This window comes from Thermobia domestica, chromosome 14 (assembly GCF_964235325.1).
Source record: "Thermobia domestica chromosome 14, izTheDome1.hap1.1, whole genome shotgun sequence".
Classification (NCBI taxonomy): Eukaryota; Metazoa; Arthropoda; class Insecta; order Zygentoma; family Lepismatidae; genus Thermobia; species Thermobia domestica.
This window is the reverse complement of record NC_137467.1, coordinates 86,552,283-86,624,371: the sequence shown is the minus strand read 5'-3', so window position 1 is coordinate 86,624,371 and position 72,089 is coordinate 86,552,283.

The window sequence follows — 72,089 nt, the reverse complement described above, 5'->3', positions numbered from 1 at the left end:
CAAGATATAATATTAACATTGCCAATCTAGGTAAAATGTAATCATAGATACAAGAATACGACAGAATAAGGAAGTGGAAATTGCGCAGAAATTTAACTACTTTTTATAGTAAAATGTTATAGTAAAATAAAGGAATAGAGGAAGATGTAAACAACAGAATTACCATCCCCTGGACAAAAGGGAGAGAACCAGCAAGATTGCTTTGCTACCGTAGGTTACCAATATCCCTTAAACCGTTCACGAATAGTGCTATTCTTCTGAAGAATAAGAACACATTCTAGTCTACCTATTGTACAATTAGTACAAATGAAAGTTTCCCAGCTCACCTGTTTGTATGCTACTGTATTAACTCATCGTACTTTCCCAATGCTTGTGTTCTGAAAGCCACGGTCGCCGGTGGTATGTACCACATAAAATTTTTCTTCCAGCATCAAACTTTCCCAATACTAAAATATCCTAGTACCAAATTGTACCCACACCGAAATGTCCGCAATAAATTTTCTCCATCGAATTGTCAAGCTCCAATTCGTTCTGTTTGTATAGTAGCTTATGGCCTTATACTGTTGTAATTTATACTATTATCAATAACGATTTAACAAGTGCTCCACGATGTTGTGGGCCTAAAGTAGAGTATGTCGTCAGCCAAAAAGTTTGGAAACCACTGCCCTGAAACATAAGTTCTTTTTGGACAATAATATTAATAATGACTCAGGCGATTTTGTTTTCAATGTTACCCTCAATTCAATGTAAGTCTACCACTGTACAGTATGAGGTACGTTTTCCCTCACTCAAGTATCCACAAAATGCAATTTACTGTTGATGATGACTTTTTACAGACAAATTTATCGAATACGTAGAAGATGATTTTATAGATATTTCATAGATAGTCATTCCTCTTAATAATTGCATATATATAGATTATTCTTGTGGTGAAAATTATGGAGGATGATTTTCTCAAAATCTTATTAGTCAATTTTGTTCCTGATTCATAAATCCACTGGTCAAAACGATTATCGTAGGCCGAAAGACGTCGAAATTTCTTATGTATTTGGTTATGGTGATTGCTTCCTGCATTATAGCAGAACATCTGTCTGGGCACTAGTTAAGAATGAGTACGGATATGATGTATCGCTGTAAGAGATGCAATTCGCAATATGGCACGAAGTAATCGGGCTACTCGGGAATGCTAGTAGTGTCGCTTTGAAAGCAGTAACTGAAGATTGGCTACACTGATATATTTTTCATTAGGAATGGTAGCAGGACTATACGATTAAACGCAATCTGTGGCATGGAAGAATAGGCATCATGAAAGCCAGACAGACACAATGTGTGGTAGTTGAGAACCTCGGATTGTGGATGAACCTCGCAGTGTCATCCCCAAAAACTTTCAACAAACCGGAACAATATATTTTAGGTGAGGACAGGTTGCACGCGGATAAAGTCAGCTATTGAAAACTATTATTTGGTTTTATTTGCTCCTACAAACTGGTATTAAATTCCTCCTGGCTTCTAACGTTGGTTCGTACTTGCAACAGGATATATAATATGAACTCAAATTGTGCGAAATCGCCTGCGAGAAGAACTTTATTTACGAAGACCGATGGTATGTGTCCGTTTGACCACTCAACAAAACAGACCTTAACATGTGAGTGGAGGCGTGTTGAGTGAAACAATGCTCTGTTCTCGGACGAATCACATTTTGATATCGTATAATGGAGATGGTGGAAAAATGGAGTGAGCAGGAATCAGTATCGGACGACACACAATTCGAAAGATCATCCGGAATGGTATTCTAAAACATCAGAGATACAGATATCAGGTCCTCAGGGCCCATGTTGTTCCTATTGCTATAGTAATTGGAAATTGTTTAATTTTTATAGATAGTAATGCCAAGTCTCACGGATATCGTCTGGTAGATGTAATGCTACAGGCAGAGGGTTTTGAACGATTGGATTGGGCAGCGTCCTCTCCAGATATAAATTCCATTGAACTCTATACGATATATTCGAAACGCACTGGTAGTAGGTCAGTACCATATGCAATTCTTCAACACTTGAAAATTGTTCTAATGTAAGATTGAGGTACGTTTCACAGACTGGTATTGACAACTTGAAAGAGTTCATGCCAAACAGATGTGCAGAAATTTAAGCGATACGAGAAGAACACAGAACAGTATGTTCTGTTGTACAAATGCCCACTTCTGTCATATTAGTGCATGTTCGTGCGATGCATTCATGTGTGTTTTTCTCAATCAAGGGCATAAATCACCCTTAGGTCTCAATGTCTTGACAACGCAGCACAGGTGCATTGTAGTAGTCTCAGCAATAACTGTATAGCCAAACACATAAGCATTTTCTATTTTCGTAGATCACTTTTGCGTTTACTGCCTTGCTCCTCTACTTGTTTCGACCAGAGTGCACACTTTGTTAACAATACTTCAATGTAGGTAAGCTGCTTACCTTGAGAAGTCCACAATAGCAGTTTAATATTGGAGGTACGTTGATTTTTCTGTTTCACTCAAACAAAACTACGAAAATTTTGTTCTTATTTCATACACAATGTTATAAGTGGTTCATGTCGCTTCTTATAAATATCTGCAAAGGGTAGTTTATTTCTTTAGGTATATTTGTCGGAAGATTTCTTTAAAAAATACTAAGGTGTTTTTTTTATATATAAGTTGCCCATGTTTATACACAATTACAATATGTGATATGCCATTTTAAGTGAAAAATCAGCCAGGAATATTTAGTCATGGGTATAGGTTTTCTTTAACAAAGATTTTAAAACGCTTTTTATAATTTTATTCATATTTCATAACTACATGTCTTAGTAGTAACCGCAGTATAACTTGATTTAATTTAATAAGTAGGAGTTAGAAATTTCGTATCTTTTATTTGAGTTCTTTTTGAACATACATTTTAATACTTTCTCGAAATTCAGAATCTAAAGAGGTTTAAATAGTAAAGAGTGTTTTGCTTAGGAGAAACCGGAGCTATTTGAATCAAGAGGCTATTTTAATCAAAATAATAAAAACAACTTTCACTACGCATTTGATGTGTACAGCAGCGCCATAAACATTCTTGAGCTTTGGGTTCGAAATTCATGTAAAAGGTTGCTTTTTGTTACCCTCAATTTATTCAACAGTTGCAATGAATGGGAATATTTTGTTTGCAAGGTGATTGGCGATACCTCTTTTCTTGGCTTGATATAATATTTGTACACACCAAATAAAATGTCACAACTTTATTAGTATATATATTGACGGAAGCATGTGCATGTCGATAAGATACAATGTTTGAATGTGAATATACTTCGAACGCTATTTCTTTGCCTTTGTGCGATACGTCTGAGTGTGAGAGTTCCTTATTCACAAAAGCAAATTGCAGCGCAATATGATGCAGTCGAATTCTGAGAGAAGTATGAGATTGAAAGTTTATGTTTAAAATTACACAACGCTCACGAATTACAACCATTGGTCAGAATATTTTAAATCAATCTTCGTGGTCGCTGACATGAGCAACGACACTTCTGATGCCATGTAAATCCAAGGTCAGCCCATAATAGTATTATTTTAATTTTTTACTGTCATTTTTATCAAACACATCACATAAAGAATTGTGCATTTAATTTTTTTAGAACAACTGAGCGGAACAGGTAATCAACGGTACTATTTAGTAAGATATAGTCGTTATCAACCTTCCGCATTCAGTATTTCTTACGAGATCCACCACGCAACAACTTTGCACAAATCTTGGGCAAATGTCCGCAGCAGGAATCATACTGCGTGTACGTATTCTCTTTTGCTCAGTGGCAACATTGCACTAACACGCTGACAGACAGGTCTAGTTTCCCCTGAGTTTATCGAATTCGATGGGCGTGGATCAAGAGTCAAGGTATTTTTCTTCCTAAAGAACGGAAGTTATATGACTAATGATAAAACAGTTATTTAGGGAGTATATGGAAATAAATTGGAGAATGGCTTGTCATTACTTATAAAAATTTCATTTACTCTGTTGATCAAGTGGAGTACCATTTAGTGGTAAAATAAAATGCAGAAATACAGAAAAATGCCACTTTTTAATTTTTGCGGGCATGTTTGCTACAAAAAAGGGTGATAATGGAAGGTGTGTTTGTAAACCAAAAAGATAACAACTATGAATTTAAAATTAAACGACAAAGGATATTATTCACTAACAATTTTCACAAACTTTGCAGACCACCTAGGAACTAAACACTATGTACTAAAATAGTGCTAATAAAAATATCTTACGGTTCACATTTAATAATTTATTATTGTATTTATTTTTTTATTTATATTTATTTTATTTGATTATTGTTTTATTTTTTCGAATTTGTCCACCAAACACCAATTCAAGTACTTCGTTATACAGGGAATCAATAGGAAAAGTATTGACACATATTAGCGTGACGCACAGTCTGAGATGTTTGTCTTTTATTATTAGCATTTGATCAAATAATTTGAACATTTCTTACCTTCGTGAATCTGATTCACTAATAAAGTGATGTTCAAACTCACAAGTTGGAAGACAAATGCATTTCTCCGAAGATTCCATATTTAACTTAGAATCTGTAAAGAAGACATGTAAACATTTAATTGGGTTGATTTAAAGTTTAACACCCCTTTCAGCAGCAAAGCTATATAAGACGGGACCTACAGATTAACGGCGAATCCGAACCATACGACCTCCCGCCGGAAATCAAATTTGGGTCTCCCACGCCAAAGGCAGGTATGCTAACTGCTTAGCGACGAAGGAGCTCTGTAAATATGTAAGTATAGGGTAACTAAAAAGTTTGGAAACTAACACAGAAGCAAATGAACTATAATACAAAAAAATAAATGTTTCATAATAGTAACATATATCAATTTTATTGTTTTAACCATCCAGTGATACTTAGAGGTCTTCATGGTCCCAACCGAAATATTTTGCACTATTGACACTAGACGGTTTTATTCTGCGAACTGGCTATTAGCAATGATAGTCTCCTGACATGTATTGAGGAATCCAAAGAAGTAACAGTCTTGTTGTAGAGTCAGTATTATTCGTGCGGTTGAGTACCTGGGATCCTGCTGACCCAAAACTACTGTTTACGTAAGTTTGTATTTAACCAGTGACATTATTTTATTTCGAAAATGATTGCTTCCCGTGGACTTATTGATACTAAAATAAACCAAGAACTAGCTAATTTAAATGACATTAGTATCAGTGATGGAGAAGATGAATATGTGTCAAGTGATCACGAAAGTGAAAGTAAAAATTCCAAAGGCACTTATTTTGACAGTCACATTCGCAATGACAACTAAAAAGGTGTTTTTTATGGCAAAAATAGGTGTAAGGGTCAAATGTTCATACTGTTCATTTCTGTATTGTTGCACATAACATCATCAGCCACTTACGTGATCGTTGGGCTAGCCAGACACAAAAACTCAAATGACCCATTTGTTCTTTGGAACTACTTAATCGCAGAAAACACGATTGAAGAAATCGTTAACTACACAAACGTCAAGATTAAAAAGTGCCATAAAAATTATAAGTCAAAGTCATCATTTGTTAGTATTACCACCAGAACTGAAATTAAGGCAGCCTTAGGTTTATTGTATATGGCAGATATTTTCAATTCCAATCATGCAAAACTCCAACGTCTTTATGCTGAAGATGGTACTGGAATAGACATATAAACAGAAACGATGCCAATGGGACGTCTGTTATTTCTATTCAGCTGCCTTCGTTTAGACAATATAGATTCTCGTGAAGTCTGAAAGCAAACTGACAAACTTCCTGCTATTTCTAACTTTTTCAACACTTTCATTGACAACTCCAAAAATAACTTTTCTCTTGGTGAATATGTAACCATTGATGAGATGCTAATCGGATTTCCCGGAACTTCAAAATATACATTCCATCCAAACCAAGAAACTATTGCCTTAAATTGTTCATTTTGGCCGCTGACTAAAATAATTACTGTTTGAATGCTGGTGTGTACACTGGAAAGTGCTTGTTGCCACAAGCAAACGAAAACTTTGTGCCTTCTTTCCTAGAGACAAGGATCGGACAGTGAACAATACTTGTGTCATTTGTAAAATGCCATTATGTACAAGTTGTGCTATGTATGTTCAAAGTCTATCTCAGATGAAAAGGACTAAGTTTCGTGTTCTTTTTTTAAACTTAAATTTTATTAACCGTTGCATTAAGTTTGGTGTTAATTTATTCTTTGTAAGCGTTTTTTTTAAAAAAAGGTTTCATTGAAAACCAAGAGCATTTGCTTTAAAGGTGCATTTTATTATTGGGGTTTTCAGGACACCAAGGTACCATATGTGTTGTTCTTTTCAGATGTACCACTGCTGGGTTTAAAGAGTCTCTTTTGTCTTTGTTCTTGAAGTGAGTCAAATGTGAGAAGCTAGGAAAATGAAAAAATGGTAGGTGAGTAGATAAAAGGGTTCTCAGCTCTCGACTCAAGGGTCCTTTTGTCATATTGTAGTGGTCTATAGGCTTCAAGAATCCCATTAAATTTAGAGAAGAATGTAAAAACGTATTAAAGATGTTTTTCGTATTTTTCATTTGGTTAAGATTAGTAGGCTTATTTATTCAAGTTGTGCATCAATTCCGATTGTTAGGTAAGTTTGTGTTCTTTTTGAGTCAATGAGCAGCTCGAACGAAGATAATGGAAAGTGCCACTTCAAGTGAAGTTCAGTTATTAAATGGTGTAGTTTGAGATTGGCCCGTAGAACAGAATGTAAGTAGTTTAATCTTGCAAATGTACCTGCAGATGGCAGGGAAAGCCGGTTTACTATTAGTCATTCCACTGAATTACATAGTAATGCGCATCTTCTTTCTCAGATAACTCAGAAGTTAGGAAATACAAAATAACATGATCTTTCCCTAAGCTGCTCATATGCAGTAGAATAAACTAAAAGACATTTTAAAAAGATGTGCTTCAATTTCTCTTGTATATCACTGGGGAATATGCAACACTTAAAAAAAATGTTGGGAATCACCGCCAATTTCTACGTATTAACTTTCATGTCACGAGAATTTGATACCATGTACTTTCTGATAAGCCATGTAACTAAAAGATACTTTATGTCTCCATTTTTCAAAAGTTGAATCTGTTTTAAATTACTTGTTTTCTTAGGTGTGAGTATAGATTTATTGTTCAAACATTCTGTTGGTACTGTATTTATCTATAAAGATACCCAAGGCACTTCTGTCTCTTTTTGTGGAGGTCTTTGTTCAATTCACCCTTACATCGTGAGATGAATGCAAATGGAGATAAGGTAAGGTCAGTTGTTGGTGCGGGTACATCCAACGTACTACCTGCTTGTGCAGTTCAGTTACGCCATTAACTTGCGTAAGAACAGAGTGTACACGAGACCTCTATAGAGCGTCATAAGGGCGTGTATACTGTACGAGTTCAAGCTAGGGTCAAACGCCGCTGTAGCAGGGCGGAAGATATTGCAGGCCTTTGGTGAGAGTGTCGTGACTACGCGGACAATGCAGAGATGGTTTAAGAAATTTAAGAACGGCGAGGAAACACTCGAAGACGCACCACGTGCCCGAAGACCAACACATATACAAAATGAAGATCTTCAGGCAGTAATTGAGACGAACAGTGGCCAGACATGTACGGAACTGGGACTACAATTCAGTATGAGTAGAGAAACCATCTGGCATCACCTCTATCATAGGTCGATGAGTTCCATATGATTTGACTCCCGGCCAGAAGACAACGCGAGCAGACACATGTATTTTTTGTCTGTCTCGTCCAAGGAAGGAGTCATTTTAGGATAAGGTCTTGACATGTAATGAGAAGTGGGTCCTGTTCAAAGCGCTACTGAGCTACGAGTTATCATCCAATGAAGCAGAAGAAAGTACTGCTTTGTTTTTTCTGGACTGCTCGTGACATCGCACATCGCGAACTGCTGCCAGCTGGTCAGAACATCAATGCCATTGTGTACTGTCAGCAGTTGAGCCGTGTTAAAGAAAAACTGAAAACTCTGGAGCCATAACATCTGAATCGCGAAAGGGTCCTCCTGTGGCTACGATGACGTGGGACACCATTCTACGCCTTGCGTGGGAAACACTATTGCACCCGTCATAATTTCGGACATTGCACCGTCCGATTATCACCTGTTCCATTTGTTGCACAATCACCTTAGAGGACGCCAGTTCGAATCCCTAGTAGTGGTGTAAAATGCACTTGATAATTTATTTGCTTCATGTCCCACCAAGTTCTACCGCGGCGGAATTCATGGCCTTTGAGACCGTTGGAAGAAAGTCGTCGATGCTGATGGGGACCATTTTTGATCTTCCAGCTACATATTAGGTGACATATCGATCTTCGAATGTGATGGCTGAAAAACCGATAGAACGTTCTTGGTTACCTTTATATTTACAGTTTTCATGACGCAACTGAGAAACAAGCAATATCTTCAGCCCGATTCTTGGTGCGTGAAAATATTGTTTACATTCAAAGTTCAATTCTCAATTTATATCTTATAGTTTCTGCGTAGTGGTGAGACATTAAACTGCTAACAAGGAAATGAATAATTGCATGCAGTAAAATAATTGAACAAAATCTATCTAAGATAATAAGAGCCTTAGAAAAGATTGTGGTTTAAGATAATATAGCATACGGAAACTCTATTGAATTAGTAATCTATAACGCTACATGACCCTCATTTCTATACTGGTAATTTCTTCTAACAAACTATAGCATTGAGATGTTAGTTCCAAGCGTGACAGTGTGGCATCAGTCATGGAAAAATAGAAAATTAATATATTATATAATACGCTGTAATACAAATCTTTCTTTTAGCTATATAATTTTTCGTACAATTATTAAAAAGTATTTACTTAATTAATTGTTACTTAGTAAAAATACAGCACTTACTTAATATTCTTGCATAGCATGCTAGTCCTTGTAAGTTGCATTCTTTGTACTTTCCTGCAAAAGCAATACTCGGTTTAAAACATCTGAAGTATTATGGGTTTTGTGCTTTACTAAATAACTAATGCTTATTATAATAGTATATGATGCAGTTTTAAACTGTTACCCACGCATATGAGATCAGAATAAGCTGTATGCCTGATGATCTCAAAATAATCAAATTATGAGAGTTTTTAGAATCTCATAACGATCATTTTTAAGATACAAAATGTAGATACAGAAAATTAATATTTTACTATCAGAAGTTTATTTCGTTACTATTTTCATCTGCATAGACAAAGTGCATAAATTAGTTGCAAATATGTAATCTTATGCATGTTCTATACCCCAACCAAGAAAGGTAGCAGCCAAGAAAGGTATGATCCGTATTAAAACAAGAACACTAAATTGCAATTTTCTTCGGTTTTCTATTGTGTAACCGGTTTATTTCTAACATTTAATATTCCTCTCAAGACTTTTCATCTTTCTGTATGTAATACATAGTATACAGCAGAACTGGGTATCAAGCTACTTAAGAATTTTAAGAGGAAGAAAGGAACAACACGACATACAGAAGAGCCAAGATCATACAACTTCAAAAAAATGCGTGTCCAGCAAATATTCTAGGACACACATATAGTCAGGAGACACTGCGTCGTTGAACATAATCATATAAAAGTGCATCCTAGAGAGCACACAATTACAATTGATTTTGCCTTACGTATTCAGAATGTCAAATTCTAGACGGTTGCAAAAAATATTAGCAGTGTATTTGAGGTAGAAATGGCTAATTAATGCACCATTTACCATTGATTTGCCAAATGACATTGTATTGCAAAATTAACCTCGAACAACATCGTGTTTGGATCAGCTCCTTTGGAATAACGTAAAAGCAGACACTCGAGAAAATGTACCACTGTCATTTGGCGGGTCCATATAATTAAAAATGGATGTAAATTTGAGTTTTGTATAAATTTCAACGGTATGACTGTATTGACATACACCTACATCTTGTCGTAGAATTCAAACTACATAAAATATTCCGGGAATCGAGACCGTGGTGCAATCAGTATGATGACAAAATACGACTAATAAGTGCCATTTGACTGTGGCCAATACGAACCGGGCAGTATTCTGAGTGTAAGGAATAATCTTGAAAGCTTCTTGCACCAGATTGTCACTTTAGATAAAAACAAGAACTATTATTACAATACCAAATAGTCTGGATAATGTTTGGATAGCAACCAATGTTCAGGGTATCTGTTTAAATCACCCATCTACCCATAGAAAGACTTCTTGAAGATATGATGGTTTATAGTGGTAATATTCCTTCCTATCTGTTTCAGAAAAGGAAGAACATCAATATAGAATTGTTACAGTCTTGAATTCCACGATATCCACACACACTTGTCCACTAGCATCTAGCAGTAGTCGATGGACTTTTTTTGATCTTGTACGATAGTTTTGTCATGTGAAGGGTGACGTAGAGCATTCATAAGTTTAAATATGTAATCCTTTTTCATTCGCCGTATTTCCCGGTATTTTTCCTATGATTGCCATTTGTTCCAGTATATCAATCACTTTTGGGGAGGACAGACCTTCCCTGGTAACTGGCCAGTGCAATGTATGATTGACGAATTTTGGCGTGTCGTGGACTTCGGATTTCTTTCGACATGAAATCTCATAGTTGACAAAGGACTGGGAGAAGTATGCGGCTACACGTGGCGACTGTTTTAATTAACCAGTTAGTGTGATTTTATCTATTTCCTTTGGAAATGACACATGTAGAGCGAACATTTCATTCATACCAATCTGATATATATATAGATAGATAGATAGATAGATAGATAGATAGATAGATAGATAGATATAGATATAGATATTTACTTATTAGAAAGGGTTGTACGGTTTTGTCTTACTGAAAGACCTTCAGGAAAATTTCTCACAACAAATAGAAATGAAGTTATCCAATTTGATTCTGTTATGCAGATTTTAATAAATTTTCTTTCAACGTCATTTGTTTTTCTACTAATACTCCTAATAGTTCAAGATAGTTTAAGTAGATGATGTATCAAATCACAATATATTTCCAGATTTCTTACATAGAAAACTTTAACTCTATTTAGCATTTCTTTAATACATTTTCCAACTTTTACAACTCCAACAGCTTTGAAAAGCCTTTGTTATATATTCAGTATTCGGTGGCATTAACTCTAAGACTATAATGAGATGGCCATCCCCCAACAGCTCGATGAGTGAAAAATCATAATGAAGGTGGCTGTTATTCCATTTTTGTAATTATGTGAGCCAGCTCTTTGCTTCACTAATAATTACTGTTAAACTTTGGTGAATGTTCGGAATTGTTACTGTGTTGCAGTATAAAGTTAGGTCCCAAAACAAAAGATCCTACCAAAATTCCATTGGTATTCTATATCTCACTTAAATATTGTAATATATGACTTGATCAATTGACGCACTCAGAATCAGAAGTTGCTAAGTCATTATTGCTAGATTTTACAGGAGTGCGCTTTGAAGTTTCTAGAACTCTGTTGAAATACCAAGATATGAATATAATGAACTGAAATAATGTATACTGGTTCGTTTCGTTAGGTGTAACGTTGTGTTACAACACCAGATGCATATAGGGTAAGCAGAACATTTTTTGAACAAAATTTAAACCTTGACTTAACAACTTTTCTTATAAAACGAATGAAGAGTTGGTAAGTCAGTGTACTTAACAACTTCTAACCTTCACTGTTAACTGAGATGCCACAATAAATAATAGATAAGAAATACGAAACACAGCTACGAACTTTATTTCTAACAACCACTTATACATTCACACTATATGATTGTCTACATCACTACCAGACATTATTGTGTTGTAAAATATAGTCCCTTATGGCAGAGATACATTTCCAGCAGCAAATGTACATAATCACATTTCTGTTTCTTAACAAGCCGCAACTGCTCTGAGGTTTGTGGACCACCGTCATATGTATTTTGCAAAGCTTATAATCACACGCCGCGTTTCAGAAACGACTGTGGGCAAACAGAGTTGAATACATTGTGTGACGAACTTCTTACACACACCCTCTTTCAAACATACACCACGAATTCCGGTAAAGTCCAAATACTTTGGATAAGAATGCCAGTAAACGCTGCTTTGAAATCAAAGACGTCAACAACTGGAATGCCATCATGTGCCCCATTATCAGTGAGTTACTTTGACATATACAACCTCAATAGGATTTTTGCGTAGAGTTTGTCTGATCAGTTTAACCCATGTGGAAGGGATGAGGACTTGATCTTTTGATCGCTTCTTCTTTTCAATATGCCCAAAATTTCTATCAATGGGGATGAAAGAATGTTCTGCAATGGGAAAGTAGAAATAAATACACTGAAAACGAACCAGCGCAACCATATATCAGCCAGCAAGATGGAGTCCAGAAGGCCCTGGTGTCTGAATAAACATGGAATAAGTTTTTTCCGACGGATCTACACCTGTAACTGATGCGGAAGGGGCACCCTCACCATCACTGTCGCTGCTACTTGCTGCTCCAAACTCCCTCACATATATTAAGTCACAAGAAGGGGTATATTCAGAGCCATTATCTTCAGATAAACGTTGGGTTGTGACATGGACATTCGAACCTTTCTCGGCGTCAGCCATCTTTTCATTATGCAGCAAGCCCTCTTGCTGCAAACTAGCAGCGCCCCTCAGAGCAGACGCGGAATGAATTTGACTCAACATCTGCCCCAAATATAGACTTAACAACTTCTTTTCCGAAATTCACACCCCCTTCCCAAGGGTAGGTATGTCATTTGAACAACTTTTAAAGTTGTCTGATTCGTTTAATATTTAATACTGGTGTAGACCTGAATTGCAGGATATTTATAGTGCACGTAACGTTTTTTTTTCCAAAACTTGATTTAACAATTTCTGATTCTCAGTGCGTCAATTATTCTTTTGATTAGATTCTAATCTGGTCACCTTTAAAAATATTCACAGTATTACTGTAGATATCACACACCGAGATTTTGGTACCTTTCGAATGGACGACTCACAAGAATGTCTCGTTGGGAAAGGAAAACTCGAAATTCTGGTTCTTTGTTGCAGAGTACACTTTAACATGGCCAGAGAATACGTTTCTGCAAAGTTTCCTGTTCAAATGAATGATTTTGTTACTGTAATCGCAACCCCAGGACTTAAATCTGAAGGTTTCGCACAAACCCATTTGATAGTGATTGGGAACAGATCTCTAGCAGTTATGTTGCTACATTTGATAAGTTAAACATCTGTTTGATTTGATTGTAGATTTAATGAATTTATCTTTACAAAAGGTTTTAATTAATGGATGACTTAATATTTTCAGCAGTTTATGACTGTGTTTCAAGACTCACATGGACTGTGCCGACTGATATCTACAACCCCAGTGCGATTTTCGGCAAACAATCTCTATTCTCTCAGCAAAACAATTTTAGTACGTGATTGAGAACTTAGTTCACAGTTCTCTTGCTCTCGTTATAAAGCTTGCACGTTCTACAAACTAAATTACTGTTTCACGATTGCAGCTCCATCTCATGATATTCATTCACATCCAAGTTAACCCATATACAATAGATTTATTAACACGCACTCAACTGCTTCTGAAAATAAACAGGCTAAAGCAGTAGTGTACTCTTACGTTTGACAATGTTGTACCCTGTCAATGTACCTTATCATAAAACTTAAAAATAAATTCATCTTAAACTTTTTTGCTTACAAGTTATACAAATCATATTAATTCGTCTTTGAATTTTCCTATAAAGTTCTGTCTTAACGTTTGATTTATTGAAGCTTTTGTCGAATTCACTGTTTTGTAATTATATAATAGAGCTTTCGTATAATTTATGATAGGCAGAACGTTTTGTCCAATGTCCTTTCTTTCTCTTGAAAATATAAATTATACATCAGTTTATATGTTATTATCAAAATTTCTTATTAACTCAAACACCGGTGAAGTTTATAACACTTCTTGTGTTTTCTAATGCTTAAGATTGTTTGTACATGCTATTACAAGCTATCTTAACTCATTGTCATTTTTAACAGACAGTATAAACCTTTTTCTCAATAAACAGGATAACAGGATAACTTTTATGTTTTGTATGCATGTTTCTTCATGCATTTTTCTTTCTGATAATATTTTACATTCTGATAATTCTGATAATATATAATAATGGTGTTAATTAGGTTAATCAGTTCTGCTTTTCTTAATCGATAATACATTCAATTTTCATCTCTTTACCTAAGTTTTTTAAAAGAAATTGAACTATTGAATATCTGTTCATATTATTCTTTTGACTTGAGAGGTTCTTTCAGATTTAATATTTTCATATTTACTTTTCCTCAATACTTAATAACATAACTCAAATCCTGTTTTTACCTTGAGCGATTATTAACGGATTCATTTTTTCACATTTTCATATTTTAGTTTCAACACTACTCGAAGTATTTATTAATCGAAAATTTATATTTCTAATATATTTTATGTATATCTACATAAATGATAAACAGATTAAATTTCAACAACAAATTAATTTGATCTGTCTTACTATTATGTAAATCGTCAAACCCTAATCATTTAACACATACTTTACCAAATTAATTTCTTAATATTTTTTCTAGAATATAATCATCTTTGTGTTAAGTTTATAATAATACTGATTAATGCAAGTTTCTTCTTATATACATTTCAAGCTTATTTTTCAACTATTTTTGGTAATTTATACAAGTTTCATACCAATTGTTTTGTGAACTTTATTATTATACACATTAAAAGCTTCTTGTAATTTTTCTAACCATTTTACATTTCTCGAGTTAACTAATAAGAAAGATTATGTTTAGAACGTTAATCATTAGCTAGAATAAATAAAATCTTGTAAAAAATCCAAATATAATTATCTGTTGTTTACTACTAAGATTACTAAAGGATTACACACTAGCTTCAATCACATAAACACACTATATTTCGCAATAATTAACAATTGCTTTGCAGGAATGCGATTCGCGTCTATTAATACAACGTCCTGTTGAGTACTCTCTTGATAATTACTTATAAATATGTATATATTAACGAAACTGTTACCTCATTAACCGGATCGCTTTCATAACAATGAGTAAACAAACATTTCTACTTAGCGACAAATAAATAAAACATTCACAAATCAAAATTATTCATGACATTAATTATATCATTTTCTCGTCTTCTACTAATAAGTAGCTAGTGTCAGTTAAAGTAGTACGTTTACCCTGAACAGTAAATAAGATAAACGATGTAAATGCATGCTTTCGTTGTATATGGCTCCCGAACTAGGGAACATCCTAAATTGTTTACAATTTTAGAAGAATTTTGGGACTGTCATACAATTTACATAACACATATACAGTGAGGTTATTTTTTAAAATTATCTCATATATTTCAAATTACAATACACTAATGCATACAGTATGACCTCTTTTGTTATTGCAAGATAGTATTTTTATATTTCTTTTCTTAATAATTATTTATATTTTAAATAATCGACGAAGACAAGGCTCATTCAAAGCTTAAGAGTTTAGTTATTTTATTAGGCCAATATCTGAATACTCTTCTTAATAACAAATTATTGTTACTATTGTTAGAGTCAATACAAGTAAAAATACAACATAACCGTGTCCTTCCGTTCGGGCGCAGCTTTCGTAAAATTCCAAAGTGTAATTCGTATGTCATAGAACGAATAAGAATCAGAAGAAATTATAACAATAGTTAAGAGAAAATGAAATAAGTAATACTAAATATTACATTTAAAGTATACAATAAGAAACTTATTCTACTAAGTTCACCCAAAAACTCAATATTATCTATGTCGTTTTTGGATAATAACTCTTGGTGGTCTAATCTTTTAACAACTAGTAAACATTTACTATTCGTACGACAAATTTGCATGATATATGTATATTCAAAATCCTATGTACAATTACCGCGTAAGCTGCTAATCAACATGAGAGTGTAAAACTTTGTCTCTGTTTCTACACTTATAATTTCACCACCCTTGAGTTTCAGTTGCTGCATTTTTTAACCCGTCCACTCCAGCAAGTGTTAGCTTAAAATATTTCTTCACATCGCATCAATCAAATAATATTGAACCACATATTCTTCTGTAGAACTATTACTAAAATTGGGTTCACTTGTTTTTTGCCTCCTATTGCAAAAATTTCCTCCAGCTATTCGATTCGTAATTATACAAAATTGACTAGCCTTATTTAGATTAGACTAATCGTATCTATTGTTTGTGTAAAGTGTTTTAACTTTGAAATTAGCTTATGTTACGTTACCGGTAAACCTTGAATTCTCTTTTCCAATATAACTATCCCATCTTACACTTAGGTTGTGCACAGGCAAATGACTATATTATTTACTTGTTGAAATTATTACACACTTTCTTATTTGCATTATAATGCGTAGCCACGCGATTTTCAAAACTCTGTACTATTAACAACAAATGGTAGAAAATATTATATCTTTTTGTATTTTATGCGATAACAAAATTCTAAATAAAGAAATGATTCTTGAACTCGGTTGGAAGGGATTTAGTAACTTGCAATCATTGTATGTGGTAATAATAAAATCCATAATTTTATCTACCCTAAAATCGTATTTTATTGCTAACCTTTGCGTCCCTGTTGGCGACTATAAAATCATTTTCATAGTTAGCAAGCAGAATACGCTTAAAGTTTTCGTAAATACGCCGGCCACTTTTAATTGCTTTGAACCATACTGAACATGGTGCCAATAAAAATTGAGTTAAAAGTTTAAGAAAATTAGACCCATTAATTCACACGTCTCTTCAAATATCTATATGAAAATACTTGCTGGAATGTAACTACATGACCACAAAATTTAGATTAAGATTTGATATCATTAAACTTTACCGGTGTATTTAAAATTTTAGTATATTAGGTATTTCGTATCTTAGCTTTCTAGCTTTTACGTAAATAGAAATTTGCTATGGCCTTTCCTTTTCTTTACACTCTCGCAATCAGAGCTGGTGTCTTCCCGTGCCGGAATTCCAGGTGAAGTCATCTCTTCATATCCACATCTAGGAACTCTTGATGAGATTCAGGAATGACAACTACTCGCTGTGACTCCGGGATAACTTGCCTGATTGTGAGGTTCAGTTCGCCTCACTGATGGATGGTCTTTAGCTTACTCTTCATGTCCAAACCTTCCTCTTGTAGTTCGGAGATTTGGGTAGAATTAGCATCTATTCAGGTTTGCATACCATTGAACTTAGTTTTCAGACACTGCGACAGTTGTTCCAGCTTGGCGCTATGTGCTTGCTCAAATTCCTAAAATTTAGAATTTTTTGTTCTCCGTTATTTAACTCTTCGTTTGTTCTACTTTACTTCTCATTTCTTTCAATTTACAATATAAAAGTTCTTCCATCTGTTGCATAAAGTTCTGAAAATTCATATTGGTACAGAATTATGTTCAGGAGGCTTTTCTTCTACCCGAATATCTGGCACAGACTCTGAATGTCTCATCCGATATATATTTATATTCTACGCTGATTCTTTAGCAGTGTGTAATCTATTTTGGTAGTCTTTCCTGTGCGTCAGAGCTATCGCAAAGTTCCCTCGGCGGAACCAGTAAGGGGTGTTAACCTCCAGTTTGAATTATTAAAATCTTGTAGTGAACTCCGCACATAATTAGCTATTGTTTACTACTAAGATTGTTAAAGATTAAGCATTAGTTTCAATCACAGAGACACACTAAACTTGGCAAAATTATCGACTCCTGTACAGCAATGCTATACACGCCCATAATATTCAACGTTTTTTTGAGTTGCCTCTTGCTAATTTCTTATAAAAATTTACATGGTAAGGAAACTCTAACCCTAGTAACAGGACCAGTGTTATAACAATGAGTAAACAAACGTTTCTGCTTAGCGACAGATAAATAAAAAAATCACAAATCAAAATCATTCACGACATTAATTATAACATTTTTCGTCTCCTTCTAATATGTAGCTCGTGTCAGTTAAAATAGCACTTTCGACCTGAATGCTAAATATGGTAAACAAAGTAAGTATACGTTACCGTTGTATGTTTTCACCAATTCTGTAAGTTTTGTTTTTCTTTCTTGGTCTGATTTTAAATTGTTTAGATGTTTATGCTTTAATGCACATTCAAAACCTTTTGCAACATCACCACCATTTATATCGTAACGGGAATATCAGGAACTAATGCTTGAAAACGTATCAATAATTGTCAATAATTGTTTTATATTTTCGAAAAGTGTTTTAATGCTCCACTAACCATTTCAACAAAATCTGCTTTATAATTCATTAATTTATGTTTAAACATTGTTTAATCTTAAAAACGTCTCTCTTGGTGGTTTATATTTTTCGATAAGTTCTTCTCTAGTACACCTACTTTCTTTAGACAATTTTGTTTTACAAATTTAGTTTAAATAATACCACATATGTGACACGTACAACTTTTTATATGTATCTTCCATTTTCATTTGTTCTATTCTAATATCATATTTTTGTATGTATTTTAAACTTACCATGATATACCACTATTCTTCTTTACTTAATGAGAACAATGGAAAGTTCTCTTTCTAAGGGTCATTTACTTTCTTCCATTGCCTAATTTTTATCTCATCGTTAAAAAAATGCTAAACATATGTATGTAGATTAATTATATACGCATTATCTTTCTATTATAGATACACTTGTAACCCGTTAGATAAATTAAATATTCTGAGTATTGAATCTAATATTTTGCTTCTCAATCAAAAAACAATTTCATATTTTCTTTTTGCATAATAAGCTTTAAAATGTCTATCTTCATCATTTCAAAACATATTGTTTGAAGCACCTCAATATATATGTCCTAATATGCATGTCTTGTAGTCACTTTAAATACACCTTCAATTTGTTTATCATTTATCACTCTCTAATTATTTGTTAATATGATTTTCATTGTTTCCAGTTTTTCTAATATCAAAACAATTAGTTGAACTTTTCCATTGGCTATATTAACAACTCTTATAAAATAAAATCATGATTTATTGTTTCTTTAGTACATTTTATTCACTTTAGATTTAAAAGCATAATGACTTATAAAAACTGCATGTGTACAACACTTGATAATTCTGTATTTGTCACATTCTTCTTCAAAACCACTTAAATATTTTAATAGATTTAATTGGATTTCATAAATGTTAAAATTTGGAAAATCACTTTCCCTATCTTTAACATTCCCAAAAATATCATATTTATTATATCATAGTTATCAAACGATTTTCTCGAATAACGTTTCCGTTAGAGTATTATTATTCTTTGACTTTTTACAAAAAATATTACTATGTTTCTATGTTTTCTTAATAAGCAATACAAACAGAGAATTTATATATTTATTTTTCATCTGTATTTTTTAAAAATGATTTAAGTTTTTATAATAAATTATGATTAGAAACTTTACATTCTCCTGTTATTCTTATTCATGAAGTTACTTGTTCAAATACTCACTTTTGGAAAGTTTCGATATTTAAGGTATTTAGAGTGTGTTAGGAAAGTTCGTTAAAAAAAGTTATGTTGAAGAATAAGCGTTTGTAAGAGATTCCTTAACACATGATGCTTTTCTAAGTAATTGTAATATATTTAATATTTGTATCTGGCGTTTTCTGTATAGCGTTTGTAGTATTTTCATTCCCTAACCTGTATGCAAAACCTTTTTCTTTAAATCAAATATTTCCATTATCGTCAATAATTGCAAATTGCTCTTGACCTGGATATTTAAATAAATTCATATCTATATTTTTAATTTCTTCATTTTGAAATTCAGTTTATATTTTTTATATATAGATTTCATATTTACTTATTTAGCACATATTTATTTATGTATAATAACAATATAAGCTATTAAACATATAAGTATTTTAAACTTTTAATTTTTAGTTGATAAGGTACATCACTAAGTTACAACTTTACTTTGAAAATATTAAAACTTTAACACCAAGATGTCCCCATTTGACCAAATTAAAATTTTTATGCGATTATTGTTATAAGGCAGGCTTTTGAAACTGAGAAATTGTATTAATAGTTTAGATGACAGACCTCCATATAAATCACACTCACTTTTAATATTTTTATATTTCCAATAACATATGCAACGCGTTCCAATGTCTTCAACTTTATGCAAATTTCCATTGCCATACTTTCGAATTTTATATTTTTTGAGCTCGTTCAGAAACACTTCTCTAAAATGTTCTACCTTAAGACTTTTTTATCAACTTCTTTAAGTCGATGTTGGTTAAAGTTTTCAGTTGTTTGAATTTCTACTTGCATCTCTTTTCTGCCAGCACTAAGTTTTGTCTTTCTTGTTCTTTTGTTTCCTGTTTATTTTTTCGCATCAATTACTGTTTTAGTGACAGCTCCTTCTCCTATTACTAACAGAACCAATAGCCCCTAACGCTTCGAGAATACTGGGTATCGTAAAAGAAAAACTTAATATGTTTTAGTAAACCTTCATTCTCTTTTCATTTGCGTTGTATTAAAAGTTATTTTTTACCTTCTTTCATTTCCCTAGCTTTATTGTTAACTTAATTTCACTCAATATCTTATCTATTTGTAAAGTAATTAACCCGTTATGAATAATAGAAAACATAGCTGCTTTAATAGACACATCTCTATTTATGATACTGGAAACGTTTACAAGCTCCATTCTAATTTTCATCCTAATTCAAAAGTTACTTTTTCTTTCATTGCAAAGGCAGTTCCTAAAGTGGCTAATTTTCAGTAATTAATAACGCGTGTTTAGCAAAAAAACTTTTCGCCATGTTTAAATTTTAAACCTTTGTGTGTAATATGTATTGAGCTCCTATCTTTATCTCTGTAATATATATCGTGTTCTTTACCAGCTTCGACTAATGAATTAACCTTTCTTTAATAATTTTTTAATGAACCAACACTTTTCTTTCCTCATTCTGATCGTTCTTGTAGTTTAGTAGCGGGACTAGATACGAACATCATGAATCATGTAATTCAAATGGAAGTTATTAGTCAAATCGCTAATTAATCCTTTATCATTTTTCTCTTCGTTTCAAACTTTTAGTGGAAATATGTTCAATAGTCTTATCTCAAACGTCTTATCTCAAATAACATTTCTCAAACGAATCGTTGCAATAAACGTAGAGTTTAGAATTTATCATGTCCGCTATACTAACTTTTTCTTGGTAAAAAATAATATTACCGGCTTTTACTCACTACTAATTACAATATATTAATTAAATTTGGATGGTCATCAAGCATCCATATATATTCTTTTGTAAATGTATTTATTGTTTTGTGCCTTTACCCGTCTCTTCTTGGTGATAGAGTTTCCTTGTGTCTCTTATATTTCATTGCAAGTAGGTTTCATAATGTACGTATCATATTAGTCCATAATCAATCGAAGTTTCCCACGCGCACGGGGACTAACTTCTCTCACCAGTCTCAACCTTCAAGAACTAGCCACTCTCCACTCTGTTTCCAGGTTTTGTTACTCTCCTAGCCAGAGGCAGGCCCCGATAAGCTTAGGGTAGTGAGAGGATCGAGCCGCCTGCTCGTGAGTACTATTTTCATTATAGATATATTCAAATTTATAGTCGGACAATTGAAAATTTAAATTAGCTACAGGTAACAGGTACCAAATACGACATATATGATTAAGAAAGCAGTAAATCACTCCTTGATTATTACAATTGTGCTATAATGAAAAAGTTCCACAGCGTAACTCCCGTCACCATGTGATTTTTACCACAAAGCATAGAATTTCTAATATAAATTCTAAGCTATCCCACCTAGAGAGGTCTTCGAGTTAGGGAACCCTTCTGTATGGGTTTGGTACTTTTGTGCTAGAAATCTAGCAACGCAAACTTTCTTCACTTACTCTTCCATCTCCTTTTAGTTTACGAGCTTGAATAAAACCCTATCTGGCTTCAAGCAAGAATGTCGTTATTAGATCACTGAGTTACGAATCGAAGTAATACGTACTTTTTGTGAGGGGGGTTCAAATTAGGTTTTAGAAGCATACAGCGTCAGAAAGTGCGCCATACTTAGAATCGATAGTTGTATAACGCTCCAGTTTCCAACCCCTTCAATTTAGACCTCCAAGTTTGGAGCGTAAGCTTACTGAAAGTGACGAACAACAATTCACTAACAAAGTGAATTTATTATAAAGCAAAGAAAAGAAAAGTGAAGTTTATACAATTTTACAAATGTTAAAGAGTAAGGTCTAGGATACAAATTAAACCACAAACTGGGTAATATAAAATAAACGTATAATCTATGCCAGAAACTTCAAAATAAAAAAGGAACTCATAATGCGTATAATATGAAAACAATTAACAGTACCAATGCATTAGCTTAAACCTTAGTTTCTAGTCTTCACTTTCTAAATAGTATGAGTTTAAGCTTATTTCGGCAATAAAAAGGGTATACAAAACTCGAAACAAAACTTAGCAGAAAGTAATAATTCCCAATAGGTTACATATGCAAGACCATTGTTTAAGGGTCTAAGTCCTAGCCGACCTTGGAATGATGTGTATACTTGTAAGTTCTATGTTGGGTCGCCTAACCTTCGCCAAAGTTTAAGTATCATGTTGCCTAACTTATTATACCTGGCTTATTTGCTATTAACCGTGGGTTGGTAAATCTAACTACAAGCCCTCCGTGTAGACCAGCTGCTACCAAGACAAAAAAAAAACTTCAAGGCCAAACAGTCTCTTTTTGTAGATGCCTGCTTCCTCTCTGCCTTGCTGGTAGGAGGGAGGAGGAAAAATGTATTATTACTCTTCTTCTTCTTTTTCTTTCTACTTCTTTCTATTTTCTACCATCTCAACCTGACGTCATTAGCATCGGTTTCAGTAGAACTTTGTCTTTTCCTTTACTTAGCTTGGTCTCGAAGTTAACGATCAAAATAGTTTGTTTTAAATATAAACTGTTTTCCTGTTTTTGTTTCTTGTTTTTGGTACTTTACTTGTCGTGTAAGTAATACACTTCGTATAACTCTTACAAACATATTTTTCTCCAAGTTTCCATTGCTGTCTTGAATATCGATGAACTAAAGATTGACAACGACCCGAGACCTACTTCGGTAGACGTGAAGCGTATTAATAAAATCTTAATCCGATAGAACTATATGCGGTCTTTCTCCAAATGTTTTTCTTCATCCCGCTAACCTAAGACACAGAACCTTTATTTTAAGAAAAAAAAGGCTATCTAACAATTTGTGGAAGACAATATAGCAACCCATTATGAGGAAATGCAAACAAAGGGGCAAATAGAAAAGCTAAAAATTCCATTATAAAAATAGGGCATTGTATAATATTGATCCATTGAAGAAAAATTTGTTTCTCCTGGAACCGTGGCAAGTTATCAGCGAGAACGAAGTTAGTGTGGCATCTCTAAACTAAACATAGAAATCTCAAAACTGACTCCATATTGGCGTCACTGTGGACATGAAAGAACATAATATAAAGAGTGCATGACATAAGAAAATAATTTACAATGTAAAATTGGAAAGCCTATAATTGGAAAGAAAGAGAAGTAACAGGTGATGCCCATAAAAGATACCCTACGAGTACCTGTCTGGTGCATAAGAATTGCAAGAGTCGTTGTCAGGGGCAGCTGAGAATGACGTGTCAATAGCGTTGATCGATGGAAATGGTATTGTTGATTAAGTTAATATTCATGCCAAGATATTGAAGCACTTTGGTAGGCATTAACACTCATTTAGAAACGATAATAGGTCACATTGTGCCTTACAAAATATTCACTTCTTGAAGCAGAGAATCTTAAAAGCCGATGAGCAGGATGTCATTGAAGTAAGCCATATATTTAACAATATTAGCCAGATGATGATGTAATTCTAACAGTACAAAACGCAGCCCAATAAGAGGGCTTAATAACCTACCCATTGATAGTCTTACAATACGAAACGTGAATTCACCACGATGCTTAACATAAGGTTGGCGGGTCACAGGACTTAACAAGACTTGATAGAACTTTGAGAAGAGATCGATTTTTACTAGTAAGGTATCAGAGGTGCCAAAATGGGTAGATCTGTTACCCTTGGAAGTGTAATATATGACGTCCACGGGGAACGACACTGTTACCTTTAAAATTACAGAAAAGTGGAAAGTAATTCTACTCACCTGGCACTTCTACAATAATTTCAAGAGTCTTGAGGTTCTTTCAACACAGGCAAGTAGGGACCTTGAGAGAAACACTCATACTTGGCGCAGATGACGATGGATGAGTGACCTCTGGTGCACAGCAGATCAATGGAATATCAAAGATGGCCGTAAGAACTACTCGTTTTGGGCAGGAAGAAGCAAGTTGGAGTCAAGTTTTCTTTTCTCGTCAATATTCCTCCTTTCCTCCTCCTCTGGCTGAGCTGTCAATACTCGAGGCGTAATCGGCATTAGGTTGATCTCCATGAGCGTCTTCTGGGTGATCTTCTTGATGATCTTGGGGCTGGAGGAGAGAAATTTGCTGGATGAGTTTCCTCCATAGTTTTCAATTGTCCTGCATAAGATACCATGGTTCCTGGATCCTTAGGTTCTATAAAAGGCCTATGTTGTGCTTCTGGGCTAGGTAGAGAAAACATATGGAAGTGTCTGATGTAGGTCGCTGTCATTGAAGAACGAGGTCAATGGTGATATTTTCAAGGGGTCATATATATGCCCGGTCTGCGGAGAAAGTTGACTGGTGCGCCTTCACCTGAAGTGATATCCAAAAATCGTACTTATAGAAGATCACTATCTTTTGGCATTGGCTACAGACGATGAACCTTGAATCTTCTTTTTCTTTGCCGTCAACGGCGCTGTCAGAAAGGGCTCAGTCGTAAATTGATTGTTGAAACCTGTGATGGTTGTAAATGATACACTGAGTTCTGCTGTTGTCCAATCGTATTGTAGGGATATGGTAAATAACTTTATTTGTTCAATAAGGAGCAAACAACCTGCTTTATAAATTTGAGCCATGAAAGGGAAAGAGATAAGTACATTTCGCTACTCTGCAATGTCATGACCACCGAAGGAGGAGTCTGCTTGCAGGTTTAGAGATAATCCAGTACTGCCTGGAAGTCAAGTGTAGCGCCATATGAATGCGTGCCTTTGTTAGCATTGGTTGTTTCTTCAGAGAGACGTTGCAATTGTTATGTAATTGTTTGAAGACACTGCAGAATGACGACGCTTGGATCTGGGATAGTTGACTGGGAGCTAGAAGCTTCTCTATATTGCATTGTTTGGTTGAGAAATTATGGAAGTGACGATAGTGAAGAAGACACTCTAGCTTTGACTCAATACGACACTAACACTAACACTCGTAGTACTGGTACTATCAATATTTGTCACATCTTCTTGTGGCACATAAGTTCATAACTAGAGTTAACTCTTTTACTTAATGGATCATTATTTTGATACATAGCGTTTGTGAGTAATATTATTGTCGTATAATTTTGCTCATCTTTTCGTGTAAAAGTTTTGAATACATCTTTGGTCCCATGAGTCATTTTGGTTGTTAAAATCAATATTAAACCATCTGCCGCTGTAAATGCATCATCATTAACAAATATACTATTACCTTCCATTCGTACTTTTCCACCCCAATTGAATAATAATAGAGTTTTCCTTTAATCTCATTCAAAACCAAATTTATAACGTTTTTGTTTTGGTTCATATGTGCTCTTTTCTTTTTAAAAACACTGCAAGTAATGATTGTAAATTGTTTATTTCTTGAGAATTAGGAGACACACCTTCTACTTGGGAAAAAGTTATTTTCTTTTGCTGTGGACTTTCTCGTCTTTAAATTCCCGCTCGCTCAATTCCCATAATTCTCACTCAAATGTTTGTGATGTTTTCCTATAATAATATAATTTTCCTTTTACATCAGGAACAAGTATTGTTAATAGACTCATCTTCTTCTGTTAATATTCTAATATCATTTTCTATAGTATGAATAGCATATTACGTGATGTTCTTACTTTTGTATTTCTTTTTACACATTCATTGTTTTTTTTTCTTGTTCACATTTTTCAATCATTAATAAGGAACTTTTCAACCTAATGTTTCTCTCAATTTCTTCATCATCAATTTTTTATATTGAAAATCTTGAAAAGTTAAATATGTTGAGGTTGCATATTGAGAATGAACGTTTGAATGTTACACTTTGAACGTTTGGCATTTGAACAATGGACGTTTTAAGTTGAACGTTAAAGGTTGAGTTATAACCTAGCCCGGTAAATAATTGGGTCTCAAACCTTCACGTCTTTTTGTTTTTGGACCTTTCGACACCATAAGTTGTATGTTTAGACGTTTGAACGTTGATCAAATATTTTATAGAAATTACCATGAAAATTCAAATCATTGGGTTCGGGCGTAAAACTCGATAACCCACAAAAGTGAGATTTCGAGATAATCGCATTTTATTTTTTGTGAAAATCTGTATTGAAAAGTAAACATAAAAATAAAATAATACAAACATGAAATAGCATTGAGTATATCTCCTTTCAAGTTATGACATTTAAACTTAATATTATTTGTAATGAAAAAAATTTAAACCCCTTCTTGCCTCTAATGTGAGTGTAAAACGTGGCTTATCAGGTTTTACAGAAATGAACAAAAGTGTACCACACAAGTATACTACTTGAATAATATAACTACTTACAGTTGAGGTAGTCCGTTAAAGTACAAAATCACTTCGAGGCATCAATAAAACAAGTATTAATTATTTGTGATAATTTTAGCTGTTTGTAGAAATCACTGTACACTGGAGGTAATCCTTTATGGCATGTAACTTTGTGTTACCGATAGGTCTCCGTGTGGAGTATTTTTGTTGCGGAGAAGTTCCTGTAAATCCACCAGTTTCTTTCCTTCTTCCGTAGATTTAGTCTTTCCCCAACATCGAGATTGTACGAGTAACTAACGAAGAGTACGTACGGTTCCGAATGACAAAAAGTGAACCTTTGGAGACTTTTTCCTCTGTCCGTGTGGCTCTTCTTTTATATGATTTGTTTTAGGTGAGGTGTTTGAAAGAAGTATTCCGTTGTCATTTCAGTGACAATAAATGAGTTTCTTGATCACTTCAATCCAATGTTTGGGAAGAGACCTGGCTTCGTGAGATCATGTGGTTCGGATTTCATGTTAATCAATAGGTCCTCTCTCATATAGCCTCGCTGCTGAAAGGGACGTTAAACTCAAAATCAACTCAACTAAACCATTGCTTAGGCTAGACACATTTTGATAGTAACGTTTGACACAGTTTTCTATACATGCAAAATCTCTATCGCTAGCCATATTTTGTGGCCGACGACTTGGAATATTTGCGACACCGACTGAAATCTATCACTGTATGTACAAGACTACAAAGTGCATTATAAGTCATTACATATTCATTGCATGTAAAACATGGTAAAGCACAATCCCACTACAAGAGAAATACAGCTCGATAAAAAAATAACGATGTATGTTCGTTTCACTAGAAACATTCTATATACTTAGAATACTGTATATCAACACGGAAATCAGGCTCCTGATAACAAGGGTAATTTAATTATTTAACAGAAACAAAGCACATTTTGACGTAAAACTTGATATTCTATCAATGTGTAATTGTTTGCACATAGAGTAACGTTTCCGTACCTTATGATGATGATATTCCTTGTTCTTCCTGCCACAACTTATAGAATGTTCGGTAATAAAGTCAGGATCTTCATCGCTATCGTCAACAACACTAGACATCACCAAATCGACTTCCATATTCTGTGCATGCCAGTATATTGTCCTCTATTTTCATCATATTAATTGTGGCTTACCATGTTTTACTTCAAACACGTTGTGGTTTCCCATGCTTTATGTAGTCACCTACAACATCTACCGACGAAATTTTCAACCATTTGAATTGACAGTCTTACGCATTCACCCAAGACAAGGTAATTACAGTTGAGAACTCAATTTCGCTCGGTCAATGGGTTACCATGTTTTACGCCCGAGCCCCTTGGATGACTGAAGTCATAATTTCAGGTTTCATTATGTTCTAAATGTTTATAAATTTCTAAATCTTGTTCCTGTAATTTTCATTGTTCATTTCCAGTATCAAATCAGTTCCTAAAAACCATAATCATCTTTCTAGTAAGTAGAACATATCTCATTATCTCATGTAAAATGTTCATGAGACGTATGTTCCCAAAATCTCATTATACAGAATGTTTTAGATTTATATAATCTTCATGAAATAAACACGAAATTAACTTGTCTTTTACTACTTATTTTGGTATTTTTGAATTTTTAATACAAGATACAAACAAGCTAAATATTTATGTCACCTTGCAAAATAGTATGGTGTGTTTTTGACCTTCTATTATAGAACCATTAAAATTATAACTGGGTAATTTTTACATTCCTCAATAGGGACAATTAAATTCTCACTACATGAAAATGTTGCTATTTGATTTGTAAATTGTAATTTTGCTTCTTCAAGTCCTTTCTGGTGTAGGAGATATTTAGATATTTTTCGAAGATATTTAGATATGTGTTTTGAAGATTTGTTATTCTTTATAAAAAGAATCCTTGTTTCATGAGCACTATGCTAGTGTTTTTGTTTTCCATATTCCGTTATAAATAATGAATATATTTACCGTATTTATAAGTCGCATATCTTTGAAGTTTGGTTTCGTATCTGAGAAGGTAGGATAAAATCCAAGCCTTGGACTTCAAATTTAAATCCAACTGTATTTTACATGGTTTGGAAAATGAACTTAGCTATATAGTCGTTTGTAGCAACAAGTGGCTAGAGTGCTTATACCTTTGATCTCACATATAATAGTAATGCCTAATAGTTGGAGCGACAAATAAGTGGGACCTGGCGCCAAGGAATAAATTAGGAAGAATAAGGTTGTGAACTGTGTTAGTGAATGAATGCTCTAGCTCGTATTCATACAGAGAAACTGAGGCTGGACGGGATGCTCCAACTCACTTACAGAGCTCAATGATTGGAAGTAGATCGTAGAAAACAAGTTGAAAATTGAATGTTAATACTCTGAGATTTGTCTATGGGTGAAACAAGAACAAATACCAGCGCTCTCATTCTCACTTCTGATTCTCAAAACAATTAGCTACGACATAGAAAAACAGACAAGCCAGTGACTGATCATAATCAAAGAACAATATTTTTTCCAAAAACCTCCACTATATCCCTAGAAGGGTTTGATGCTGGTGCGGAATCTTACTGTCCTGAAACTATTAACGCACCACACATTGTTCATAATTATCCAGCAATAGTTACTAATGGTAGTCCTTTTGAAGATTTTTCGTAAATGTCCTTCTTTTTTAAGTTAACCCTTGTGCCCACTACTAATGGTAATAATTCCGACACTTTTTACCTTGATCCAACATTTTGTTTTCGAGCTATGGTCCTTTTAAGCATTCTTCAGTCAAATGTTTGAGGGACTACATCTATTACTGCACCCATGATTGTCCATCTTTTTTTTATTTTTTCATGCAAGAAATCACTTACCGAAGTTTTTTGATGGTATCGGCGACCATCCTCTCCTTTATGCATCGACGTCTTTTAAGTGTGAAAACCAATTTTGCATCCAGATTTTGTTAAACATATTTCCTTTCATAGATTATGGTACTCTTTCTGCATTTGTAAATACTTTCTGCCTTTAGGTTTCGTAAAACACTGAGTTTATTCATTTCTGTGGGGCTACACTTGCGCCACCCATACAAAACATCTAATTGTGCATTAATGAAATCTAGGACTAAAAATAAAAAAAAAATATATTTATTTTGATCCAACTTAGATCCGACATTCCATTCTCAGATGTTTTTGAATTTTTCCAACAAATTTTCGACTGCCATTGAAACGAAATTACGCATTTCTGCATTCAAGTTGGTCTGTCTTATTTAGGTGTCAGAAATCATCCTCCAAAAGTATTAAAGTTATTTCCAAACACCTTGTATATGTCTACTTTTAAAATGTGATTCAGAAGGAAACGTACAAAAGCACATACGAAATCAGAACCATATACTTTCGCATTCAAATATCGATTACGGGATGAACACTTCCAAACAAATGTTTTGTTTAAATTACTTATGTTACAATTATGTTTCAAGTCAGAGCGGAAAAACGTATATTCACCTTTGAAACCATGAATACTCGAAAAATTCCTCAATTTTGTGGTACAATAACTACAAACTTAAAATAATTACTTGAATATATTACGTTGATATTTCTAGCCGTTTGAACCAATCCTATTCAAGCCATTATTAGAAATGTAACAATTACCTCTTAGTACCCATGTATTTAATTTAATACCCATGTATTTAAATTTATACAGTAAAATAAACGCAAATATTACACCTTTGGCACTGCCTGTTCCAGATTGCCACTGAAATGTATTAAAATATTACTTTCTATTCTTAAATCATGCAAATGGTAACTATAATTACTGCTGACATCTCAAATACTCTACCTGAGTTGTAAAATCCTGGCAGGAAACAGTTACAAATCCTCATTGCTTCTCCATATTTACATTGCCTCTTGCAAGATTCGTATGAATACAAATTGCTGACGTCAAGCTCAACTTCATCTCTGAATATACAGTTTCTCTGTTTGATATTCAATTCTTTTAACGAGGGAGCGCTTATGGTCTTAGTAGTTTCCATGAAATAACCGGAAGAGAATGCCTTACTGTTAGAGTCGCATTGAATATATCTGTCGCTTTCACTAGGATATTCGTACATTGACACTAAATAAACCTAGAAAAATAGAATTTATATAAGTATTTAATAAAACTGAGAAATTGTTCACATGCTAAAGGCTTTATTGGATTATACTAACCCACACGAGTCTAGCCATTCTACTGTATAAACTTTGTACTACTGTATATATACAAGTGCTGTTATAACTTTTGCAGGATTGATTTTTGGTGAAGAAAATGAGATTTGAATTAAGTAGGCCTATTATAAATAATCTTACTTCTTACGTACACTCAGTGTTGGAAAGGAAAAATAAATTTTACGCACGAAAGCCAATATACACATTTGGTATAATTTCAATTATAATGGAAAATTTCAGTGCATATGAAAAATATTCGGAAAAACACGAAATAACTTCGTGAAATTAATCCTCACACAAAAGCATGAAAAATATGTATACTACGGTGGGTTCACAAATGCATAGATTTGATGTTATAGCCCTGAGAAATTTGGTCGTAAGAATATAAAAGTAGCCAAACTTTGATTTAGTTGGTTGAGTTGTAATTAAGTGTTCCTTTGAGCACCGAGGCTATACAAAATGAATACCTACAATTTAAGATAGATTCCGAACAACCATAATGTGTTTAAATTTTAAGCGTTTCTCACGGAGAATGAACCCGAGATCCAATGCACCAAAAGTTGCGTGCTTACCACTACACTATAAATCGAGGACAGTCATAACTGGTAAACGAAGTGTCAGATAAATATCAGGTAAAAGAACAGAGTGATATTTTTCAGATTAGATTCCATTAATGTACGAGTGGATATAGGAAGTGTGTCATTTGTAGACCTCTACAATGTTCTTCTATACTTCAAGACTGACTGTTTCTGCTCCTGCTCTACATCCTTTTGTACATTAATAATATAAAGGGGAAAAAATAATCACTGCGTGATGTTGTATAATAACTATTCTTTAACCCTTTCCGGAGGTATACGGACAAAATCTCGCGGCCGAAACATCGCCGCCCAAAATCTCGCCGGCCAAAACCTCGCGGGACAAAATCTCGCCGGGCCAAAACCTCGCGTGTCCAAAACCTCGCCGGCCAAAACCTCGCGGGACAAAATCTCGCCGGGCCAAAACCTCGCGTGGCCAAAACCTCGCCGCCCAAAACCTCGCGGGACAAAATCTCGCCGGGCCAAAACCTCGCGTGGCCAAAACCTCGCCGCCCAAAACCTCGCGTGGCCAAAACCTCGCGGGACAAAATCTCGCCGGGCCAAAACCTCGCCGCGAATGAAACTTTTCTTTAAAATTTACCCAATGTGTTTCCTAATATGCAATTCCACATTACAATTACTAATAATAATAATAATAATAATAATAATAATAATAATAATAATAATAATAATAATAAGAAGAAGAAGAAGAAGAAGAAGAAGAAGAAGAAGATACAAAACATCGTGTGCGTGGGCTTTCTCGGGTTATTCCCGTTTCCTCCCACTTTCTTTATTCGATCATTCCCTTCATCCTGGTCATCTACGTCTCCTTTAACCTATAGGACATAATCAAGGGACGTCGTAAAAACTCATATATTGTTTCATATTTTCATAAATATTATTAGATTTTTGTTAAAATTTTAAGTTTTTGGATGTTCCAAAGTTCACGAAACTAACCTCGTTAGTTGTCATTACTTTCCTTATGCAGACTTTCTTTCCCTATAACCAGTTTAAAAACATCCTGTCGCCCTACCTTCACATTGAAATCCTCTAATACAGAAATATAATTTTCATATGGTATCGCGGGACTTGGTCAAATACCCGTGATACTTCTTCTGAAACAGCGTCTTTTATACCGTCATCCTTATCATCTGTTGGAACATTTACATTTTGGTCAGGCGAGATTTCGGGTATGGCGATATTTTGGGGCACGAGGTTTTGGCCCGCGAGGTTTTGGGTGGCGAGGTTTTGGCCACGCGAGGTTTTGGCCCCGCGAGATTTTGGCCCGCGACGTTTTGGGCGGCGAGGTTTTGGCCAGGCGGGGTTTTGGCCCGGCGAGATTTTGTCCCGCGAGGTTTTGGGCGGCGAGGTCTTGGCCAGGCGAGGTTTCGGCCTGGCGAGATTTTGGGCCGCGAGGTTTTGGGAGGCGTGGTTTTGGCCAGGCGAGGTTTTGGTCCGCGAGGTTGTCGCCGCGAGGTTGTCGCCGCGAGGTTTTGTACCCAAACCCTTTCCGGATCCTGGCATTTTGGGCTATTTTTTAGACTTTCAGTCAAGCAGCTACTGTATCGTCACTATATATCCTAGGATCATGGTTCATACCTCATTCTCTTCAGAATAGTGCAGGCTTTCAAATGGCATCACTTCTATGCCCATACCACATACCAGGAGAGGGAAAATTGGTGTCAAAGGGAAAATTTTGATGGGAAAATTTTTTTTGTCCAACTTTGGGCCCCCCTGCCCCCCTCCCTGTGTGAACGTAGAGACGTCCAAAAAATCTGATGAATAGTACTTGGTAAACTAAATGTGTGTACCAAATTTCAAGTTTCTATATTGAATAGTAAGGACGGGAGAAATTTTATCACGAATTCCCACCATGCCCAAAACGACCGCAAAACACCATGATCTCAGGGAAAAAAATCCTGAGACATCCCTAATTACCCTAGGGTCATGTTTCGCCCATCATTCTCTTCAGACGGTATGACTCACGTGTCTCTATCATGTATGTAAAGGGGGAAAATTCCCCCCAAAAAAGGGATCTTTTAGGTCTAAAAATCCCTTTTTTCAACTTTTGCCCCTCTGGACCCCCCTGTTTTTACGCAGAAATTGAAAAAAAACTTCTGGTAAATACTACTCGGTGGACTGAATGTTTGTGCAAAATTTCAATCTTCTACGTGAAAAAATAGGCCCGCCAGAAAAAATTTCCCTACTTTGCCCCACTTGTACCCTATACAGAAGTATATTTGGATAAAAATTCACTGAGACGGCCCTAATTACCCTAGAATAACAATTCGACCGTCGTTCTCTTCAGAATGGAACGGCCTTTCAGAGGGTATGACTCACGTGGTCCTATCATGTACGTGAGGCGGGAAAATGACGAAAAACGGGATTTTTGGGGTAAAAATATCCCTTTTTAACCCTTTGCCCCTCTGGTTCCCCCCTGTTTTAACACTGTCATCGGAACAAAAAATCTGGTAAATACTACTCGGTGAACTGAATGTTTGTGCAAAATTTCAATCTTCTACATTCAAAAATAAGCCCGCCAAAAAATATATATACCGACAATGCCCCATTTTTCCCTATATAGAAATATATTTTTTAAAAATTCCCTGAGACATCTCTAATTACCCTAGGATAACAATTCGACCGTCGTTCTCTTTAGAATGGAACGGCCTTTCAGACGGTATGACTCACGTGGTCCTATCATGTATGTAAGGCGGAAAACTGACGAAAATCGGGATTTTTGGGGTAAAAATCCCTTTTTTTACCCCTTTGCCCCTCTGGTTCCCCACCTGTTTTAGCACTCGTATTTATGTAAGTGCTATTCTTTGCTCGAGCACAGGGCGACAGAATTTAATGAGCTGCAAAATTTTGGATTTTTTTACGATTCACAATAAAGTAATATTTAAAACTAGCAATCCACAGAGTCCCGTGCAAGCGCGAGAAAATATCTTAATGTTTTTAATTCGCTCTAATTACAGTAGATACAAATTAGCTAACTTATTTGATTAATTCTAAAATATGCGGTCCTTTCAAAGAATATTATTATGTTCAGTAGCGTAAGCAAGGGGAGAGATTTCGGGGTTTGAAATCCTATGTGAGCAAGATGTTTTCTAAAAGAAGTAAAATATCTACGTATATATAAATACTTGAAATTATATGAACTTGGGAGTCTGAATCCCCCTTGACGAACTTCTGCGTAAGCTACTGGTTGTTTTCCTCTTCTCATTTTTCTTTTTTACTGCTTTCTGCTTTGAATGAAATTTGGAAGTACAGGGCAAGCGTGAAGACGATCACCAGCTTTATTATCAAAATATCTTTAATGGTTTTCGATTTTTCTTCCCAAAATCAATAACGAAAGAAACTAAATGACCCAGTTTGATCTGAAATTTTAAACGATCTGAACTTTTAAACACTAGTGTGAAGTTGGCTCACCCAATATTATTTTATAAACAACTCTTATTATTTTTCGAAACAAATTATTTTCTCTTCAGACCAATCAGTAAGAAACGAAAAACAAATGATCGGCGGGACTCGAATTCAAATTTAAAAGTATAATTAGTAGTATGAATTTGACCATCAAATGTATCCTGAAAAATCTGTTTTCGTTTTTCGATTTTTACCCTCAAACAATCACGAACAAACGAAAAATAAGTCACGTTCATTAACGTAAATATATCCTTATGTTTATCGAAACAAACTATTTTTCTTAGAATGATCAACAACAAACCGATATAAAGAAAATTGATTTTGGTTTTGAATAAAATTTTCTAAGTGAAGAAACTAAGGTAAATTTGGCCACATTCCAGTTTTATTTAAATATAACTTTATGATGTTTGGAAACATGCATCTCTTTCTTCTAAAGTCCATCAATAACTTCAGGTTTGGATCTAAATTGAAAAGTAGGGGAGGGCAGTGAAAGTGTAAATATGTCTTTATAGTTTTTGAAAGAAACTATTTCTTTCAATAGAATCAGTAACAACTGAAAAACAAACGATTGGCTTCGATTTCGAATCAAAATTTGAAAGTGAGGGGTCAGTATGAAGTTAGTCCCAGCTTTGTTTCTAAATATATCTTAAAGTTTTTAGAAACAAACGATTTTTTAATTCAAAACAATCAATAAAAATGAAAACAAAACTATTGATTTTGGTTTCGAGTCGAATTTTGAAACTGACAGACAATGTAAAGAAGACCCAAACTTTATTTTGCAAATATCTCCTCACGTTTTTCAAAACAAGCATTTTTTCCTTCAAAACAATCAAAAACTAAAGATTGATTTTGGTTTTGAATCGAAATTTGAAAATAAGGAGGATATTGTGAATTTGCTCCCAACTTTGTTTTGTATATATCTCTTTATGTTCATCGAAACAAACGATTGTTTCTTCCAAACGGTCAACAACACACAAAAAACTAATGTTTGATTTTAGTTTCAAGTCGAAATTTTAAAGTGCGAGGGGGGAAGGAAACTTTATAAATGTATGTGAAAGTGGTCTCACAAATATCAAGTATAACTCATTGATCAGATAAGAAAACTTAGTGTCTGTCTGTGTAATTCTTCGCATCACCTCCCTAATGCTGGTATATAATTTTTTGCTCTTTGACAGTACAATTGTATTTTTTCACATTTAAACGATTGAAATCTAGTTTTAATTTCGTAAAAAAAAATGTGTGGCACGTTTAATTCATGTTCGACATTAGAAAACTATTTTGTGTCATTATATTGTAGTTTATCTACTGTGCAAGGTTGGCAGCCTTACTCCGAAATTAGGACACAAAAACACAATGTTGCAAAATTAGTAGCACGTAATAAAACATCAATTGGACAAGAACATTAACCATGTGACTTTTAAAAGGAACCGTATAGTGCATTTTCTCATGTCAATTAGTAATTCGTGTTCATAAGTTGAATATCATCATTAACTTACACTCGGTTTCAAGTATTTGATTTAAAACATCGGTCAAATGACAATGAAGCTTACAGATAGTAGATGGTGATACTGAATTCTGCAAATAGACCACAAGCAGCTTCAATTATTGTATGTGGATTATTAAGTATCTTAATGAAAATAATGAAGTAAAAATTGTCACGTACAATCTCACCCTAAAGGGAAATATATTTCAAACCTTTTTTCCTTAAACGTTTACGGAGAATTAGATTATTCCACTTTTTGGCGAAATCTGGTTCTTGTTTCCGCATATAGACAACTTTTTTGGTTTATAATGAATATTTTCATATTAAACACTCAATTAGGATGGAAAACCTATTTTAATAGCCAATAACACCACATTCAACAATTATAGATACTCACAACAGTTAATATCAGAAATTTTAAAAATTCATTTTTTTTTTCACTTTTTCCTGTGTTGACTGAACATCATTCTTGAGTAACATATTGACTTTTTTGTCCCAAAAATGCAATCTTTTTTATTTGAAGGTTGATAATATAGTTGATAAAGATTAAATTGTTCCTTTCAGCTCTCTAATGCCTATCAAACGTCAATATTCTAAAAATAAAACACTTTTCTTTGTGATTTTCATAATCGGCAAATAGACCACTTTGGGACATGTTTTTCTCAGTTGATAATACAATTTTGCAAAGAACACTAGTCGGCTTTTACTTTTTTGGTTAATTCTACGCAATTCACTGCACCTACTATAATTTATTATGCCGTCGTACTATTTTTAGATCTATAAATTACGAGTCCGCAAATAAGCCACTTTCAAGCAGCTATAGATAGAGATAGATAGATAGATATAGATGTGCAGAAATCAATCTTGTTGAATACAATAGTATTAATTTTTGATACCTCCAATATCGTTAACTTAAACTTTTAGGTTACACTTCAAACATAGTAGTAAAGTAAATATCCACTAATAGTTATAAGATCATGGTAATACTGTATTAATTAACAAGACTTCGTAATTTTCTTTCTTGATTAATATTTAACTTTTAGTACAATATTTAAAATTCATCGTACAGTCCAACACTCATGATATCCAGTAGCGAATAGAGCTCTATCTCGCTTTACTGTCTACCCCGATCATCTAGTAATTCCTGATACTAATGTATGAACCTGCAATACAGCTTAAAATGTAAAAATTCTTAATCATTACAAATTAATAATTGTACATATCAGGAGTTTGAAGCAATAAGGGCGTAATTCTGAAACATGCAGTTGGAGAAAAACGATGTTGAAAATATAAGTAGCGTTTTCTTTCTTACAGAGAACAATGTAATAAGCAGAATTTTATTCCGATATTGAATTAAAATGTTACCAGGAGGCAAAACAAGCATGCCAAATGCCACAAATGCGTTTGATGCAAAAAGGGCGTAAACTCGCGTACGCACTTATTACATCAAACTCCTCATATGATGGCGTGACACAAAAAGTATGAGACTTAATTAAGTTCATACCTTAGAGTTTTCAGTCACCGAACATACAAAAATAAATAAATCTGAATATTTGTAGTATATGTCCACTGGGTAGACTTCTTCAAGTGGAAAGCTGTAAGTATAATAAAATTACAAATAATATTTGTATTAGAGTGGCTTTCTTGTTAGAAAAAGTAGTTTCCTTTCTTGATTCTTATTCTTTGAAAACTTTGGACCCTTTTGAAAACTTCAACTCTGATGAAGAAATAACAGTATTTCTACTTCTCTTTTTCCATTAGAATGAAAAGTATTTAATTATTGTATTTTAGAAGAAAATATATGAAAAGATTAAAATTTAAAAAAAACTCTAGTAGTAGATAGGAAGCAAAAATACAAATTTGTGGATACAGTACGTTTTTTACCTAGACAGTTCGAACGAACTGTTTCCAGAGTTATTAGAGTAAACTTCTAAGACAAGTATGTTCTAGTTAAAATTTACTACGGTTAGGCATAATTGTTCTTAACATGTAGTAATTACACTTAATGGCAGAACTTAATCCTTTTGGAAGCTAAACACACCATTTATGTAAGAGCTTAACACAACATAGCATTCCTAGAGGCCTTTTTAGCCAAGTTCCTTATTTCAAATATATTCACATGTTATAAAGAAACAAAGAATATATTCCGTAAATAATTAACTTTTAGTACTGTTAAACTCTCCTGATAGCCAAAATTGTAATTTAATTTAGTAAAGTGAACTTAAATTACATTCTAATATAGTATCTGAACACATAATGATTTTTACTTTTTTCTTTCTTTTTTGGGGGGGAAGAACAAGATGTAAGCAAAATCCTATAGCGAAACCAGTATGGGTTGGGATTTAGATAAATTTTACACGCTTAGCAAGATGTATACCTATCAGAAACTTGATTAGGTGGTTTGGCAATTAACATGATCCGTGTGATATGTTCGGTTACAAAATTTACATTTGCTGGTCACTAATGAAATGCCTGTTCGAAAACTAAAGATAACCAGTTGTGTATTGAACATTTTACTCGTTAATCCTGGAAAGACACGTTTTAATCGAAGAGTCCACTAAAAAGTGATATGAATAACAAATTCACAAAATCCAAAAAACGGAAATCTCTAAATTGTTATTTTGAACAAGCCGTTTTTAGGGGGGAAAACTCCATGGCAAATATTTGCAACATTTAATATTTTAGCAATCTAACTGTTCAATTGTCAATTTTTTAGAAACCTCATTCAGCTCTTGCAGAAATGCCAATATACTCTTACAATATGCAGTTGATAAATAAATTTAGTGGCAGAGTCCCTGTGAGAATACTCTGTGGTTTCTTTGAAGGTCAGTTAGACTACTCTAGGAAATCATGTCCATAACAGTCTTAGCAAAGGATTCATATTGTAATATTGACTTCATTTTATATAATAATAATAATAATAATAATAATAATAATAATAATAATAATAATAATAATAATAATAATAATAATAATAATAATAATAGTGACTAAACCCTCTAATATTAGCTGTTGTGAACTTACATTTAATAAAGGTATTTAAAGATAAATTTTACTTTTATGTTATGATAATTACATCCAAATGATATGCCTGTCAAGGTAATTTTGACTTATAATTTAGCAACAGCATTTTGAAAGTAAATAGTGTAAACAAACCGAAGATTTCTATTTCCATAGAGGCATCTGCTACTACCGCATTAAATTTTGTATATGTGCAATGTTATACATAATGGTTTCACCCAGTGATAAGGAAAGGTGAAACACTATATAATCAATGGTTTGCCAAACGGAATAATCTCGTTCTGAAAATTTTGTCTTAGTTTATTCAGAGTTTACAAGCAGACTGTTGGTGGCTTGGTAGATGAATGTTTTTGTATTTAGCAAGTATTATCTTGTCTCTTTCTCACTCATTTTAATGTTCATATCAAAGCTAATTGGGTTTTCTTGTCTCTTTGTCTCTATAATGTTCATGTCACAGCTAATTGGGCTCCCTTATCTCTTTGTCACTCAGTATAATGTTCCTATCACAGTTAATTGAGAACCATTGTCTCTTTGACACTCAGTATAATGTTCATATCACAGCTAATTCGGCCTTCTTGTATCTTTGTCACACAGTATAATGTTCATATCACAGGTAACACTGCTTTTCATTTTGAAAAAGAACCCGATGATCTTGGTTTGAATGACGATGTTTTACATAATTTTGGGACAGTGATTACGAATATAACATCAATTTTCCTCTATCACTTCACGTTTTCCTGGAAATGGAGAGGCATATTACATCAATAGTACAAACTACCTTATAACATAGAATGCATAATATGTATTTTTCATTTACATACAATGGTTTTAAATGACAAAAGTAACTAAATACACGCAAATGCAAACAAATACCATATTTTACTCAAATATGTACAATTAATCATACAAAAGCCTACCACTTATGAAACAAGTTCCTTCCTTTTCTCCTTTTCCCAGCAGTTACAACACCTTGTATTCTCCCATTTCAGCAACCAAGAATAGTCGATCATCACACTTATGGTCCAACCACCTTGACATTTTTTCAATATCCTTAAGTCCTGGTGAAAGCGTTCACCGTGTTCTTCACAATTGACACCAAGATTGTGTAGAAAATTTTCGAAATGTGCATGTAAATAGTGTAATTTGACACTCATATTACGTCCAAGACTTCTAAGATGTTGCAGCAACCCTTCTACAATACGTTCGTATTCGTGGCTTCTTGTTTTACCTAGGAAATTTTTCACAACATTCCTGAAGCTTTGTCATGATTTTTTCTCCGTTTAGGTTATGGTATTCTCAAAACCTGGATCGTTCAAAAGTTTTCTTATCTGTGGACCAGGACTAAATACCTTGCATATGTACTTAAAACACTTAACCTCCTTATTTAGAGTACAAACCAAAAGGTGTAAAATTTTTGAATACTCGACGAGTGATTCATGTTCAATATTCCTCACGACAGATGACAGAGGTTTTCTGGATGGCCATTCGTTCCTTTGCATGACTTTTCCCTTGCAACTATGTTTATTGTAGCCTGATTGAAGCCCCAGCTGGAGGCCTATAACTTTAAAATCTCCACATAGAAGCAATTGGTGTTCTTTGTAGTTCACACAATCTAGCAAACACTCAACATTTTTGTATGTCTCTTTCATATGAGTAGAATATGCAACAGAAATAGACCCACGGATATTGCCATTGATGAATAAGACGCCTTCCAAACTTGATTTCGATAAATCGATAAAAAGTCTCCAATCAGAGACAGTAAGTCACACCAAACCATCCTATAAGTCCTGGTTTGTCACGGAGTAAACCATTGATCCTTGTTCAACAAAGAAAGAAATAATCTCATGTTCTCTTTGTCTATACCAAGAGAAAATAGTCCCGAGTGAAGGTCAAGACATCGGAAGACTCGCCCATACAAAAATTAATGTCAATCTTCCAGCAATTACTAGAATATATTCATGTTTTCAACTAGTTTTGCTCATAGACATAAGTAGTTCTTCCACTAAACTATGATTAATAAATATTCTCGAAAACCGAATTCTCAAAAGCCTAAAGTGATAGAAAAAACTTACTACATATTTGAAATCAGTGTAAAAGTTCAGTCCAGAAATGGTTAGTCGTTTGAAAACATCAGAATGCATACAGAGCAGTGTAATTGGGTCATCTTGTCTCTTTGTCACTTAGCATAATGTTAAAATCACAGCTAATAGGGCTCTCTTGTCTCTTTGTCACGCAATATAATGTTCATATCACAGCTAATTGGGCCCTCTTATCTCTTTGTCCCTCAGTATCATGTTCATATCAAGCTAACTGGTCTCTCTCATGTTCATATCACAGCAAATTGGATTTTCTCCCAATGTTGACAAGAATATATTTTAAGATTATTTCAGTAATCGTGCTTTGAGATTTCCCTGCTTTTAATCTCAAATGGTGTTAATAAATTATTAAAATTGTTTGGTATGGAGAACGTTATTCATTATTACTTATTAAATTCATTTATATTTTATCCTATTTTGATCAATTGCAAGACTGTACTACCAGTAAATTCATAGTTAAAATGATTTATCATAATTAGTATAATCACTAATGTGATTTCTATTTTTACACTTGTATTCAATCATATTTTGTCAATTAATTTAAATTATTTCACAGCGGTTACTGTTCAGTTATTACACGTCATAATAATTAACAGATCGTAAAATGATTCTTCCCATAGGATTCTTTGAACAGATAAAATGTAATTTCACTTGGGATTTTTTATTATTTATATTTGCCAGCATTTATATATACATTAGTATATTTGAACGGGCTATTTCTATCGCATAAATTAGCTACTTTAGATTAATACTAATAATGAATGAATTTACAATTTACCTAATGGAACTCTTAAGTGCGGTGTTCAAAGCAGAGCACATACCTCCCTCTGTAAAATGGATTGAATTTGGCCGAAACGAGTGGCGACTAAGTGATATGTATGTATTGTTGTTTTCCAATACCTATGAGAAAAGGATAATATAGTAAAGTTTCGAGGTCCTTCTTACTGTCAATTAGCACTTTCTAAAACAAATTCACATTTACTTGAATATTTACCTGACGGTAAACTAAACGAGAATTCGATACACATGCACTCGAGTTTTACTTCGAGCAGGACAATTGACACGGAATTACGAGGGCTATCCAGAAAGTAGATTACGTTTTCGTCTGTGTCCGCTAGGGGCGGGGCTAGCGCGGCCATCTTGGGGTCAGAGCGTTGCGCAGCTCAGTCGGCATCTAGCCGTGCTAGTGAGAGGTTCGTGCTGTGCTCCGTTAAGATACTGTGACGGTTTGAAATGTCTGCGTTAATTGAAAATCCCGCGAGCTGCGAGGTGCGTGCAGTAATAAGGTTTCTGACAGGAAAAAACTGCAAACCGATAGAAATCTATCGGCAGCTGTGTGAAGTGTATGGGGACAACATTATCACTGAAGGTGGAGTGCGACAGTGGGTCATAAGATTTAAAAATGGCCGAACCAATGTTCACGACGAAGATCGAAGTGGGAGACCCAGCAAAGTGACTGCCGAACTTGTCGAAAAAGTCGATGTTAAAGTCCGGTAAAATCGAAAGTTCACAATAACGGAACTTTCTTTGAGTTTTCCACAAATTTCGCGAAGTTTGTTGCACGAAATCATCAGCGAAAAGCTTGGTTACCACAAGTTTTGTGCAAGATGGATTCCAAAAATCTTGACAGAGGACCACAAAAATCAGCGAATGGCTGCAGCGTTGCACTTTTTGGACGCCTACAATAAGGATGGTGACTCTTTACTCGATCGCATCGTTACTGGTGACGAAACATGGGTGAAACACGTGAACTGTGAAACGAAATTGCAATCAATGCAGTGGGGGCACACAGGTTCTCCCCAAAAACCCAAGAAATGCATGCAAACAATGTCGGCAAGGAAGATGATGGCGACTGTTTTTTGGGACAGAAAAGGTGTGATTTTGGTGGACTTCCTGGAAAGAGGCACTACAATAAACGTTCAAAGGTATTGCCAAACTCTGCAAAACCTCAGAAGAGCAATTCAAAACAAGCGCAGAGGAATGTTGAGCTCTAAGATCTTGTTGATTCACGACAACGCCCGGCCCCACACGGCAAATGTCACGCGTGAAGTTCTTGAATCTTTTCAGTGGGAGTTGTTTCCTCATCCGCCGTACAGTCCCGACCTGGCACCGAGCGACTTCCACCTATTCCCAGCAATGAAGAAGTGGCTGGCTATGCAGCGTTTTGATGACGACGAACAGCTGCAAGAAGAGGTAACGAAGTGGTTGAAGTCGCAGGCGGCCGAAGTTTTCGACGAAGGAATTTCCAAGCTCGTACATCGCTACGATAAATGCCTTAATTTGAATGGTGACTATGTCGAAAAGTAGTATTTGTGTGTGGCTTTCATCTGTATATAATAAAATTTGTTTCCTATACTTTGTTGATTTTTTATTCCAAAACGTAATCTACTTTCTGGATAGCCCTCGTATAATTGAGCGAACTTGAATTATATAAAATGCGACAGCCGAGTAAACACTTTGTGTGAGACAATAAGCTCGCGGAACACCATTGCCAATCCTCCAATTAAGAAACAAAATTCAATGGGAAAATTGCTCCAAATTTAATGTTTTCTCATCCTTGAAAAATTAGAATCCCCATGCAGCAGCAGAATAATTGCTTAATAAACCAATGAGCACAGCGCCATCAAATACAAATGAAATAGCATACAAAGTTAAAAAAATAAATAAAATGGGATATAATACATTAAGTTACGTTTAACAAAACTTGCTAATGGTAATTGAATAATAACAGCAATATTTTTATATTTCTTTTCTTGTTGGCTCTACTTAATTCTGTGCTCACCAGACGCCAAGTGTCAGCGTTGGGTTTGCCTATAGAACATTGGAGCGATGCGCAGTAAAACTGGCCGCGCCACTCTCTTTGTACACCAAAGAAGTATAGCGTTTTGTCTGCCTGCCGTTTTCCGTGCTCTGAAAGTGTACTCGGAATGGAAATTCATAGAAGACTTTCAGCACAATACGATTACAGTGTGTTGTCACAACGAAGTGTTTACTAATGGATTGAAGAATTCAAAAGTGGTCGAAGGAGTGTGAAGGATGAGGAAATATGAGATCGCGCAGCTACAGTAACAACAGGAGACATTATTGAGCGAATCCGTTCCTTGATTCTGAATAACAGATGAGCGACTATGGACGAAGTAAGAACTCATGTGCAGATTAATCATGGTTTTACCTACGACATCATGCATAACACGCTCAAATTTCACGAAGTCTGTCCGAGATGGGTTCCGAAGAAACACGATGAAAAGCACGAATGAAAATGTGTGAGAATTTGTCAGCACCTGCTCGACTGTTGTGCCAACGAAGGTAGAACGTTTCTCAGGCGAATCATTACTGAAGATAAAACGTGGATTCATAACTTTGAATCAGAGAGGAAACGCCAGAGCATGGAATGGAAGCAGCCCGGATCTCTCGTCAAGAACAAATTCAGGAGTCAATCTTCTGCACGGAAACTGATGTTCGTAGTGTTTTGAGAGTCACAACGGCCAATCCTGGAACATTACCTGTAAAAGGAATTCCCAATAAACAGTAAAAATATAGTGATGTGCTGATAAATAAGGCAAAGACTGCAATCCGTAACAAACGAATAGGTCTCTTGTCAGAAGGTGCTTTTATATTGGATAAAAATATTCGTCCACATACCTATGCCCACACCACACAAACGTTCCAGGTGCTGTGTTTCGAGGTGTTGTAACATCTTACATAGAGTTATGATCTCGTCCAGTCAGATTACCATATGTTTGTGCCACTTAAAGATGCTCTAAGAGGCAGTCGAACCAGCTCCGATCAACAGGTGGAGGAAGCAATGCATTTGTGGCTTCCAGCTTAACCAAAAACCTTATTCGAAGAGGGGATCGTAAAGCTTGTGCAATGATGGACCACGCGCATTGAAAATCACAGTAACTGCATTGAAAAACGATATGAATAAAAACATTGTGCTCTTGTGGTAATAAATTATAAAAATTGATTGCGGACACTTATTGACACTTTTGTTTGTTACTAATCTCACTTCTTACGTATTACATCTTGTCACAACATCGGCCATAGTTGAATTATCTTCCATAGATCAATTGCCATTAATTCCATCTTCTTATCATAATATCATGCCAAACCTTACAGAAAAGTCTAATAATTGCTTTGTAATTTCAAATAAACCATACAGCAATTAACAAATCTTTACTTCGCCAGTGATTCAAAAGATATCACTTTCCTCAGAGACTTAATACTTCCTTTCACCAGTGATTCCAAAGCGATTCTTTCCTCAACGATTAAACAATAATATTTTCCGAGTAAATCAAAAGTGATTTCTTCTTTAAACGATAAAAAGAAACATCATAACTACTTGCATTTCAGTAAAACAAAACTTCTAAATACGATTGAGGATATTTCGTGTAACAGAAAAGTAATAACGGCTTCCATATACATATATTCACTTCCATGTGCTATTTAATGTGTTAAAAATAATGCATTTTTACATATCTTCAAATCAAGAATCAAGGTCCATTCAAATTAAATATTGATATAGTACAATTACTTCATTTTTTAAACTATCACTTACCTCTGTGTACAATTTATTAAGTTTGATTGGTAGGTCTTGTCCTTCATATTTCGATGTGTTGTATATGCTAGTACCATTAAGTTTAGCCACACGTTTTAGAATTTGAAAATAATGACGTCTTCTCTCGAATGACATATTTCCAAATTTCCTATAGATAACAAAAGTAACAAAAATTTAGAAATTTACAGTTTTAACGGAAATAAACATTTGGAATAAAAAAAAACAGGGAAGCTTCGAGCGGTATAAGGCTGACAGTGTTGAGATGAAACCAACCAAAGGTTCGAGTTCGTCTGAAGAACAAAACCATCTTTATATGTCCTCAATGTTTCTGTGTCCGTGCCTGTCAAATCTGGTAATACTGAAAAGTACACAAAAGATAAAATATGAATAAGAAATATCTTCAAAAAAAAAGTGGCGAGAACCTCTGGTGAGAGGACACCCTGGTTCGATACGAAACTGACGACTTTTGTCCCTTGATTCAAACCATCGTATCAGTGAATTTTCTATTGGTTCTTTCACATACATATTCCTCCCTTTTTCCTATTCCCATGCCTCTCACCTTCATATTCCTAAGCTTTACACATTCATATTCCTATGTCTCATACATTCCTCTTTCCTCCAATTTTTTCATAATCATTTACTTTCATTAATAACCTATCTCCTTTACCTTAAAAGGCACAAACGTTTGATATTAAACTAAATATCTCGTTTGCCTTTATTTAAAAGAAAAAGCAAATATTCGTTCTGTCAATAGTTTTTTTTTTTTTTTTTTTTAAGTCAGTATTATGTCCTACTACTGTATTTGATTTGGTTTGTGTCAACTAAGAACATTAATTCTAATTACAAGTCAGATACTAGAATTGTTTATAGATTAATAGAAAACTTCCGAAGAGAAATTATCCAGGAATTATCCAACAGAAGTAATATATATATATATATATATATATATATATATATATATATATATATATACATAATTTATAAAATTGATATCAATGTTGTTCATTTCATCATCAGGGAAAATGGATGAACAGTTCGAAGTTAATTTTTCGACATAATTAGTACATATCTTGAACTAAAATATTATTATTATGTAGTTAAAATAAGGTGCGTATCATGTGGGAAAAAATGGAAAAATGAAAATGAAATGAAATCTTTGAGTGTTACGTCCCACGGTTATGCCGGTCAGGCTAAAGGAGACGGTCATGATGAGTAATGAATGAAAATGGTGGAATGAAGAAAGTGGGAGGAAACGGGAGAACCCCGAGGAAACCCACGCACGCGGTGTTTGTCCACCACAAAGTTCACCTGGCGGGGGCAGGGATCGAACCCTGGACCCCAAGCGCCAGAGGTGAACGCTCTACCACTGTGCCACCGCGGCCCCAGGCTGAAAATGGAGTTTCAAAATGTATGACTAAATAGACTAGATTAGCCAGCTTTTTGGAAAATTTCGTTTTTGTGAAGAAAGGGGAGTAAGTTTCATATTTTTATTTCTCACTTGTACAGTGGGCTGTTACATGCTAAGTTGGTTTGCCAATGGTCGTGTGCCAATAAAAACATCCTTAATGGCTTGTTATGTGGCCTTAGAATTGTTATCCAGGAGCGGCAGGACCTAGACAGATCTTTGGCGTTTTTACAACCTCAAGAATTTTTTTGAAACAATATGTTGGTATACCCCTTTCCTTTTACGTGGGGAATGTTTTTGGTTGCGGCCGCAGCGTTATGTACGAGTTCGAACTCATTTTTTAGCAGTTCATATATCAGACGTTTTTAAGCAATCGTTGTCACCGTAACTGAAAACTCACTAAAGATACTGACAGAGCGGCGACTTCCGTTTTTGATAGTGCGCCTGGTACACTACTTTTTGTTGAGCTCGAACTTGAACTTGTGGTCAATCACTGCGCAAACACGTGCCTAACATTTCAGTTTTAGAAATATAGCAAGACTTATGGCTGACTTACGTAGTTGAGGATAACTTTTATTTTTCCATCAAACAAATTCTCAGGAAATAACCTTTGTGAAATTATTAGTATTTTCTTTTCAAATTTGAATATACGTTTGTAATTAGCCTGAATTTTAATGCGATTCTATCGATAGGTATGATTTGTTGTATTTTTTTTTATTTTACATAAAATTTATCATTAACAAGATCATTGATATGTCATACGATACTGTCTTGTTTCCTTGATTGATATTACAAATATGAGAAATAAAACAGCAATACACACAATCTGCTATTTAAAGATATATATTATTTAAACACATAAATACACAATTTCGGCAAAATAATGACTATCAACTGCATCAGGTAGGCAGTAAATGACATATTTTCTAAAGTCATAAACATTAGTTTCTGTCGGTTGTCTAGAAATTACACAAAAGATTATCTTCGTACCGGTCATTTTTTAAAGCTTGACATGAAGAGTTGATTGATATATGTTTCGTCTTTGGACAATTTATCTATCTTCTGTAGAAATAAAAATGAAACTGGCTATGTATCTTCATAACTCTTGAACCACCAGACCGACCTCGATCTAATTTTGGACAAACACCGTGTGCGTGGGTTTTCTCGGGGTTCTCCCGTTTATTCACACTTTCTTCATTTCACCATTTCATTCATTTCTCATAATCACCGTCTCCTTTAGCCTAATCGACATAACCGTGGGACGTAAAACTCAAATATTTCGATCAAATTTTTCAAAGAGATTAGGTTTGGTCCTGGAATTCTTTTTTTGTTATTTCACTTTTGACGGTGCAATTTAGGGGAGGAGGAGGGAGGAGATATATAAAAATGATTGCAAATGACTTATATTAGTGTCGATTCCTTGGTCTTCGGGGTCGCTGAGACGAACAGTGAAACTTCTGATGCCGTTGAAATTCAAACTCAGCCCTCTTTACTAGTCCTAAGGAGGGTTGGGGCATGTAAAAATAATTCAAAATGAGCGTTATTAATGTCGTCCTCATATTTTTGGGTTCCTTAAGTTGATTGGTGACAGTTTTGGTGCCCTTGGTGCATCATGATGCCTTTCATGTGCAGATGTACCTTGTGTATTGAACATGGTGGGAGATGGATTGAGACCTGCATACCGTAGAATACATACAAGATAAAACAGGCACAATGGCGATTCTCCCAATTGAACATCATATAGTGTTCATAATTTGCATCATTGCGCCGCAAAACACTGATGTATATGGTTCTCTTACTAGTAAGTTTACATTTTATATTACTTAATATACAGTACTATTTCTGGAAAATATATTATATTGTAAGTCATCAACATTGCATCAAGGGTGGCAACACTGTTTATACATTTCTTTACTACCTTCTGTCATTATTACAGTTCTTATGTTTCATTCTCATTGCTCTCCCCTTTTTCAAGATATTTAATTTCAAGTTGCGTAGTGCCCATTATATTCTACTTTTTACTTTTCAAGTTCCAGAACCCCTAGCTCCTCTCCCTTTCGAACATGGCAAGCGCCATTAAATTCTTCCGCCGCCAACGAATTTAGAGGTCGTTTCATTCACATCGCTTTCTGCCGTTTTGTGTGCCTATTCCAACGTTTTGTGCGTCACCGGAAGTGGGTCCAAATTGACTTCCAAGGTGGGACGAAAATGGTCCATTATTCCACCACTACCGAATTTCGAGGTCGTTTCCTTTGCATCGATTAGTGCCTGTTTTGTGCCCTTTTGTGCGCCATCGGAAGGGGGTCCAAATGGGCCAACAAATATGGCGGAACAAGTTAATGCTGTTCCGCTACCAACGAATTTATAGGTCATTTCCTTCTCATCGTTTTGTGCACCTATTTCCCCGTTTTGTGAGTTACCAAAAGTGGGACAAAATGGGCCTTCAAGGTGAGACGAAAATGACCCACTGTTCCGCTACTATCGAATTCCGAGGTCGCGTTTTGTGTATGCTTTTTGCCGTTTTCTGCGCGTAATTCGAGGTTTTGTGCGTGACCAGATGTGGGTCAAAATGGGACTCACTTGTAAGAGATTCGTAGTTGAATGAACGATATTATCAATGTCCTGTATGAAAAAAAAAACTATAGGAGACACCTCAACGAGGCAGTTGTAGCAGTGTTTACAAGAAAGCAACATCAAAGAAGGAAACTGCTACCAAATTGGAGAACAGTTTACTCCAGACACTTCAGTCATAGGAGGAAAGGTCCATCAGAGCAGAAGCAATCTACAACAAGTGTTTAAACCAACACCTAGAAATTGAAAACAACTTACTTGGCAATTTCGTTCGTCTGCCCTAGCAACTTTGACGGGATTCCTATCAAGACGTCAACCTCATTTGATTTCATAAATTTCCAGTCAGAAAGTGAGAAGACGTAGAAGACAATCAATTCGTCATCCTAGACGACTACAACATCAGCAAGGACAAGGAATTGAGGCGAGTGCTTATTCCCTTCTTTTATTTAAATCTTTCTTCCTCCTCTTTTACTTTCTACCTAACTAGTCTTTGTTCTGTCAATTGAAACTTGTTGAGTTTAATTTATGTTCAGCCATGATACCCTATTCTGTAAGCATTGCGTAAGACATCAGTTCTCATCCCATTTTGCTTCCATTTGCTTAAGTATTTTCTAAAAATTACTCTTAAAATCAATACCTAAGTCTGAACTGTTAGAACAGATGCACACACTAGTAAATAATGGAGACGCAATTTTATAAGGTTTTATTTAACAATTAACACCCTGAAGTTTGTCAGTCCTGAAAAAATTGTGTCTTGAGTTATATGATTCATTAGTATAGTATGCAAAGGTGCACAGAAGTAAATTAAATAATCCCCCTTTCTCTTCTGTTCTGATCGATTTTTGTGTTCACTATATTTAAATCTCAATAAAGATATTATTATACTGTCTTCTTTATAACAGCATAATTTGTTATATACAGGTACTCAGTCATATTTTAGCTATGTGGCACACAATTATTGAAATAAAATACCTCTTTTAATTATGCATACATACTTTATATGAAAATTCGTGAACTATTATATCATACAATCACTAAAATAACTACACCTCAAAAGATTACGTGCATACTCCTTCCTTAAGATGGTTTTGGAATAATAATTTATTGATTATTCGTCGTCATGACAACCTAAAAACACAAAACTCATCAAATTAACATATTAGAATCAATTTTGATTCTATTTCCTCTTTTATCGTTTCTTCTTCTTCTTCTAACAAGTTAGTGCATATTTTAAAATTACAAATTGCCCAAAAATATAATAAAAGATATTTAGAATAACATTGAAAATACAAAGATATCGTTACATATGTCGCCCGAAATATAGGCCTTTCTTTTATTGGTTTACAAATAAAAAAAAAGGAATCCTGGACAGTAAAATAATACATATTAACCATTCGAGATTTCAAATGTACCTCGTATATATGAAAATTACAATTCATATAAATATACATATATCATATTTTTATAATAATATTATTATCATATTTATTTTAAATTTTATCATTGACTTCATTTATTTATACATTTCAACGACGATAAGGTACATTAGAAATTTGATTTACAAGTTATTTAGTTTCAAGTCCTTTGTCGGGTCCATTAAATGTTTAATACAAGTTAATTATTTACTTGGGGATAATGAAGAAGGTTTTGAAAAGGATGTAATTATAATATTCATTTGGTTGTTGTTTGAATGAGAAAAGACCAAATATAGGATATAATCAAAAAGAATATAAATTAAAATGAAAGTATTGACAATATTTAAAACATAACACAATAATTAACTTCTTATCAAGAACACAAATGTACGAATTGTTCCATCTGTTGATTCATTGAATTATTTCTATAGAATTTAAATAAGGTACGAATAACAAACAAAATCATAATGATAATTCAAGCAAAATAAAGCAAAAATCAATTGAATACGGTTTGCTCGGACGCCGTAACATTTACTTAAGTTACATGACCAACAAATTCATTCAAGTTGCTGTGAAAGTCACAAATCGGGATACAGTCTTGCGCGTTACTTCTATCTATAGTTCTTTGTTTCTTATTTTGAGAATTTATACCATGTATGAAATTCCTACGAAATCCAATTCGAGGGAAATTAGATCTAATGCTTACATGCTTCTTAGGTGTACGAAATCGTACTACACAAGAATTAGTTTCAGTTACATGATCACTATTACTGTTACTACTAAAGTTAGGTTCGGTTATCTTACAGGTAAAATTAGGTTCAGTTCTCACTCGTTTTACTGGTTTCGAGATGCCGTGTCTCCTAACATATCTGTGCCTATTCTTTCCACAATATTCACGGTACTTTGAACTACTATGGGTTTTGTTTCTTCTGTGATTAGGTTCGGTTACGTTACCGGTACTCACATGGATGTTTCGAATTTGGTTTCGATTTAGGTAAGTATGGTTCAGGTTAGTACGATATTGCACCATTGATGGATTTTCAAAATTTTGCAATATCATACCTAGATGATTGATGTCAACGCACTGCACCGCATTCGGTAAAATCACCATCTGATTATTCACTATTATCATTTTAGTCTTTTCGTTGAGTGAACATTTCAATAGCTCCAACTCAATCGACCAATCACTACAAGCATTTTTGGGAACACACGTTCTCTTTCTGAACTTCACGAATACTGGAATCAACTTTCTTCTTACTATATGAACCAAGGTGTGTATATATCATTAAATTGTTCTATTACCATTACTTAATCTTCAGGATTAATATCGTGTTGAATATATCGTGAATACAAGCAGTCAATTGCGTTCACGAGACGAAAATGAACATAACTTTTCACATATTTATACATACCAAAATCTTCATTACACACAGCATCAGCAAAGCAATCAAAAACATTCGAATGAAGAGAGAAGTTGGTATAATCTGATCCAACCAATACTGCAATATGTTTTTGTAAACACTCAGCAAATTCCATCCAAACATTTGAATCAATTATGTCATATTTCTTCGTTGATGCAAATTTAGGATCTGTATTCTCCGTAGTTTCTGTAGAAGGTTCAGGTTCACTTATTTGGGTAGTGTAACAATTAACTATAGTTTCTACCATTTCGATGGAATTTTGCATTTTAGTGAATCTATGTATAATTCGTTCCATTTTAAGATCACATTGTTCAATTCGCAGAGTACTCTGATCGATTCTACTATTGCCTTGAGTCATCTGTTCACCAAGATCTTGCTTTAATTGTCTGTCACCAAGATCTGTTGATCAATTTTACTGTCAAGTTGGTTCATTCGCTGATCCAGTTGGTTCATTCGTTGATCCATTTAATATCCAATTGTTCCATTTTTTTGTTTAATGAGATCGGCCAGCTCAGAAAAGCTCATTTCCCTGTTGCCATCTGCTTCAGATGTATTTCCCATACCAGTGAGACTCATTTTAATATTCCTCGATATTTTTGTGACACTTCTCAACACGGTAAACTCCCTGTTATCTCCTTTTAGTGAAATCACTTCGTAACCTTATTGTCAATCTATAAACTTAAATTTTATTGCTTAGGAGATTGTCTACTGAACTTCATCCAAAATCTCCTAAGGTCCTGGCGGTAAACCACCAAATTATATAGCGATAAACGATCCTGCGAAGAAGGCCCACCAAATTTTTATAACGATAAGGTAACGATAATCACATAAAACATTTTTTGGTTCATTGCTTTTGAACATTACCTTTTATTTATGACACATAATCAGTAAACTAATTACACCTTAAAAGATTAGTGCATATCCCTTCCTTAAGATGGTTCTGGAATAATAATTTATTGATTATTCGTCGTCATGACAACGTAAGAACTCAAAACCCATCAAATTAACATATTTGAATCAATTTTGATTCATTTTCCTTTTTATCGTTTCTTCTTCTTCTTCTACTAGTTAGTGTATATTTTAAAATTACACATTGCCCAGAAGTATAATAAAAGTTATTTAGAATTACATTGAAAATACAGAGATATCGTTACATGTTCCTTTAACGATTAGCAGTATACCTCACTGAAACATCACATTAACTGCTCAATCCTCTTGGAAATAAAAAATTTTGGCAGTCCAAGGAACAATAGTTTAGAAATAGCCCTTGTTGGCGTGACGTGAGTATGTCAATCTAGTCAAACGACAACTCGTCCTCGTTTAAGACGAATACCAATTCCACCGCGTCATTGCGGTTATGGATAATCCTTCCGAGACATTGGTGTCCAAGTTAGAAACAATGTTGTCATAGTGATGCAAATATGTACGCAGTAATTCGAGGGAAAAGTATAGCATGTAATGGCTCAAATGGATAAAATGTTTTTAAAAAAAAATAAAAGAAATTTTTAACTGTATTAAAGAACATTGCAATACTTAGGAAAGAAAAGCGAGCTAAGAGTATTGAGTGTACATGAATATTCCACGACGGATACTTTTGAGAAACAAGAAACGTAACCGATATTTTAACAACAGAGAACTTTCTATAGAGTAACAAGCAGTAAAAGTGAAAAGTAATACATTAAAGATGGAAGCTAAGAGTACTAAAAACTGAGGATTGGAAAACAGTATTGCCACTTGTATTGTATTTTGTTGTATTTTATGTGATAATTCATCTCGTCTCATCGGGTGTATATCCAAGAGAAATTTCAACGCCGAAGGAACATGCTATATGTCGTTCTTAAGATGTTGAGATGCAGCCATAAGAGGCCCAATGGAAGTCAACTCATCAGTATAATAATACAGAGACCGGAATTCGTAGGCAAATATCAAAAGACGACTTAGGATCGAACTTAGTATGCCTGGCACTAGAGTTACACTGCATTTCATTTTATCTTTACGAGAACGTCTAAGTTGCAGAAAGGAGAGGACATGTACCGAAGAACCAAATCGAGGATCCCTGCAACACAAATGAAAACACCAAGGACTCTCAGTGCGTGTCATGTGTGATTAACATCAGTAACCTTGCCAGCCTGCGAGTCTGTTGTCTGCTCATTCACGTTTCTCCTTCCGACCTGGGCGTTACCTACATTTTCCGCTTCGGCTACGGAGAATGATTAGTCTTTTATCGAATCTTGAGTTTGCTAGTCAAATTCGCGCTTGAAAACATAATAAAAGAATGAATGTTTTAGTCTACACTCGACGAAACAGTAATTATTGGTTTTCGCCCCTTAATGATTCGCTCACACTGAACATTGGGTAGAGGTAGAAACGAAGTTACACAGTTTGAGACCAACAGGAACCGAATTGTGTTTCTTAGCTTTCCCAGTCGAGTGTTCAGAAACCAGAGGAACCGATGACGTTCTTTCTTCATGAGAAAAAGCTCTTTTTAATAAGGACATTTCAGACAAAGAATATATCCCAGTATCAGTCTCTTCTTCCCAACCACAATACATTCAGCATTTCTCCCAGTTGTCCATTAGAACTTTTGATAGGGTAATTGGTGAAAAAAGGAGAAAACAATAAGCTGATCAAATAGTGGCATAAAATATAGTTTGCGCTACCCAGGCAGGGCTCCAGCATCCAATTCCATCTTTCTCATCCCCTCTTTCTTCAGACCTAACAAGGAAAAAAATAACGCTAATAAGGGTATAGTAGCAAAGTTCCAGAAATTATCTTTATAATTTAGTGAACACCTCAATTTCACAGCGCAGGTTAAGTATCCTACGCCCAAGTACAGGCATAAGTCTCCACCTTTCCCTGCGATTTCAGTTCAGCATTCAGGCAGTTTCTAAGTGGCAGCATTCTTCTCCTTCTAGACATCACCGGAGTCGATTACTTTCTCCCTGTGGTTCTGATTGCTTGCATAGTTCTAAGCCTAGCGCTTGCGGTCACTTTAGCACGTGCTGTTCTTCATGTACCCAGAATTCTCATTCTATTAGCTCTAATAATCACAATAAGAAGTACAAAATGGAGAAGAATAATTATAAAAGGAAAAAGTGACTAGGAATACCAAAAGCGAGTCAGCAAGACAAGGTTTGGTCACATACATTCCCCTTAACGTTATTTGTGCTTACCTCTCTCCGTTTTACTCCTCAGTATTCAGGTTTTCGAATATGACTACCCCGTCCTTGCGAGTCCTACCACTTCGCAAGGTTCATTGCACTTCAGTTACTGAACTAAAATAACTTCTGAAGGGGCAGACCCTCCTAACCCAGTAATACAGAACACAGCGAGCACAGATGGGATGCTGCCCCAGATTCACGGGACGTCTCTCCTCTTACATACAAACCTGCGTCTCATACCAATATGCTGGTAACTTGCCCCACTAGCCAGGCTTGACAGTCAGTATCACGTGTTGGTAGACAACACTCTCCCTCCCCTACTTCAACCAGTGTTTATTTGCAGTTTCCCCCAAACCCTCCCTTTCCAAACGTAACCAAACCATCCACAACGACTTCTTGAAAATGCCTTTTTGTCTCACATGTCATACATAGTTTTGTAGAATCGCTCAAAATTATATACGGGTTATAACAGGGGAGCGCAGTGAAATTACGTTTAATTCAGAAAGATCTTATGTATGTTCAGGGTACTTTAGCAGGAAAAGAGGCACATTTTCTTATCGATTCTGGGAAGGAGAGTTCTATTTTTTTTCTCAGATTTGTCGTCATCAGCAAAACCATGGGAATTGCATGAATTTCTTTCTGAAATTTCTAATACCTCGTTATATTTTAGTCACGCATGTCTGGTAACAATTATGTTAAATAATAAGACACTTACGATTCTTTTCCGACTTACCCCGACAAAAGATTTCCTAGTTATTTTAGCAAACACGTTTCTTAAATATCAATCTGCCATCATAAATTATGATAAGACTATGATATTACAACACTACGGGTATCGTCCACACCTTAATCATGCTACAGTTGCCATGGAAACGAAGCTTGTCGATCTTGCCTTTTAAACTTACAGATCACAGTGATTTTGTATTGTGTGGTGAACATACGGTGGTGATACTTCCGCAATCAACAAAATTGGTTCCAATAACTTTGCTGTTGAATATTGATCCACTGTAATTATAAAGGGTACGGCAGAAATAGTTAGACGATGTAAAATGAACATACAAAACGTAACCCGATAGATATCGTGCTCATTGTTGTTTTGTTTTGTAAAGTGGTTCAAAGCATTGTGTATGCATGTAAGTTTGTTCGACCGTTCGGTGCGCACGCGCAGTATTGGAAGAATTACGTTAGCCTTCTGTCAGTAGCCATGGAGCGTTGGTCAGACGAACATCGCGCTTTCGCAGTGGAGTGTTTCTTCAAGAACAAAGACTCTGCAACAATTACGCAGCTTCAGTTTCGGAGTCACTTTAACATTGGCACAAATGGACACGACAAACTATTCTTAATTGGGTGAAAAAGTTCGGAGCTTCGGCTTCTGCAGGATCAAAAAAAAATCTCCAGGTCGTCGAAGTTCAGTGAGAACACCAGGCAACATAGAGAAGGTTCGAGAAGCATTAATTAGAAGTCCAAGGCGTTCAGCTCGTCGGCATGCTGTGTCACTTGGTATGTCAGATAGGAGTGTACGGCGAATATAACACCAGGATCTACACTTCCATCCATTAAAAATTCAGATGATTTACAAGTTGCTCCGTGAGGGTTTTAATGCTTGCGTACAATTCTGCAATACGCTGTTGCAAATGATTAATGAGAACCCAAACTTTCTACAGAAGTTAATCGTGTCCGACGAAGCTCATTTTCACATTGATGGGTGTGTAAATAAGCAGAATTTCCGTTACTGGGCACCCAGAAATCCAAGGTTGTTGCATGAAGTGCCCTTTCATAGCCCTAAAGTAACAGTATAGTGTGGTGTTTATTTTGATTAGATTATTGGACCATACTTTTTCAACGAGGAGGATGGTAACACTGTAACTGTCACATGTGCTCGAAAACGATATGTCGACATGCTCGAAAACGTTTTATTCCCAGAACTGTGACGGCGTCGCCTTAGACAGATGTGGCTCCAACAAGATGAGGCCACGTCACACACACCAATTGCATCGATCAACATTCTTGGGAGGATGTTTCCAGGACGTGTTGTCTCTCGTCGCGGCAATGTTCCTTGGCCTGCACGCTCGCCCGACCTATCGAGTGACTTCTTCCTATGAAGTTACTTGAAGCAACAAGTGTATGCAACAAAACCTGCAACATTATAGGATTTGCGTGAATCCATTCAACATGCAATCCACCAAACCCCGCTGGGCATGGTTCAACGAGCTGTGAGTCCTGTGAGCGACGTGCAGAGATCTGTTTGAATAACAATGGTGCACACCTTACTAACATAATTTTCAAGGCGTAGTTGCCATATGTAATGCTTTTGTATGTACATTCTGGAAATGTAAAACTTTTGTTCATAAAAGGTCATTAAAATATTTAATTTGCAAAAAACATCGTCTTACTATTTATGCCGAAACCTATATATTCATTAGCCTGTTACATACAACTTGCATAAATGTGTTATGATATGTACTGTAACGAAAATTAGTGAATCATATCTCTTTATAGTGAATCTTTCCTCAGTTTCTTGTAACTTCGTGGAGATCACGCCCATTGTGTAGACGATAGTGTTTAATGGGTAGGCTGAGAAGCGTGTGCAACTAAATACAAAAAGGAAATTGTATACACAACTCCAGAGTAATTTTGTGAGGCAACACGCAAACGATGTTACAAGATCGCGAATTTTGTAGTTCCTTCGAATTTTAATATTGACAGCTCCTTAGCACTAAACTAGCAATAGCAATTACACGAGTTATTCACACGTTATGATAATGTTTTTAAATAGCATCCAGACTAATTCACAACTATCAACGCGCTTCAGATCAGCCTTAGTTTAAAATTTCGTGAACCATTTTCAAACGCCACATATTTCTATTCCACATAGGATACCTGCCAAAGCTAAAGAACAAGTTCTTAAACTTTTACTTTTGCGGCAAAATGTCGTTGAGAAATCAATTTTGGACATACCTAATAATCCCGAAGCCTAACTCTCAGGCTACGAGACTCGTTTTGAATCTCACAAAGTGCGCGCCAATTTTCGATCTAATGTCGCCTGTTCCCAACACGATGGAGAAAATCGCTGACGCGAAATTAATAATATCCATTTTATATTTACCAGTCTTTCTTTCAGCTAAATTTGACTCAGCAAGATCGTAAATTTATGGCGTTTTCTGTCCCTTCTTTAGATTTGGACCATTTGCAATATCAACTACAGATGTACAAAGAGACCATAGAAATTCCGCTATCAACATCCAACGAGTTTTGCGTTTTTTTTTTTTTTTTTTGAATTCTTTTGCTACCAATATTTAGTGTTATTTATTGATGATCTTTATATTTTTCTTGGATGTTCATTAGTATAATTTATCATCAATTTCCTTTGCTTTATATTATACACAGACTATGTACGTCATTAAATTCTCGCCGTACCAAATATTCCTTTCTACATCAATGCTCGATTAATATTTTTATATATAAAGTAGTTTATCAAACTTGGTTTTACCGACATCCTTTTTCAAAGACGACTACAAACCCTGTTTTTCACCTTTTTTCTCCTATGATGTCGTATGGTTTCAGCTAATGGATAAGAGTGCACTGATCTTGCTTGTCTACTGAAGGTTAACATCATGGTAAAAAGATAGACATTTTTCACGTCATTCTTACACTGTTATTGCTGGCACAATGATAGTGTGAGATGATCATTACTTTCTTTTCATTTTTCTTAATCTCTGAAAAACAAAAACAAACAAAAAAAACTTTTCCAAGTTTTGAAATTTTCTGCCAGAATCCTAAAGACAACTTTTGTCTCTTACCAGGATTTCTGGATCCTTGATTGCATAAAATTGAATCGACCTGCCATGCAGACAACCCACATTGCGATCTATCTTGGTTCTCGCTATAGTGGTAGTTGGGCTACTTGTACTTATTGTTTTTTGCCTTTTACTCTGCAAAACAATGTTACTTCACAAATATTATTTCTCAATACAAGGTTCATCCTAGGCACCTCACCCAAGTTACTGCCTTCCATCATCTTTTTTCTCCTTTACAACTTGATGACCCCCGACCTTCTTTCCCGTCATTTCTCCTCACACACCAGCAACCCGCCTCGAACCAGCATCTGTTCCACTTCCTGTGACCAGCATTGAGAAAGATCAGAAATAAGGAGTAACGGTTGATCAGGAAAAACCGTGTTACAATTCCGACGGGTTACCCCTCAAGAATAACATAGATATACATAGGGTAGAATATCCCATCAGTTATACGAGTTACGTTTTCCCTGAAGAATTCACTAAAGCAGCTGAACCAAGAATAATTCCCTAAAGCCACTACGAAATTCAGACCGTGTTTGAACAGAGGAACCAAAGAAACACTACAGCTATAGACGCTACAAAACAAGGGAAAATTCACGCAATATTTATTTCAAGGTTTGATCAAAGTGTCACTCTCAAGGATCTCATCTCTTTCGTACAGAAAGACATGAAAATAAGATGATCAGATACAAAAAGCTGAAAACAAAGTATGACTTGTATATTTCATTTTGCATAGATGACTTCGAAAATCCTGGTTACAGACACGGCGATATAATCTTTACCAAATCTTAGCGACAAAATAATGCAAGAAGGAAATGGAGCAAACAGACATAAAAGAATAATGAAACATCCGGAAAACTCGATTCTATAAATTACAAATCATGAATATGAACTCTAAAATATCCCTTTCTTATTATAATGTACAAGGACTGAACATTAAATTCAAGTCGTTTGTGGTAAGATGTCAATAAATAATTATGATGTAATCTATTAAATAGAGGCATTCAGTATGAACGAATTACAATATTTTCCTCAGATCAGCAACAATTACATAATAACAAGAAAAGAAACCAACGAATGTTCTGTAGGAAAATCGAAGTATGAATTAGAAAATTATACAGTATGAATTGCTGAATATAGACAAATTTTGGTAACACTTAATTTTTCTCAGGAAGTCGTAATCATAAATCTGCGTTTATACCTCAAAATGTAAGATGTGATATTTTTGAAAGTACAGTATATAGCAATTTTACACTTATATTGTCCTTATTTATATAAACAGATATACCTTATTGGTGACTTTAACTTATCCTGAATTAGCTGGTACATATATGAAATATATACTCCACAAGACTATAATCGAAGAAAAGAAGAAAAAGCTTTTAGAAGTATGTTTTGTTATAGGCCGCGAACAATACAATTTCTCGTACGATGTAAAAAATCAAACCAAAATACTTGATTTATTTCTGTCAAATTAAAAATCTTACACTATATACTGGTAAAAATATATAAATATCACTCCTAGTAAAAACTGAAACAAATATTCTGTGAAAGAACATAATAACAAATGTATCTCACTATAATTTAAAATATTTTAGCTTTGTTCACATTGTTACTAACTAATGTATTATTTCCCAAATTCATATACTGGTTCAGTAGTTTTATTACAAATAGGTGTTTTAATGTAAAAGTAAATAATATTCTGTCTAACAAAAGTTTTATATAAAAATATAGTCCTGAGGGATTACTATTGTTTGTAGTTTTATGAAAGATCTATTTCATAATTTAAGTGACATAGAAATTATCTTGTATGCTGATAATATAAAGATGTTCAAAGACATTAAAAATGAAGACGATCGAAAATCCTTACAGAGGAAGCTGGACAAAATATATATGAATATAAACAACATTAAATATATACGTATATCCTTCACAAGAAAGATGCAATATTCTGTAACAAATTACAAGGTAAGTAACACGATAGTTGAGAAAGAGGAACATATAAATGGCCTTGATACAATATTAGATAATAAACTAGTTTTTGCAATACAGGTGCGATACATAATCAAACAGGCGTTAATGGTTGTGTTTTTGGATAATGGTCCAATTTCGAAATAGTGAATATTTATCCTATCTAAGCGGGAATTTAGTTTTGTTGGCTGGACTAATATGTGTAAAACAAAGAAATGATCGGGAGACAAAAGAAAAGGTCTATAAGTTAATTGTGCCATTACCTCAATTTATATCATTATTACTATGATTATAACAGACTTTCTGACCACCTCGACCAGAATTTCTTGCAAGAGGAAGGCAATATAACAATACAATGTTCATTGAGAAATTAATTGTAAATAAACAGTCAGCTTATTCTAATAAAAATATTATTTCCAATTCCAACTCACAAAATAAGAACAAAAGATTTATTATATGTCAATGAAAATAAACGGTCACTTCTAAAAGAACTTATACAAGATGATAATACACGATTCAGTGTTACCTGAAAGTTAAACTATACTTAACTTTCACCGAAAGAAACCATTTCATAGGCTTAACAAATTGTAAATAGTAACGGAGAATAGTTCACTAAGTACCTCATATGTTATTTGTATTGCTTCATTATATTCCTATTTATAGTTATATATTTTAGAATTTTTTGTGTGTTATCTAAGCAAAATGCATTAGATCACAAGAAAATTATTTTCCCTTTATTCAACGTGCTCCTGTTATGTATGTACAATACTGTTATAGTGGGATTTTGCCTGCTTTTTGCACCAAAAATTCGATAACTCAAATTAAATTAAATTTTAAAAATTAATGGTGTGAAATCTACATTTAACTAACCTTTTGATTAGCTTCGAAATTATCTTTCCCCTGGCAAGGTTGTTCGGGCATATAAAAATTGACAATTCTGTTTTATTACTCTCGTGTTCGTGGTTCATTTGAATGTAGGTAACGGTTGGACTTTCCTGAAACTTAATCCAGCTGTTGCATACAATCCATATTCCAAAGCATATTGCCAAGAAACCAAGAATAACCCATAGCAAACTAAAAGGTGGAAACACATTATGAAAAGAGCATTATAATCCCGTTTATTATTATTATTATTATTATTATTATTATTATTATTATTATTATTATTATTATTATTATTATTATTATTATTATTATTATTATTACCGACCACTTGCACCAAATTGGCCTACAGCTGTTCCTAACACCTATTATTATTACTTCTGTTCAAGAAAGCATGAATGGTAAAATAATGACTTCCGCCGTTTTAGCTTAGGCTGAAATACAAATAATTACTATTATACGAAATCAAATTATTACTATTATTATTTGTATTACTTGTAGTAGTAGTTGTACCAATGATAGTTCTTATACTAGTACAAGTAGTAGTAGTAGATACTGTTGCTGTGAACAACGGTAGGGCATGTTTTTCTGTCTATAAATTCACTGTTGATGGGGTATATTTTATTTCCTTTGAATTATATTTATAGTCCTATACTTGAGAACAAATTTCTTGTACTAGAAATAATAATTAATGCCTAGTAAGTATTTCAAAGTTTGCAGCATCTTTCTCAAAACAGCTTTTATGACCATGCTCCAATGGTATATGTGATATGTTTGAATTGAAATACATCGACTTTGCATGCTTTTTCATGTAGTAGTGGTGCGTTACGATTGAACAATGTCTCCATCACAAAAGCTTTTACCATGTCACTCCAATGATATTTTTAGTGATGCATTTAAATTGAAGTGCATCGCCTCTACAACAGCTTTTTCCATGTTTTATTTTTTTTTCATGTAATAGTGGTACGTTACTATTGAACTATGTCTCCATCACCAAAAAAAATATCATATTACTTCAATGATATATCTAGTGACGCATTTAAATTGAAGTGCATTGTCTCCACAACAGCTTTTTCCATGCTTTTTTCATTTAATAGTAATGCGTTATTATTGAACTATATCTGCATCACGAAAGCTTTTACCATGTCACTCCAATGATATTTTTAGCGATGCATTCAAATTGAAGTGCATCGCCTCCACAACAGCTTTTTCCATGCTTTTTTCATATAATAGTGGGGCGTTACTTTTGAACTGTCTCGATCACAGAAGCTTTTACCATGTCACTCTAATGATATAACTAGTGATGAATTTAAATTGAAGTTCATCGCCTCCACAACAGGTTTTTCCATGATTTTTTTCATGTAATACTGATGCGTTACTATTGAACTATGTCCATCAAAAAAACTTTTACCATGTCACTCCGACGATATATATCTTGTGATGCATTCAAATTGAAGTGAGTCTTCTTCACTCCACTTACATATAATATTATTGTGGTGCATTTGAATACAAGTGCGTGTCCTTAACAATATGTTTTAGTACGCAATTTTAATTATATACAATCTGATTGTGCATTTGAATTCAAGTACATCACCATCATAAACATAATTTAGTATTACTTTAATAGCATACCGTCTGCGGTGTATGGAGTCTAGTGTGATGCCAGCTCGTGCCTAGTGAGTTTGTGATAGACAAACACTGTTGTGAGTTTTGTCGGATGCTCACGTTTCTCCCACTTCTTCCATTCCTCCATTTCATTTACCTTTCATTATCACCGTCTGTTTAAGCCTTTAAGGCATAACCGCGCGGCCTAAAACTCAAAAAGTCATTAATTTTTCAATAGGATATTTATTACTGAATTTAAATTTAAATTATTTCTACAGTGTAATTGTTTTCATATGGATGTAGTAGTTATGCCATTTGCCCATTTGCTTTTGTAGACGCTTATGTATTCGGTATTCGTATTCGAGGTGGTCTTGGTACATGCTCGTCTGTTTGGAATCAAAAATTATTACTACTTTTAATCAAAAATTTTCGGATAAATGAAATCTCTCAGGTGTACTTTCCACGGTTATGCCTGCTAGGCTAAAATAGATGGAGGTGATGAGAAACAAAAGTAATGATAGAATGAATAAAGTGGGATTAAACGGAAGAAACCCGAGAAAACAGAAGAACATGGTATTGCCCACCATAAAGCTTACTTGGCACGACCTGAGATCGAACCAGGGACCTCATGCTCCTGAGGTGAACGCTCTACCATTGAGCCACCGTGACTCCAGAAGTTTACGGGCGTTGCTATAGATAAAAGTAAATTTTGTAACAGTGTTATTATACACATTACACTGAAAAAAAAGAGAAAAGAAAAACAAAGAAAGAAAAAACGGTTATCAAAATGAACTTTCTCCACTAGATAAACAAACAGCTTATCTTTAAAGCATTCATTCTCGACCACTAAAACAAAATAAAAAGCGAAAATAGACAAATAAAAGCCACACTCTTACGACTATAAAGCTACTCTTTATAAAATAATTAAATTTAGATACCTTTTCAATATTATAAAAGATTAGCAAAATAAAGCATTGCAAGGTATAATTTTAACTTTGTCTCTTTACTGCATAATATTAAACATGAAATGGGTAGTCTGGATATTTACTTAGTTGGAAATTAAGGAGAATGGCGCTTAGCATCTGTCTGCTTTCTGGGGGCGATATATTGATCTGACAAAGTATGTAGATGAAATTGTGGAAAATATAAAATTGAAATACGTATACCGAATGCTTCACATGTGCATCTAGCCATAAAAATGAACCACATTAGTTGTGACATCAAATAATTTACTGTTGACTGGATATAATGGATATGCTTTCCTTAACTTTATAGGTCCACTAATATATGGATATTTATAATGAAATAATGATTTTGGTTTTATTCATTAATATACAGAGGAAAGATAAAAAATTTAAAAACACTTCATACAGTACACGTAAGTTGGGCCTCCACTGTACAATACGTGTTGCGGTTGCCGATCATTTTTTTTTTCAGTGTCTCATGTGGACCATCTTCTTCAATCAGCAGTAACCAGTTCATCTGTGAGTGTCGTGGTGTGAAAGTGGTGCGGTAAAATGGGCGACCTGACAGACTTCCAAAGAGGTATGATCGTTGGTGCCCGTCTGATTGGAGTTTCATTGGCAACAGTGGCGAGCATAGTGGGGGCATTGAAAGGCACTGTATCCAATGTCACGAAGTCATACACAATTCTTGGGCAAACAACGTCTGCAAAGCACAGCAGTGGTCGAAAGACAATCCTGTCAGATAGGGACCGGGGGGTATTAAAACTGATTGTAGCAGCTAAAAAGAAGACCACTGCAATGACTATTATGTCTGAATTCAATTCCGGCCTACAGAACCCGGTTCCATCGAAAACAGTGCGAGGGGAACTTCATAAAATAAAAATTCATGGCAGGGCCGTTGTCGCCAAACCCCTGGTCAAAGCAGTAAATGCGATGAGGCGTATCCAATGGTGCAAGGATCACAAGGCGAGAACTCGTGAGCAGTGGAAACACGTAATATGGTCCGATGATTCGACCTTCACCTTATTTCCAACAACCGGTCGTGTTTACGTAGGCAGAACACGTCACAGGTCTATGACACAGACTGTCTGCTCCCAACTGTAAAGCATGGGAGTGGTTCTGTTACAGTATGGACAGTGATATCGTGGTTTTCTGCAGATCCCATCATAGCCCTGCATGGAATGATGAATGCTAAGGCGTATGAGGCCATTTTGGGGAACCAGGTTCTACCCATTGTTCAAATATTGTTCCCTGATGGTGATGGCATGTACCAAGATGATTTGGCACCCTGTCACGCTGCAAAAACGGTGAAATCATGGTTTAAGGAGCATGACCAGGAGTTATCACACCTAGCCTGGGTACCACAGTCACCAGATCTGAACATCATTGAGCCATTGTGGTCTGAGTTAGAAAGGAATGTTTGTTCTCATAACCCTCCACCAGCATCCCTTAAGGAACTGGAGCATGTTTTGGAGGAACAATGGTACAAAATTCCACACACCACGATTCAGGAGCGTTGTATATGTCCATTCCACGTTGGATCCAAGCAGTTTTGGACGCAAAAGGGGGCTCCACACCATACTAGCTATGATTTTCACACATTTGCAAACCTATATTTTTGTCCAACTTCTGTAGAATGCAATTAAGTAGTTCATATCATGTTCTAAATCTACTAGTCATGGAGATCACTTCGATATATAGGACATTTAGGTCAAAACGTTCTACATATTTCCAACCCTGAATGCGTGGGGTCACTTCCGGGCATGGAATTGAAACTTGTTTTGGAACTTACTCGACAAACGTTTTCAGGAAATATATAGGTTATATTCAGATTCAGGGTTCAACTTTGAAGTCATTCCTGGTGAGATATGTTTCAACTCTCCCTAGAAAAATTTTAGAGCATGTTTTCGAACGTTGATGGCTGTGGTAAAGTAAGGATCAGGATTCATTCCTACTAAATTCTGATAGAACTTAAAATATTACTTACAACTTGAGAGAAAAATAACTTGATCAGGGAAAAGTTAAATTTCAATTTAAGTTATCATTTATTTATGAATTTCATTATCAATAAATTATAATTGATTATACCTATACTATAGTACAAAAGTTTATGAAGATTCGTATAATTTAATAATATATATATTATAATTTTATTTTTAACTTCCAGAACTTACCATTAAAGCACACTACAATACATACCTCGCTCTCTAGCCATCAACTCATACGCTTGATACTATTGTCTGTTGCTCACATTGGCTGCATTATTAGAATTCCATTCAACAAATAAAATTGCATTCTTATCATTTCTCTCTGCAGAGATCTACACAAGGACAAAATAACATTCTTCGTTTCCTTGATGCAACTTACATGATTCTAAATGATATCATGAACTATAAATTATATTCAGGATGTCCAGAAAATCAGGTCAATCATTAGACACACTTTGCCATATCCATTATGAATGTGCTAATTACTCCAGTGACATTAAGGATCTTCATAGTGCTTGTGCTTCCAATTCTCCTCTGTGTGTTACATCAGCGCTTCCGTTTCCGCCCACTAGTGACAAACCTTCAAGGGCTTGATATTTCGACTCCTAATAGTCTTATAATCTTTTCGTAATACTACTACTGATCTACAACATACACCGAGGAACACTGCATATCAAAATCAGTGGATTAGTGTATTTATATTTGTACTATACGTCAAAGCTCAAACACAGTCTTTCCCTTTTAGGAAATGAAGTGATTGTCTCAGATCCTGCCTTGGGCAAAAGACTCTCTGTTTTATGCCTTTCTTCTTGAAAACATTTGATCATGCCAGTAACAAGTGCTTCCAGTGTTAAGTGTATAGTGCAATCATATTTTTGGTGCATTCCAGGACTCATTGCTCATCACAATTGCCCTTCTTAAGAAATAACTATCTAACTTATTTAAAAAAACTGGCCTGGAGGGTGTAATGTCTTACGCATAGTTATATAATCATCAGCATGTACGTTTTATTATTAAGCAAACCCACATGTTCTTCTACTAAGAGCTACTAAGTCAAGCATACTACAGAAATCATCGTCACTATTTGGCCATATGATAGAAGAAAAACACTAGCAGTACTGCTGCTCAAAAGGTATAAAACTCGATGTATCGCCTCAATCCACATGAGTATCAATATTCCTCTCTTAGCTTTCCTGGAGCTTTGAGAGATTTCAAATGCAACCCAAATCTCTTAGGTTTCCTGGAGCTTTGAGAGATCTAAATGTAACCCAAATCTCTAAGGTTTCCTGAAGCTCAGAGAGATTCCAAATGTAACCTAAATCTCTTAGCTTTTCTGGATCTTTGAGAGATCCAAATGCTACCCAAATCTCTTAGCTTTCCTGAAGCTTTGAGAGATTCCAAATGTAACCCAAATCTCTTAGCTTTCCTGGAGCTTTGAGAGATTCCAATATAACCAAAATTTCTTAGGTTTCCTGGGGCTTTGAGAGATCCAAATGTATCCCAAATCTATTAGCTTGGATAAAGTTTTGTGGGAACTCAATATCTCTCTTAGCATGCATAGAGCTCTGAGAGATTTCTCACGGAAACCACCTGACTTGGGTGGATCTTCATGGTTTTCATTCCCACCTGGCTTGCCTGAGCATTCCGGGACTCCTACCTCTCCTTACTTGAGTCAACCATTGATAACCCTAACCTACACTCAAGCAACTTGTTCAGAGATTTGTGAGAATCCTTCAATAGATTGCCTGGGCCCTGGACCTTTGTCAATATTGACCGTATCTACTTCATTTATTTTATACTGGTGTTGTGGTCAGTATTATAGTAAAACAATATAACAAAACTTTTGTAAAAAACGGTTGTGGAGGAAAAATGCCGTTTATAAAATTGCTCTAGCTTCTCAAGCTAATTTTACATTTCAAACTTATATCAGGAAATGATTTCTCCTTCTTATCACTGATGGATTCCAATTCTAAACAACAGTGCTATTTCAGCAAATTGAAGGCAAACATATGAAAAATTTAGGTTAGTTCTACGGGAGTTATCTTGAAGCATATGCACGCAATATTTCCGGTTAAGTATAGTGATATAAGTTGTTTTGCTATCGCTCGATTAAACACACAGCATCCAATATTAACTTATAGGCATCTCTATTGCATGAACACTTAAATATAGACAATAATGCTTGTTGAGTGCCATAGATATGTTGTTGAGGCAAGAAGTATCATTAGTCAATTGGTACAAGTTTGTGTTGGACCAAGTTTATCGTGTGTAATGAAATTACTATATACAGTGATGGCTAGTGACGGAACGTCGGTATATTGCTTTGATTCTGACAGCAAAGCTCAGTCGGCGTTCTTGGAGGGCGTAAAGGAAGTCCATATTGAGTATCTATGAAATATCAAACAGAAGAACGTTATTGGCACTAATTTCTCAATCCCAGGTCCGGTGAGTGTGACTTTTGTTGAATGATACAGACCTTTATCTCCAATATTGTAAACAACAGAATTTCTTCTCCAAGATTTGAGGAATCGTGCAAGTAGCATTAAAATGTAGAGCCACTTTCAATTGTGCTTTACCAAAAAATCTTATATTAATTAATAAAGGTTTTAGGAAAGTTAACGTTTTAGACAAACAACGTTATTGGTATTTTTCCTATTCATCATAATGCCAGTTCAGCAACTATGGTCAATTTCCGTGACTCAAAGTTATTATGTGCGATTATGATGGAAATCGAATATATCCAATAAAGGGACTGGAAGGAATGCTTCAGGTGATTTTGTAAAACTGCAAAAATAAGCTGTTATAGATGGGTTGTTTCAAATGACTGACGACCGATAAATGTGACAAGTGTATGTTCAAAGTAGTAGAAAATAAAACTGTAAACTATTAATGGGAAATCCCTAATTTACACAATCATTTCTTACAAATTTTATGTTGCCTTCTACAGTCCTTTTCTCTTTGTATGATCTTAAATGTTAGATATTTATTCTCGGGAACATGCTTGTGTTTTTCCTTACAATTATTGTCCATCTTAGGTTTGTGTTTTTTATTACGTGCAACATATCCCTCAATATATAATTACATGTGAATGGTACAGTGGAAAAACACAAACACTTTGCAATTTGGAATTACAGTAATGCTATCCCATATCTAATAAAGTAGGTTCTTTTAGCTAAAATAGTACAGTCACGCAACGCATAAACAAACTTTGTTTCATACATTATTCAGTATGTAGTTAAATACTTTCCTGAAAACTCTTTATTTAAAATGTTCCATGTATACATGCTCTATGTAATAAATCCTTTTTCAGATATTTACAAAGTGTCGTGCATTACGCAACGCAAAATGTCATGCAATGTGATAAATACTACTTAAGGTATTTACCGTTGTAGGGGACTTTCACCTTCCTTCGCTAGATGGCCGCCTCCATGAAATGATGTATGTGCTAAATAATTTCTAAGGTGAAGCATTTCTTATGTTTCTTCTTCACTCAGTTTCAGTATATTAACTTTGTGTTTATTTATCTGTCTAATTAGAAGCAGAGAAACTAATGTATTGAACTAACCAACTCAATAGTCAAGCAATCAAAATTAATTGAAAAAGCTAATTATACTGTAGGTATTGAACTATTACGTAGGAACTGAAGAGGTGCATGTTTTTAGAATGCATATATTTTCGTAATAATTTGGACACCACATGTTTGAGAGAGTTCCTAGCCCATAATCAGCTAGTTACTAATTGTTTTACAGACAGTTTAGTTTATATTTGTAAACTAATTACCAACCTAGTGTTAAAAGTGCAGGCTTAAAATCAATTTATGCATAACCCAAACACACCTATGTATGACTATTGTTGTCAAAGATGATCTAAAGAGTATTTTAATAAACCTCTTTCTTCTAAATGTCTGAACCATTCCGAGAAACATTCAGCTTTTAGATATAATACCAAATTAGTAGTAGAACTAATAAAACCCGTAGGTGTATCTACAAAACTAGAATTAGTGATCCCAATTTGAATGGTTTATAACTCCTCGCACCTACAATTACACTTTTCCTGTTACAAAGGAAAACATGCTTACTTCATCACTGTAAGATTAAAAATAGACAGCTTCTTCTTAGAGAAATGAGTTCTGACTAAAATTTATTATGCCACAAAGAAAGTACACAAATAATTTTGCAAGCTACTTACTGAAGATCAAGTGAACTTTTCCAACTTGTTCTTCAAGAAATTGACGCAAACTATGAGTGCGCAAACTAAGTAAATTTCAAGAAAGACATTATAGATTTCTCTATTTAAATACGTAATCACTGATATCACAAGTGAGTCTATTACCATTACTGCTGAAAGATTAATAAGTGGATATCTTTATCTTGAACCAAAGATTTGTTATTTCTAAACAATGCGTACATATTTCTCGCTACGTTTTCATACGACACTAAGGTCACTGCTGGCAGTAGAATATGCTAATAGTTGAATTACAATTGGAAAATCACTCGAACATTCAGATCGGATAAATAAATGTATTTCTGCTAATGGTATTGATAAATAAGGGGAATAAAATTTCCTTTTAAAATGTTACCATTGCCATTTTATGTGTCCATACGCATGTTCCTATTTCATCAGAATTTTCTATGCTTCTAGAATCCTTTTAGCAACAACGTCGTATTGGATGGCATATAAAAGTACCCAGTAGTCGTAAGTGCAACAATAGTTGTCGTTTAAGCACTAAAATACTTAAAATATGAAAATCACATGAGATCAAAAATTCAGAATACGCCGCTAGCTTCGTTACACTCTTTCTCACAATGTCACATGACGTATAACAACAGAATCCTCAGTGGAGGATTGCTTTGGAAAAAAGTTGCGAAGGGTGTAATGAAACAACGTG